Genomic DNA, 72,089 nt, shown 5'->3' on the forward strand with positions numbered 1-72,089 from the left:
AAAGGAAGTTGGTTTTGGGAACAAATGGAGATACTGGATTCAATGGTGTTTATCATCTGCACAATCCTCAATTTTAGTAAATGGGAGCTCTTCCAATAAATTCAAGATGCAAAAAAGACTCATGAAAGGAAACTCTTTATCTCTATTTATTTTTATATCGTGGAACAAACTCTCACTAGACTACTAAGAAATGTTGAAGCTCTCAACATGATATCTGGATTTAAAGATAATTGGGAGTTGCGTATTTCTCACCTACAATTTACAGATGACAGACTCATATTTCTAGATGCAAAGGAAAAAGAGGTGGGGAACTTACTCATGGTGTTGTAGATTTATGAAGCAATCACATTATTAAAGGTTAATTTGGAGAAAAGCATTGTATTAAGTTTGGGTGTTGATAATAAAATTCTTGATTTAGACAAAATCCTCAGTTATAAAATAGAGACACTTCCTTTTCAATATTTGGGAATGGCTAGCTCTAGGGGCAACATGGAAGCAAAAACGCATATGGGACAGTGTTCAAGAGAAGTTCAAAGCAAAATTGGCAATATGGAGAATAAGATTTCTTTCCAAAACTGCAAGAATAGAGCTAATAAATAGTGCGTTGGCTAGTCTGCCATTTAATTTATGCCTCTCATTCAGATACCAACTTCTATAGAGAAGAAAATGTCAAATCATATGAGAGATTTCCTGTGGGATTCATCTACAGATAAGAAGAAGATAAACTGGATAGATTGGGAGAGAGTTAATAAACCAAATAAGCTAGGTGGTTTAGGAATTAGAAACATCAAAGCCATAAATAAAGCTCTCTTAAGCAAATGGAGTTGGAGATACTCATAGGAAAAAGAAGCAGTTTGCAGACTAGTCATCCAATACAAAACTCAAACTGAGAATGATGATCTGATTCCCAAATATTGTAAAGACTCTTATGGAAGAGGATTATGGAAAGAAATTGAGAATAAAAAAGAAGGATTGCATTCGAATATGGAGATGAACATTGGAGATGGAACAAAAACTAATTTCTGGTTAGATCCTTGAAAGTCGCAAGTACCATTCTCTTCAAGACACCAAAATGCTTACAAAGCAGCAATGAGGAAAGAGGCAAAAATTGCTGATTTAATACATAATGGAACCTGGAGACTACAACTCAAACAATCTCTAAGTGATGAGGTAAAACCAGAGCTTGATAATTTATTAACCTTAATTGGACCTCCTCCTACCTTGTTAGTAGTGTCAGATTCCATCAGCTACAACTCTGCATCAGTTTACTCTTCCAAAGAAGGCTACAAGTAGTTACTGCAATAGCAAAATCAAGGTGTGAAAGTTGAATTCAAACATGTCTGGAACAAGAAGTTCCCATCCAAATCTCAAATTCTGGTTTGGTTGGCTCTATATAATGTTATCTTCACTATAGACAACTTAAATCATAGAGGCTGTCAGATATCAAGTACAATAAGTTGTCTCTGAAGAGAGGATGTTAACCACATGTTGATCAACTGCAGATTCTCCAAGAGTATCTGGCCCCAATTTTCTAATTCCATGGATGTTATTTGGGTGAATAAATCACATATCAATTTTTTCTCTGGCATACCTCAAGATGTAGGGGATTAGCAAATAAAGTATGGTAGATCGTCTCTTTTGCCATTTGCTGGGTCTTGTGAGGAGAGAGAGACCAGAGAGTCATGACAAAAAAAGACATATAAAAAATGAGTTGATGATGATATAAGTCAAGAGAGTTATCTATCAATGGGTTGTGGGGGGTGTGGGGGGGATTGAATTTATGGATTAACTGCTATACTTGCAGAGATATCGTCTCCAATTGGAACACGGTTTTTGGAAACAGTTACAATTGTAACTGAATTATATTTCCTGTAATTGGTCCTGAATTACTGGACTAGTTTTTTTGATATCAATAAAATCTTAATCTTTCTTTCAAAAAATAAAATAAAATTCCATTTGTAATGATCCATTTTTTATAAAGAAATTGCATCTTTATTTGTAATGTTTTACATTGTATTGATCTTTGCACTCTTTTTGCTACTTCCCATTTTTTAATTTTAGGGAAATTTTAAAGTTTGAATTCTTGATTTAAAATCAATTTAGAGTTCAGATGAAATTTGTATCAATAAATTTTTGAAAATTTTCCTTTTAGAGATTTTAATGCCTTAGTTGAATTTTGGGCTTTTTAACCTTTAATTTTTCAGCTTAAATGCTCGAGATGGGACAATTTGAGCCGTCGGGATCTATAATAGCTATAATTTATTTGAGCTATGAGTTAATAACTTGACTTTGCTGAGTCAGATTTTGATCTCTTTTGACCTTTAGAATTTTTATTCTTTCAGTCCGTGTTGTTTGATTTAGTTCATTATATTCCTTGTCTTTTGACAATAGAATATTTTATCGGCCTGGACAGTTCCTTAGGCCGAGCTTTACTTGTGGTCTTATATTTGACATTTAGATTTTAGATACTCAAGCTGGGTGTTTCCCATGAGTTGGACAGTCTTTTTAGATTACAATATGACATAACTTTGAGATTTAAATTGCTCAGTCAGTTCATGGAGATACGCTTATCTTCTTTTCTCGTATCATCATTTACATTATAGGTTTTATAAGTTAATTACCTAATCACCAGTGATGTAGGCTGCATCATTATAGCGGTGCTTGTCAGGTCTTATTACGAAGGCACCCGGCCAGGGATATCATTCCACGCCAACTAAATACTAGCATGGAGCTTAATAGTTGGTGTTAATATCGGCATGCTCTCTACCAGGACTGATCTTTTTACTATTTGACTTTTTAAAACGTCTCTTTAGATATGATGACATCAATTGTTTATCGTACACTTACTCAATTTAAGAGGATTAATTGTCACTGGTCATATAACATAAGTTGAAACTTAGAAACATACTTTGAGTATTTTTTGATAAAAAGTTTTATATGTATTCACAAGATTAGATATACAATCCGATACAAGTAAAATGGATGGCTACTTGAGTTCGTTAGCAGATGAAAACTAAAACTGAGGTTACATGTGAGCTCAGGTAAACTGCATTCTTTCTTTAAATAAATATACCAAGGTAATCATTGTTCAACCTGCCAACCCACGCTTGTTCATACCCCAACTTGCATTTTTTTTTAATTTATAAATAATGGCCCTTAAAAAGGCTAATGATCCCCCTCAAAAACTGACATTGTTTGATCGGATCTTGAGCATCACTTTCTCTGATGATGTGAGAAATTTTTTGCTCCACTGCTTTCTTTAGCACCGCCAAGATAGCTCTAGCTTCAGCTTCAACAACAGATTCAACTTCAAAGATGACCGAAGCACAAAAGGAGGCTTTGCCGGTGAAGTCTCTCATCACATTGTTGGAAATTTTATGTTCTAGGATTTCTATTGTCAGTTAGAAAAACTGAAAAAAAATATCGTTTCACCAATGGACGCATTGAAGGAAGAGACGCGCCTGTTCACTCTGAAAAGATGCCTGTAGAGATGAAGAGTCATCTCCAAAGGGTGTGATTTCCTCTTTGAATAGGAGACTTGTTTTCCATTCAAAACACATCTCAACTCTCTCTGTTTTCTTTCTTACAAGCATCATCAGAAACACAACCAGTGTGTTCTTGGTTGGATCAAGGTCGTACAAGCTTTGAATCCAACACTGTTGTGGGGCTTCAAGTATCCTGACGGCGATATTCATTGACCTGTTTGTACTCGCCAATTCAATTGGGAAAGGGTCGAATAATTGTCGAAAAGAATCTTTCATTAGAGCCTTGAACCCTAATACAACATTCTTTTCTTCACCCTGTTTTAGTGTCAATTTTCCAACACACATAGCCTGCCCCATTGTCCTAGGAAGAATCATCGAAAGCACCATCAATATTTCATTCTATCCAACCAATAGAAGGGGACATCCATCTATCCATAAATCTAAAAGTGATAGAAGGACTAATATATATTTTAGGTTTCCTAGTTAAGAGCATAGCTCTGGCTCTATTCAACATAGCAATATGGGATTCTTTGGTGTTCTGAAAAACTAGATTGTTTCTACCACTCCAAATAGACCGTATAATGGTAACAAACAAGCATTGAGATTCATCGGGAAGTTTAGAAGCAAGATCAACTAACCAATTAGTAAAGGATTTATTGCTAAAGGCATGAGTATTAACACACAGAGAAGAGAGGAACCAAACACGACTTGCAAATTGTTTGACTCGCCAATCCCCATAGGAAATGGCCTCGGCTTCTCTGTACTCTATTTTGGAAGAAATAGTTTAACACCCTGTCTAATAGTGCTCTCTATGTCAAAGTAAATAGCAACTACATATACAAATCAGAGAGAAAAAAGAGAAAGCAAGAAACAAGATTTTTAGAAGAAGAAAAAAAGAACAAACCAAAACTAATGCCTGAAGGACAAACAATTGTGTTCTCAGTTAGGTAAAGCCCACTTGAATGCATAAGCCACAATTTGCATGACTTGGCTGGGACGGGAGTACAAACGCCTCTCGTCATTCAGACGTGAAATGAATTATCTCCCATGTCTATATGTGTCTGCTTGGGGTACAAATGCCCTTTTATAATACAGACATGACATCAATTCTGCCAAACCTATTCAATTCAAGAGAATAAGAAAGCAAAGACAGTCACTATAGTACATAAGTTGAAAAGAACATTTATATGTTTGCACAAGCTTAGACATATTAATCAATCCTTCACAAGTAAAATGATGGCTACATAATATCATGCAAACTACACTGTTTCTTCCATTTCAACCTACCAGCCAGCCAACTCTACTCGTGAGTTCGCTTGCTCGTACCTGAATGATGACCATCCCATCCAAGTAACTAGCTGTTGCCGGTGTTACTATGATAAAATCTTCGGGTGATGACAATCAACGATGACATAATTCGAAAGCACAAGAAATCAAAGAAAGGAAAAGTTTCGGTTGCCCAAGCATTTTGGATCTCCATTGAAAAAGAAGACTATTATTGGGACGTCACACTCCAATAGAGGGGCTTCACTTGAATTCTTAATGTCCAAAAAAATGGTTATGGGATATCCTAACACATATACATAATGTCTAGATTACCCTTTAACTAGAAGTGATTTTACGTCTAGGTTTGGATTAATTTCAACCGTAGAATTTTATTTGCATGTAGTTTTACGTCCAGGTTTGGATTAGTTTTAACCGTAGAAGCTCATTTTACGTCTAGGTTTCTTTTAATTCCAACCGTAGAATCCGATTTTACGCCCAGTTTTCTTTTAATTCCAACCGTAGAAGTGATTTTACGTCCAGGTTTGGATTATTTTCAACCGTAGAAGTGGTTTTACGTCCAGGTTTGGATTAATTCCAACCGTAGAATTTTATTTGCATGTAGTTTTACGTCCAGGTTTGAATTAGTTCCAACCGTAGAAGCTCATTTTACGTCCAGGTTCCTTTTAATTCCAACCGTGGAAGTGATTTTACGTCCAGGTTTGGAATATTTCCAACCGTAGAAGTGATTTTACGTCTAGATTTGGATTATTTCCAACTGTAGAAGTTTATTTTAAGGCCAGTTTTCTTCCCACAAAAACTTTGTCCCAGAATTCACCAAGTATACAGCAAAATTCATTAATTTAATTTTTATATAATTAAATTAAATTAAAATTAATTAAATAATGGTTGTTTAGTTATTACAAAATTATTTGAGATAAGGGGTTTTGATATTACTTATGGGTGATCCGTTTTTGTCCTATTAGATGACGGCCCTCTAATAAAATGTGACGCCCCAATAATAATCTTAAGAGTCAAAACTGCCATTTTTGACTCTAGTCAAGAGTCAAACATGTTTGTAGGAAAATAACAAAAGTACTAAATAACGAAGCCATAATAACGAAAATAGAATCTTTAATGTTCACCACGTCAGCAATGACGATCAATTCTTTAAGAGTAGGTTTTTGTCTTCACTTTCACTTTTTCTTCCACGAGGACCGGGGGAGGAGGAGGGAAAAATCAGTGGCCAAAAAGATCAGATCCAACTTTTTCTTCATCCATTCATTCATCTCCCTACAGCCCAACTTTTTCCTCCACTTTTTCATTATTTGGATTCTTTATTATATTCCCTCACTCACACTGTCTCTGAATCTTATTCTTCTTCTTCTTCCCAAATCCTTGCTCGCTCGCTCGCTCATGGAGTAAGCTCCTCTCCTCCTCTTTCTCTCTCTGTTTAACTGTTTCTTTCCCACTTTACACACTATCTACCTGTATTTAGTTGTTATGGAGTTGTTTATTTTTAGATTTTCCACTTCATTTGTCCATTTTTGTTCATGAAATTAAAAACGGAATTAATTGAGTGGATTTGCATGTTTTTTTTTTAATGATTTTGAGGATTTCTTGAGATTTTAACTCTATTAATTGATTGAGTTCTAATTGAGAGGTATTGATATGTATGTTGCAGAAATAACTGGGTATGTGTGGATTGAGGAGTGATTATTGGAGTGGAAAGTAAAATTGGTGCTTAGAAGTGGAGTAAGGATGGGGTTTAAGCCATTGCTTTGGTATTGTAAGCCTGTGGAGAATGGTGTGTGGGCGAAAGTTGTCACAAATGCATTTGGTGCTTATACGCCATGTGGAATGGATACTTTGGTGATTTCGTTTACACAGTTAGTGCTTATATGTTTATGTGTTTATCGAATATGGAAAACGGTGAAGGATGTTACAGTCAAGAGGTTTCAGTTGAGATCGAATTACTTCAATTACTTTTTGGGGGTTTTAGCTGCTTATTGTGTTGGGGAGCCGGTGTTTCGATTGGTTACAGGAATGTCAGTTTTCAATGTTGATGGACAGTCTGGGCTTGCTCCATATGAGGTGCGTGTGCTTTTCTTACATTGTCACTTAGTTTTCAGTTGAATCTTGTACTTGTTTATAGTTTTGCGCATTGATATGAGCATGTATGCTCTCTTGGCATATAAAATTGAAACAAATCGATATGCTTCAGTTCTCTGAATGCTGGAGGATTAAAATATCATTGTCTCCTCCAATTAACTGATAATTAGTAGAAGATACATTGTAAGTGGCTTGTAAGTTTGTATATGTTTAGCAACTGATAATTAGTAGAAGATACATTGTACTTGATCCCGCTAAACTGTTTGTATATATTTTGCAACTGATGGGATTTTACCTTTGTTCCGCAATCCTGTATCAGATGTTTTCTCTTGCCATTGAGGCTCTTGCATGGTGCTCAATGCTGGTTATGCTTGTTCTAGAAACTAAAATCTACATCCGCGAATTCCGTTGGTATGTCCGTTTTGGAATGATATATGTGCTTGTAGCGGATGCTGTTATGCTTAATCTCGTGCTCTCTGTAAAAGAATACCTCAATCTGTGAGTTATCCATTCAATTTTTTTGCTCATACCTTTTTGAAAGTGGCTTGTAAGTTTTGGTCCATATTGTTTTTTGCTATTCCTGACGTTTATCTGAAACATTACGACGCCCCATTCACATATGGTCAATATGTTTATCATGTTGTCTTATCTTTTCCGTTTCATTTCTTTACCTTTATTTCTCAAAAAACACTTTGTATTGTTTTAGGCTGGGTTGCGCCGATACTTGAGAATTATGTACGTACACGAATCGGATTCTCCGATACCCGTATCGGATACCATACCCTCCGATACTTCCCAAAAGGCTTATCAAAAATTTATTAGTTTTCCTAGAGGTTTTTTCTTCAGTTTTTTTTTTTGTAGGATCGCTCTTGCTTTCACGTGCTTTGTACATGTGAAGAGGAGAAACACTTAAAAAGAAATTGAAGGAGTTTACATCCTTCATAATGAGGGTTGAGAGAGGAAATTTCAAGTTTGCTAGCAATGTTAGACTGAAATGTTGTGATATATAGGTGTACAATGAGTGTTTTTGGGATTAGACTGAATTTGTGTGCTCTAATACATTCTTGAGTCCTATAAGATTGCATTTGCAAATATTTATGTATGTGGTATCCATACGTATCCGTATCGGCCATTTTCGGAGATGCCGAATCGGATTCTTCGATACGTACCAGAATCGGATACCGTACCAGTATCTGTGCAACCCAGGTTTTAGGTTTTTATATGAGTTCTTTCATTTTATTTGAGATGATCTCAACTAATTGAAACATGAGACGAGGTAATTAAATAACAGGCCATTAAAATATGGATTTTACTATATTTACGGAAACATCTATGAACTAGCATAAGAAAAGATACATGTTCATCACTTGGCAGCATCATAACCCATCACATATTATATTTAAACCAGCTACAAATGCTCATTATGGCTTATGATAATTGGTCGTCCAAGATTTCGTAGATCAAAATATTCTTTTCTTGTTACCATGTCACTACCATTGTGGGCATTGGCATATACCAGAAATGGATACTGGAGCCGGATTATTATGTTCTTCACTTTGCTGGGTTGTAAAGAAGGGCAATGGATTCTCTCAAACTTTGTATTTTCTCTATGCAGATCTATATTGTATATCTACACCAGTCAAGTTGTTTGCCAGGTTTGTTTTCTAGCTTTTGCGATCCTTCTCAACTTGTCCAGTTTTTATTTTAGAGAGCACTGCACTGGTATGCGAAAGCAAACATAGTCAAGAATATCTAAAGCATCAAAAATTGCTCTCTTCGTCTCATCTAGACGATAATGTGGATGTGACTTAAAATCATATTGTCCTCCAGTAGGCTGTAGCTTGTAAGCTGACAAAAAAATAGCTTCGGTTCTGCTCAAATGTTGTTTAGTTTTGAAAGTTGGTTGAGAACTGATACCTATTGATATCTAGGGAAGCCACTGGTCTCACCCAAATTATTAGGGGTCCTTTATTTATTTATTATTTTATTTTTTTCAGTTTTTGGTTATCCTTCAGAAACAGATGAACTGCATTTTCATTCTAGGCATACCATTTTTCTGCAGATCTTGTTTGGAGTTCTATCAATTTTTTACATTCCTGATGTTGATCCATATCCGGGGTACACTCCAATAAGGGAAGAGTTTGTTGATAACACAGAGTATGAATCTCTTCCTGACGGAGAGCAGATTTGTCCAGAGAGGCATGTCAACGTAATCTCCAGTAAGTTAAGGGTTCAGTGAATATTCTTTTCTTCATTTTCTGTAATTTTAAAGTGAATCAAACATGATTAACGGGGCAATCCTATTAATGGCTTTTGTGAAGCCAGATTCAAGGCATATTTTGTTTCGTTTCCAGTATATAACCATATTTGACACTCCACATCTATATTCTAATCATCAACGCGCTTGTACCTGTGAGAATCCGCCTGATACACGGCGCTTTCCCCCTGCTGTCTGGAGTCCGAGTCTGTTGACTGGACCCTTGGGCTATAAAATAAAAGGACACGGCTTTTGGGGAAGATTGTCATGTCTTCTTTCATTACCGAACCTGTAGCACCTTTCATCATAGGACCTGTAGCAGCCCTTTAAAAGTTATTGAGTTAATTCAGTTGTTTATCCTCATCTGATGCTGTTTTTGTGCGCCTGGCAGAGATACTGTTCTCATGGATGACACCCCTCATGCAGAAAGGTTATAGCAGACCCATAACTGAGAAGGATGTGTGGAAATTAGATACATGGGACGAGACTGAGACACTGAATGCCAAGTATTCATCATGTCGCCTCCCTTAACATTAGTTCTCATGTGATCTTTAGTGTATCTAGTGTTTATCTCATTTTGATAATGCATTTGTAGATTCCAGAGCTGCTGGCTTAAAGAATCTCAAAAACCCAGGCCATGGTTGTTGAGAGCTCTAAATAGTAGTGTTGGAGGAAGGTAGGAATTGCTGCATAGTTTATAAGTGTTTCCATGATTCATTGTCAACCCCTCTTTGGTAATATTACCCTAAATTAATCTGCTGTCATCCATGTTATCATGTACTCTGTTGTGCTTATGGTAGTCAGAATCTGATCACATTCTTTTATGTTTTCTTTCTAGGTTTTGGCTGGGAGGTTTCTTTAAGGTATGAACCCCCCTCTTCTCTGGTGATATGTCCATTTGGTTAAAAATGAAATATCGTAGGCTCCTAACTGCATCTCATTTGAACTTTCTTTATACTATAATTGTATGCCGTCTAAGCTATTTCTACAATACTGATCCCTGCTTAATCACTCTCTAGATTGGAAATGATCTTTCTCAATTCGTGGGGCCCGTCATACTGAGTCTCCTCTTACAGGTTAGTCTTTCTTGCCCAATGCTTTCTATTTGTATGATTTCACCAACTAATTAATTGTCTGATAATAACGCAAAGTAGTAAAGTTGATATATAAACTCATTTTCTTTTTCCTGTTTATCTGGAGCCCTTAACTTTACACGTGTCATTGTCATAGACAAGTGTGATTTTCAAAAACACTACATGCTATCATCTACAACAGTTACTATAGAACTCGTTCTCTCTCTCTCTCTTTCCTTCTCGTTTTGTAAGTAAATGAAACTGAGCACTGATTTTCTACTACTACAATTTTCCTGACAAGAGAATTACAGACCGCGTCTTCTAAGTTGCAAAATTCAAGGACCACTTTTAATTTCTATAGCAGAGCCAACTCATGTCTTCTTATCTCTTTCCTGCTGCATAACTGTCTGAGAGAAGGATTTTAATTCGCTGCTTCTGATTTGATAAATTAATGTGTTTTTAGAAGGTCGTAATTCATTTGTTACAATTATCCACAGTCTATGCAAAAAGGGGAGCCAGCTAGGATTGGTTACATCTACGCCTTCTCAATTTTTCTCGGAGTGGTACGAATCATTACTTGCATATCTTTATTTCTTTTTCCTAAGTGTGACTAAATTTCTATTTCTCAAAAATAGAACGTGACACACAAGGATTTTTATGATATACAAGATTTACTTAGCTTATTGTTCTTGTGGGTTTCTAAAACATGCATGATAACAATGTTCCATTGCAACATAGGGATTTTCGCATTGTCATGCGGATAGTAGTCAGTGAATTTGGGTAAACCTGTTTTTATTTGGTTATCTCATTTTAATCTTCTAGTTCTCATGCTGGAGACTTTTGTTTCCTTTAGCTGTTACTTCCATTGGTAGAAAATATAAGGAATTGTCTAGGGGATTGAAAGAGAATCTGTTGGTAAATAACATAGGGGAGGTTGTCAAATTGAATTTGCATCAAGGAAGCTTCATAACCCTAGTAAGTAAATTGTGTAAGATATAGGTCCACTTGTGTTGTGGTAATCTCACTTTTATTAACCTCTTTTTTACATGTGAATATGATGATTTTTGAATCCGAGTTCAAGTAAGATGTTGAAGATTGCAAGTGTTTGTGCTGCAAGGCTCCACTGTTATCTACTCAGTTATTATGTCACCTTTTATTTCCACATCATGGCTAGACCATCTTTTGAAGCCAATGCATTTTTTGAAGTTTTTTCGAATACTGTTTTATTAATTGCACTGAAAGTTGCATATTCAATTTTTTTTTTTTAACTTGAGCCTTGTATTTTACAGGCCCTAGGGGTGCTTTCTGAAGCTCAATATTTCCAGAATGTAATGCGTGTGGGTTATCGCCTAAGAGCAACCTTGGTATGATAATTGAAATTTGAATCGACACTCTTTCATACAGTTTTTTTTTTTTAATTAAATTAGCTGCTATCAAATTTGATGCGACCTCTTAGTTTTTAAGGAAGAGTTCAATATGCACAATATTTTTCTTCTGGAATGAAGTTTCTCTGGAAACTTGTCATTTTGGATGATGTACTATTTCTTGGCTGGTCTTCAAGTTGTTTTTTCCTTACATTGTGAGGCCTGGACTCGGCTTCTAGTTGGATTCACCTACTATTTTTCTAAGTTATTTAGAGCTAACTTTTCATTTCCCGGTAACTTAGGTCTTGATATTGTTTATTTCTTCGCTTCTAAATTTTAAGGCGTCTGACTAGCCAACAATCAAACTATCCGCAGACCGACTAGGAGCTTTTATAGTCAATTAAAGGCCAAATCTCTGCCAGGCGCAACAAGAACAATTAATACCCCTTTCCCAAATCCAAAATGCGTATAACTTTTCTTAGAAGACATAACATCTTCTTTTCAATTTAGACGCTGGGATCCATGTGTTCCATTTTAACTAATAACTTTTGCAAAAAAAGAAAATGGATTTTATAACTGCAGAATGTTTCGTTTTCTTGATTTGATTTCGGCAATACAAAATAAAGCCTGAAAACCATGATTTATCATGTTTGACTCTGCATTCTTCAAATGTCAGTGTAATGTATAGGAGTTGTTCTGGCAGTATGTATACATCTAATTTTGCATCTCTTTAATTTCAGGTTGCTGCCGTGTTTCGCAAGTCACTAAGATTAACACATGAAGGGCGAAGGAAGTTCCCTTCTGGAAAAATAACCAACTTGATGACAACAGATGCTGAAGCTCTTCAGGCAGACTCTCTCTCTCTCTCTCTCTCTCTCTCTCTCTCTCTCTCTCACACACACACACACACACACACACACACATTTCCTTACCATATATATATGTCATTTGACACACCCCAGAAATTCTTTATCTAGTCCGATGTGACCATTGCATCAACATTTATCTCCTCGATCCCCAAGTTCTGATTCAGATTGTCAGATCTATTGTGGTTGAGGCATCAAAATGATGGGTGCTATATTAAAATAAATATCTTCTTCTAACATAATGTCATTTAGGTACTGCTTCATGTTGTTGCTACTGGTGTTTGCATACTCTAGAAATTCAGATAATGTTACAGGCGAAGTGATCTCTATTTGGATATTTGATATTGTATGGTGATTACAGTTATCCTGAAGTATGAGAACATAACATTAGATCTATTTGGATATTTGATTCTGTAATATTCATCTCTGATAGTGGTTGAGAAGCTAAATCTGTATGAATGTATATTACATCATCAATTTGTATCTCTTGGGTAACAGCAAACTCAATTTAAGTCCAAGATTCCAACACCTGTAATCTGACGGTAGGCGTGAACGCTAATGAACTGTTTTTCTTCTTTCAGCAAATATGTCAACAGCTACATAGTTTATGGTCCGCGCCATTTCGCATCGTCATCTCCATTGTTCTTCTGTACAGTGAGCTTGGTGTTGCTTCGCTGTTAGGTTCCTTCATGCTAGTCTTGTTGTTTCCTCTACAGGTCTGTCTGTCTCTCTCTCTGTCTCTCTCTCACACACTCCTTTATATTAAAATGTAAAACTACCTTGTGGATCCTGTTCATCAGAACAGAAGTTGTGTTTGGTGTATGTGATATTCTTGAGCGTGATATCATTAACATGGTGGAGAACTAATATTAATTCCTTTTATCTAGTGGTCAGAGTGGAAGATTTTGAACTAACCTATATGCATGAAAGGAATAAGTTATGTCCGATATGTGTGCCACATGTATAAGAATATTGTATCATTAGCATGAGTTTGTTATTTCTCTAAGCGAGACAGGATAGTTATTTAAACAAGCCAAGCAATTAGGTAGAAACTTCAAGAGTAATTTCCTGATATTGTTTGTAGGTGCATGAGTGTGAATATACAGATAACTGGAATTGGAGTTGGAGGAAATTTGTGTCACATTGTAGATTTTGACATGTGCATCTGTTTGCGTGAGTAGAACTTATATCTAGGAGTGTTGGAGATCTGAAATTGCAGTTTAGCTTATCACGATACATTGAGAATTTATTTGAGTGATTTCTATTTTAAGTTTTTTCATGTGGCTCACTGGACCTTAGGTTCTAGACATCTCTTTAATCAGCCTTAGGGTAACCGGTACTGAATAAAATGAACGTGCCACGTGTAAAACCTTGGAATATTATTCTGTGAGACAAATTTAAATGTCTGGTTGAAGATAAAGCTTTTACTGCAACTACGTATAGGGTACTGAGTTATATCCAGAATTCATTTAGGATAATTAAGGGTTTGAGTTTGATAGATGTTTAATTTGCTTAATTAGCAGTCGGAGTTGCCTTTGTATCTTCTCCATTCTCCTTCATATGAACTTATATGGTGTATACTATTTACTTACTATTTTTGTCAATATTATTTACTAACTTTTGATCTTTTGTGGGGAATAGACCTTTGTAATAAGCAAAATGCAGAAGTTGTCCAAGGAGGGTCTCCAACGCACTGACAAGAGGATTGGTTTTATGAGTGAAATTTTGGCTGCAATGGATACTGTCAAGTATGATCTTTGATAACTGTTACTCTTCAATATGAATTAAGATTTTGGGAGATATCATTCTGACTATTTATATGGATTTGTAAATAGATGCTATGCATGGGAGGGGAGCTTCCAATCTAAAATTCAAAGCGTCCGTGATGATGAGCTCTCTTGGTTCCGGAAAGCTCAACTACTATCAGCGGTGGGTAATATAACTGGTCATGCCTAGCTGATGGCAACATTAATTGATTTCCGTTTCGGATATGAAATGATATGCATAAGGATCAAACTTAGTAATAATAAAGTGGCTTCTGCTGGTTTGACCTTAATTATGTTTTATACAAATAGCTATTTAGGGACAACATGAATAGGCTTTTCTTGCATATGTATACGTCTTAGTTATCACATCCATTTGGCCTCTTATTGTTTCTTTCTTGCAGTGTAATGTGTTCATCTTGAACAGCATCCCGGTTGTGGTTACGGTGATTTCATTTGGGATGTTCACTTTGCTTGGTGGGGATTTAACACCTGCGAGGGCATTTACATCACTTTCGCTGTTCGCAGTGTTAAGATTCCCTTTATTCATGCTCCCTAATTTGATTACTCAGGTGCTGCCTCTTATCTTTATATTGTTATTTTACTTTGATCTGTGTATCTTTTTATTTTGAGACTAGAGCTGCGGCTACCACACTTTTTAGGTTAGTAATATTTTCAGATCTTGTTAATTTTGTATTTATTAGAGAAAAGGACTCTCCTTAATAAAAAGTTAAATATGATTGCTTACTAAATGACATCATTTTCTTTAGTACTGGATAGTTAAATCTCAGAGTCCATAGAGAAATGTGTTACAGTTTGTGCCATGTGTTAATACACGTTAGTTGGATACCCTTTGCCACAATTATTGCTGTGAAGGATATGTTATCTGTCATTCTTATTTAATGTATAGTTAAGAACCCAATACTGTTTCAAATCTGTTTGACAGGTTGTAAATGCAAATGTTTCGCTGAAACGTCTTGAGGAATTATTTTTAGCTGAAGAGAGACTTCTTTTGCCCAACCCACCACTTGAGCCAAGTCTTCCAGCTATATCGATCAAGAATGGCAACTTTTCTTGGGATTCAAAGGTTTGGCTTTCGAGTTCATTTCTCTTTGTTGGTTACTTATAATGTGGTAAATATGCTTTATCGGTCACAATTATGTTTTAGAAGCTGGAATGGTTGTTTCATTTGTATCCTCCGCTTATTGAGGACAGAGGTGTGCACCTGATGATTAATATCACACTATATTTTAGACCTTGTTAATTTAGTCAAATGCTTGAGCTTCGATGCAAAATAGTTTGTAGTAAATTATCCTCTAACGTAATTAATTGCTGAAAATCTTGATCTTATTCATGTGCCCATGTCTGCGTTCTTATGGTTTAGCTATGTTTGTACCTGTATTTTCATTTCAGGCAGAGAAGCCCACATTATCAAATATCAATTTAGAGATACCTGTTGGTTGCCTGGTGGCTGTTGTTGGCAGTACCGGTGAAGGGAAAACGTCACTGATATCGGCTATGCTTGGGGAACTACCTCCAGCTGCTGATGTAGATGCCGAGGTTGTTGTTCGAGGAACCGTTGCTTATGTTCCACAGGTTTCGTGGATCTACAATGCAACAGTGAGTTGGAGTCTTCTTATGTCCGTCTTCTTGATTTGATTTGAAGGCGGATAAAACTAGCTATATATCTGTTGTACTTGCTTGCCTTCTTGGGTCCCAGTAACATATATGGCCAAGTCCACTATCCTTTTAATAACTCCAAAATCATGTTTACCAGGTACGAGACAACATATTATTTGGCTCTCCGTTCATATCTGCACGCTATGCGAAAGCAATAAGTGTGGCTGCATTGCAACACGACCTCGAAGTACTTCCTGTGAGTATTATGTCTTGGGATAATGTTTTTGTGATGTATCTTGTCTGGGCTGCCTGTCCTGACATATATAATGCTCCTCTACACCTTATTCTTCTATTTTGTATTTGTAGCCTGCGATCCTTGTTGTCTCACACACTTTATTTTATCAGGGTGGTGACCTCACAGAGATTGGAGAAAGAGGTGTGAATATTAGTGGTGGGCAAAAGCAAAGAGTTTCCATGGCTAGGGCAGTCTACTCTAATTCTGATGTTTACATATTTGATGACCCTTTAAGTGCTCTAGATGCTCATGTTGGTCGTCAGGTAATCACATCTTTTGATACAGTAATATTTTTGGGTTGTTGATAACAAAAACGATTACTCTTTTTGTAAGCGTGTATGTGATCAATGAAGTGTTTGTGGTCAGCTTATATCCAAATGCAGTTTTAACGCAATTTCTTTTGATGGTCATACATCTAGGTTGTTAAATACACAATTAGTTCTAATTTTTTGTAGTAATAGCAGCTGTTACTGGAAAACAAATAGCACAACACTGAGTGAAGGGAATATGTTTCAGTTTTCGAAAATGTTTGGTTAGGTCCGCACATTGTCTCTTTTCCTTTCTTCTTGCAGAAAGAACTCATTGAATATGTTAATTTGATTGGCATAAAAGTAAAAAATTATCAAAAATAAATATCAACATACACCTTTCAGAGTAACAATAAAAAAAAAAAACTAGAAAAATGCATCTGCTGTTGCCTAGAAATCATATGTAATAATATATATGGAAACTTCCTTCCTTCCCCTTTCAGGTTCATCATTTCACTTCGTTTCAAAGAGTTTTTGTTTGGAACTAAATCATCACTAATTTTCAGGTTTTTGATAAATGTATCAAAGAAGAATTGCAAGGCAGAACCAGGGTGCTTGTCACAAATCAACTTCATTTTCTACCCCAGGTGGACAGAATTCTACTAGTTCACGATGGTATGGTGAAAGAGGAAGGAACATTTGAGGAACTGTCAAATAATGGGGTATTGTTTCGAAGCCTAATGGAAAATGCCGGCAAGATGGAGGAGCATGTAGAAGAAAAGAAAGACCCTGAGAAACTTGAGGAAAAGGGTCCTCCAACCAATGGTGAGGTGAATGGGGTGCTAAAAAGTGATAGTCAAACAACTAAAGGGGAAAAAGGCAAGACCGTTCTTGTCAAGCAGGAGGAACGAGAAACAGGTGTTGTCAGCTGGAATGTTTTGATGAGGTAAAGATTCATGTCCATCCACATTTCATGCTAAAACAAATATCCATGCACAGCAGGATTGTGGATACAATCATAATTTTGGTGATTTTTTTCCTTCATTTGTTTGTGTTTATCCTTTTGCTTGTGGAACGTATTACAAGGAACTTCAAACTTATCAGGAGGCACATGTATTAGATTTGTCCATGAAAAAGTGGATTTGGAAACATCTTCCTTATATGATAGACTTGCATCATATTGTTTCCTGTTCTTTTGTCAGTATGGAACTTTCTTCTAGCAAAGGTGTCTTTGATAACAGAATTTAGGGGGCTCAGTACATCACAACCTTTCCTATGCATATTTCCCTGTGAACGGTTCTATAATAAATCTCTTTGGTACAGTCCATCCAAAAGGAGTCTAAAATACAGTGGCTGTGGTATGTAGTCCATCCTGAAGGATTTCCACTGGATTATCTATGATAATATTGTAAACCTTTTTGCAGGTATAAGAATGCGATGGGAGGCTTATGGGTTGTTATTATACTCTTTACCTGCTATATATCAACTGAAGTTCTCCGAATTATGAGTAGCACGTGGTTAAGTGCATGGACTGACCAGAGTACGCCCAAAACCCATGGTCCAGGTTTCTACAATCTGGTGTATGCTTTGCTGTCTTTTGGTCAGGTAAAAATGCACAAGTAGATGCCACTTCTAACTTTGATCTGTTCGCTTTTTTATTCATTATTTTCTGAGTTCTGGTAATTTACTTGAGATTTGAGAATGGCGTCAAATTGAGAACCTTAGATTTTTTAAGAGAACAAAATGTAACTGTTGGCAATAGATGGTTCATTTTGGCATTTGTTTATTTTCACCGGATTCAGGATGTTTGATTTTCAGATATTCTGCCTTCAATGTTTCTGTCCTTTATAAGCCAATTTGTTGTTTTTCACGGTTTTCCTTATAAGTAGTACTGTTGTGTGATACTGTGAATACCAGCTACTTAGAAGCCCTTTGCATAAACTTTTTTGCTATCTTTCAGGTCTTAATCAGCTTGTTACAATCTTATTGGTTGATCATATCAAGTCTTTACGCTGCCAAAAAGCTGCATGATGCAATGCTACATTCTATACTACGAGCTCCAATGTTATTTTTTCACAGTAATCCAATTGGGCGAGTAATCAATAGATTCGCGAAGGATCTGGGTGACATAGATCGCAATGTTGCTGTGTATGTGAATATGTTTTTTGGCCAAACATTTCAGCTCATTTCTACGTTTGTGCTGATAGGCATCGTGAGCACCATATCCTTGTGGGCCATAATGCCACTCCTGATCGTGTTTTATTCAGCTTATCTATATTATCAGGTATATATACTTTTCAAATAATGCTGATTTGATAAGAAATATCCTTACATGTTGATAGTTGATCTCATTGACCACCTTTTTGGTGAATGGTTAGTTTTACTTGGAAAAAATTCTGGATATATTGCAGCCAAAAATGCACAGTAGTATATTATTGCCGTCATTACTCATTCTTACAAAAAATATGCTGGCGAGGATGTTCTCCATGATGGGGTATTGGGATCATCCTCTAAAAATCAGATGACTTTTAAAACTCAAGTAACCTATTTGATCCCATTTTAATGTGTTCCAGAATCAGTTGAAAATGAATATTTGGTACAGTACTTTGATTGTCAGTGATTCTTTTTCTTATCTGTTCTGTTCTGTTCTTTCCTCTTTTCCTCTTTTTTCTTTTTTTAACTTTTTGAACATAAGGAGCACCATTTTGGTCTTTCCAGAGCACAGCACGTGAAGTAAAACGGTTAGATTCAATATCAAGATCTCCTGTTTATGCACAATTTGGAGAAGCGTTAAATGGTCTATCAACCATTCGTGCATACCAAGCCTATGATCGGATGTCTAATATTAATGGGAAATCAATGGACAATAATATCAGATACACCCTTGTGAACATCAGCGCTAACCGCTGGCTTGCTATCCGTTTGGAAACCCTAGGAGGCATTATGATTTGGCTAACAGCAACTTTTGCCGTCATGCAAAATGAGCGGGCGGTGGACCAAGTGGCATTTGCATCTTCAATGGGTCTGCTTCTTAGTTACGCCTTAAATATAACAAACCTGTTAACAGGTGTTCTTAGATTAGGAAGTCTGGCTGAGAACAGTCTAAATGCTGTCGAAAGGATAGGCACATATGTAGATTTACCTTCAGAGGCTCCGGCTGTTATTGAGAATAACCGACCCCCTCCAGGATGGCCTTCATCAGGATCGATCAAGTTTGAAGATGTTGTCTTAAGGTACAGGCCTGAACTTCCTCCCGTCCTGCATGGCTTGTCTTTCACAATCTCTCCTAGCGAGAAGGTTGGAATAGTTGGAAGAACTGGTGCTGGGAAATCTAGTATGCTCAACGCTTTATTTCGAATAGTAGAACTGGAAAGGGGAAGAATCTTGATTGATGATTATGATGTTGCAAAGTTTGGTCTGACAGATTTACGTAAAGTACTCGGAATTATCCCACAGTCACCAGTTCTCTTTTCAGGTATGCAGTTCCCGGAGTTGGTATTTATTCTAAAGCTAGGAATGCATGAGTTAGTTAGAAATGCATGTCTGACATCCAATTAGGGATCCATTTCTGCTGAAGGGGCCATAAAAGTGTAAGGTTATAGTCATGCAGTGACCCTTTTTTTGTTCTTAAAGTTGGCTTTGTTATTCTGATCACTTTCTTCATAACATCCAGGAACTGTCCGGTTTAATCTTGATCCTTTTACTGAGCACAACGATGCTGACCTTTGGGAAGCTTTAGAGAGAGCACATCTGAAGGATGTCATCAGAAGAAACTCTTTGGGTCTTGATGCTGAGGTAAATGTGCTAATGTCCTTAAAGATTAAAGGTAAAATGTTAAGTAATTTGATTGCTTACCATGGATATCTTCTGTAAGACTGGAACTACCTCCATTTAGAAACTATCAACTATTTATTAAAATCCATTAAATATTCAGTGTACTCACCTATAAATTCTTTTGTTTTACCTATGCAAAAAAACTTAACTAGAAATACAAATTCTCTTTGTATAGGTTACAGAATCGGGAGAGAATTTCAGTGTAGGACAAAGGCAACTTCTAAGTCTTGCTCGTGCCCTTTTACGGAGATCAAAAATACTTGTTCTTGATGAAGCAACAGCAGCTGTAGATGTTAGAACTGATGCTCTTATCCAGAAAACTATTAGAGAAGAATTTAAATCATGTACTATGCTCATTATTGCTCACCGACTTAATACCATAATCGACTGCGATCGTGTTCTCCTCCTTGATGCTGGCCAGGTACATATTCTCCACAGTATGTTGCTTGCTCATTTATTGTCTACTAGCGAAGTCATTTAAGATGAATCTTGGGTCAAGACTAGAACATCTATCTTACTCTGTAGTTAGGACTCACGTTATAGATTATTCGTGGAGAATATTATCCCAATTTACCAGTGGGTATAAATATAGACGTGCTTCAGCCTAGACATTTGCTCATCAGGGAACCACATGGGTTCATCCAAGAGCTAATTTGTTGAGGTCACCATCTGAACCTCTGGCTCATCAGAAATTGGTCGAATATCAATGTAGTTTTTCTACATTGTTCACCTTTGGCGGGGTACTTTCAGCCAAGAACTTTGGTGAAGGGAAGAACTAAAGCATTTCAGCCACACAAAACAAACAGGACAAGCCATAACTCTGTGCAGCTACCATTACAACCCTAAACAGCACCACACGCAACTGAAGCACAAAACACAGTAATACTAATTATTCTTTGCTGGTGTTCTTTTACGACACTATCTAGAATTCAACTTCCTTGAATCCTTGATTCTTTCACAAGTGGTCCCACATGAGCAGTAACATACTAAACATGGAGTCGGATATACTTGTTGATCTGCATATTATAAATCTATTATCCACCGCAGTTTATCTTGCTGACATGTAGAAGAATATAGATTGATCATATTATCAGTATAACCTTGAAGCTTCCTTGATTTTTTTTATTTCCTTACAGTATTGTTTTGGAGCATTGCTCGTTGATTTGACTACTCTTTAGTTTTTCGTCTTCTGATGAATCGGGCGTGTTTTACAGCTGTCATCCTTAGTCACAGATCAATGTCGTACTCCGTGTGCAGTTTTGATGTATTTTGGGAGTCTTTTTTTGACCAGGTTTCAGAGTTTGATACCCCGGAGGAACTTCTGTCAAATGAAGGGAGCTCTTTCTCTAAGATGGTCCAAAGTACAGGTGCTGCAAATGCGGAATACTTACGTAGCTTGGTCACTGGTAGTAGAATAGGAAAAGAAGAGTCCAGACGGCAAGATGGGCATAGAAGATGGTTGGCTTCTTCACGTTGGACTGCTGCTGCCCAGTTTGCTCTTGGAGTTAGCCTCAGTTCTTCACACAATGATCTGCAAAACTTGGAAATCGAAGACGATAACAATATCCTCAAGAGAACGAAGGATGCTGTCGTCACTCTGCAAGGAGTTTTGGAAGGAAAGCATGATAAAGCTATTGAAGAGACGCTAGACCAATACCAGGTTCCTAGAGATAGATGGTGGTCAGCTCTTTATAAAATGGTTGAAGGTACATCCATATTCCTACGCAAAATTCTTTCCTAATTCTTTCTACTTCATTATTAAAATATAACTATAATTGCAATACGACTTACGATTAGCCGTCAGATAGAATGCATCTGCCTGTCCATCACTGTTACCAGTCCGTTAATTTTGGTCTTCCTGAAAGTTCCCTAGAAATAAAATGTTCTATCAAAGATCCCATAGTCTGTATATCAAATCTCTCACACATACACACTTACCCTTAATCTGTCAAATAATACGGATTTTGAGGGTTCATCATTTTATCATACTGACGACTTTGTATGTCATACACTGTAAAAATTGCACTTCAACTGTGAGTTATTGCATTTGCACTACCATGTGAATAACATATATATTGTCCAAACGTTGGTGAACTCTTGATCTTAAATCAAAATCTTTTTGGCATAGGCATAGATTGGGTGCTGTAAAACAGAGCATGCAATTAGGGAAGTATTCCACCTTGATACTTCTTGAAGTGACGATAGCTTGTGGTGGTTAATTAATTTGTATCATTGTCAAACCCAGCATGTTCATAAGATATGGGAGTGCCATAGCATGATATATTGCATCTCACATGCCATTTCTGTTTGAGAGGAAACAGGCTTGTTTTAGATTTCACTTTTTTGCATCAATGTATTTGGTAGATACCAATCAGAGCATAATGATTTTGTTAATTAATTAATCGCTAACTTTCAGGTCTTTCGACGATGAGCAAGTTGGGCCGTAACAAGCTTCAACATTCCGAGTTTGAAGACAGACAGATTAATTGGGACCATGTTGAGATGTAATTAGTAAGGTAATTTTTATGTTTCCATCACTCTAATAACTCAACTTTACGTCACGTCTAAGGATTCAATCTGAGCAGTTTTTTCTGTCTATAAGCATTGAAACAAGAGTTTGAAATGTCCAAATGAAGAGCACTTGCATGTTACATAACTGTCTTATACAAACAACTGAGATTTACTAAAATGTCATGGTTCATTGTCACCTGTGTAAACTATTTATATGCCTGCTGCAAACTGAACCTTCTTTCATTATTTCTTTTATTCATAATTATTCCGAGTAAGCTTATGATTATATTTGCCGTGAGCTGAACTTGATTATTTGGAAGGGCATTTTTGTGGAGATTTGGGCTGGTCTCACCCGTATGACCTACTAATGATCCTAGTTTAACCTAAAACTTATCGTCTGTTAATTTGTTGAAATAAACAAGTCTGGGAGGTGCAGTGATTAGCAAATTTGATAATTTCTTTTTGTCATAAGAAAAATAATCAGGTTTTATTTTTGTAGTACATGCTACCAATAATTTTACACGATTGGAGTGCAAATATGTATCTATTGCTTAGCTTGGTAATGATATGTTTGTTTCTTTTTTTTCTTCCAGGTACTGATTTTTTTTTTTCGAGATCTGAAGGTTCAAATCAATGGCTTTATCGTTCAGTCCCCAAATGGAGCATAGTTGACTATTCATTGAGATGAGAAGAACATACAATGTTTCATCATGGAAATGAAGATCTAAACTCTTAACCAAATCTGAAATTTTTTCTGGTTCAAATTATGGTGAGGTGAAAATTTGCTTGTAATTAAATTTTGTAGGCTGAAACGTACAAAACAGTACAAGGTATAAGTGTGAAACTTGTACTTGTGTTTATACAGCAATGAATTAAATGTGCATCCAGAAAACCCAGACTCATATTTTGGTCACCATGCCCTGAAGGCTGAAGTAAGCTTTATTGAGATTAACCCAAAACAACTTATGTTTGCTTGGGAAAAGATCCCACCTCCCCCAAAATCTTTTCCCCGAAAAGGATCGGATTTTAAAACGACAACAAATCCGAATTTAGCTTGGTTTTTTTGACATTAGTGGTACACCATATAATCCCCCCTCTCCTAATAATGGAAAAAATTATCAAGTGGATCCATGAGGTTGGTAGCATGGAATCCTGTGTTCACTATTTACATGACGTCTTGTTAGTTATAAACAAGAAATGATTCTCACACGAAACTTGATGGAATCGTATTTTCGGCATCCTCACAACCACCAACCATCGCCATCCCCCATCCTATCCCACTTCCTAGCAACACTCCCCCAGTCCAGCCTTCCATAATTCTTGGTCACAAAAGCGGGGAGTATGGGGGACTTCCAAGAAATTCTACATTTTTCTGCCCATAATCTTGGTGCAATCTCTCCTGAATTGAACCCTATCTTTAAGGGTAATGAAGCTTCTAGGCTAGCCATGGACTTATTCACTTGGTGATGGACCTGGTGCAGAGTATGTGTCAGACGGCTGCTGATATCTTTCTATTTGATTGATTTATCCGTTTTTAGAGCTGAATGTTGTGTGATCTGAAAGTAGGAATTCACACTGTATATATGAATGCTTTCATAGAATTGGTAGAAATTAAGGTAAAGCTGCCTGGTCTACTCTTCTGTTAAATCTGCCCATTCTAATGTCTTGGTTATAATGAATTGAAAAAATATAAATTTTCTTTTGGAAAACTGAAAAGAGTCGCATTTGAAAGTGATATTTACAGATGGGATTTGCAGCATCCATATAAAAGCAAAAGAAGAAGATTTGATATTCAGAGACTTTCAGAGAAACGTTTATATCCACATATCCGAATTTGGTACTTTGAATTCGACCACCACAATTTTTTTTTGTAAAATAAAAGATCCTTTTCAATTTAATAGTACAAGTTAATAATAATACACTAGTTAGGAACATTAATTAACAATTAAATTGATCAAAAAAAACAAAAAAATATAATTATCTCCCAATAATTTTCCACTGTTATAATTGCATCAAAGAAAATCAGATAGCTGTTGGATCTTTACTTAATTTGCAAATAGCAAGTATTGATTCTGAAGATTCTTCAATTTCTTTACTGGATACAATTTTCTGTTCAAATCTTTTAAGGGAACCGATAAGAGTTGTTGAATTTGAAGTTGTTAAGGCTACTTTTCTATCTTTCAATGGTCTGAAAGAAATTACAGATGTTGCAACTTCTTCTTCTACTTCCATTGCTGCTGATGGCGAAGGTGAACAACCAATCTCATCATCCTAGAATAAACAAAAAATCATTGAATCAGAATTGCTGTTACAAATTAAAGTCAAAATTCAATTTCATTTAACAGATCTAAATTTAGAAAACAAACTATGTAATATTTGGGGAAAAAAAAGATTCTAAGCAATAATCGAACACAGTTTAAGATCTGAAGATTAATAAGGAAAAGAAGAAGTACCTGATGAAAACTGAGATCTAATTTCTCACGCATCCTCTTCAAAGGTAAAGAAACTGCTGCTGCTGCAATATTCCTTTTATCACCACCAACAGTACTAGTGCTGGTACTAAAATCTCTTCCGTTACAAACTACTAGTCTACTACTAGAAGAAGATTCATCAGTATTACTAGAAGAACAGCTAGGAATCGGCGGTGGAGGCGGTGTAGATGACCATGGAACCACTTGATTATCCGCATCTTCATCCTCATCATCATCCTCATCAGTTTCATCAATCTCATCTTCATCATCGGTTTCCTCGTCATCGTTCTCATCCGCATCGTGAAATTGATCATCATCATCATCGCTATCTTCTTTACGACTCTCTTCATCATCATCATCATTTCCATTACTTTTGTCACATCTCTTAACACATCTTTCACAAACTGAAATCGTATGTCCAAGTTTAGATCCTGAAGCTTTCCATGGCGTTGGCGATTGACATGAATGACAAAGTAAAACTCTTGTATGTCTAGCTACTAAGAAATTAGCACAATGAACTTTCTCATCACAATCCCAACACAAACTCGCTTGATCTGATTCACAATACATCCTTGCTGGTGCTTCACATAATTCACATTCTCTCATCATCTCTAATTATCCTCTCACTTACTTTACTCTTTGAAAAAAAAAAAAAGGAAAACTGAAAGAAAATCCTTTATTTGTGGATTTTTTTTCCTTCTTAAAAGAAAAAATCAGTCCTTGTCTAAGTTGAAGGGCAAAACGGACATTTTAAGACTCAGTTTTGGGAAAATATCTTGGACATGACCCACGTGTCATGAAGATTAAGGATAAAACTGGGAATTTAGTATTTGACTTTGCTTGTAAGCCTCAGAAGTGATGTTGTGCTTGTTGATTCTGGAATCCGACGTGGGATTCAGACAGTGAAGTTTCGATTCGATGTTGCTGATGTGGATGAATTGAGGCCACAGTTTTAAATTTCGACCCATGTGATATTCACCTGATATTGATTTCATAATGGAAGTCTTACGTGTTCGGAATTCAACGGTGGTTGCGTGATCTTACATCCTCACCTTTTGATTAAAATGATATTTTTTTATATTTGTTAGCAGTACTTGATATGGGCCCAAATGGGCATGCAGGTACAGGTTGGCGAGATATCTCAGCCACGAATGTTAGATGCATGATGAATTCTTTTAACCCATGCTGAAGTGGGATCTGTATCTGTTCAGGATGGATCGAATGAGCGGCCACATCACACATTCCAAATGGACCCACTTTCCTAACTTCATACAAGAGAGGGACGTGTAGATTGCAAGAAGATTTAACCGAGAAATGTCATGTCGGAAATCATGGGAGAAAATCTAGGAGTCTGAAACCGAAAACAAGAGCATATTATTCCACAGTTTTTGGTGTAAGCTTTAAACAAACTTTTTCCATGATTTGCAACATTTATTGGTCAATCTAATAGTTCATTCTAGCCCATAGGAATTAGCCTAAGTACTGGTTACAAAATGATGAAATGGTATTTACTTGGCAAGCTAATTATAAGAGCAAGCGCTATTATCAGTCATTTCTTGGCTACAATTATGGTTTGCAGCAAGCTGGTGGCAAGGAAAAAAAGAAAAGTACCATGGCAAAAGGTTACGGATCAACAAAACGATATAAATTTACAAAATTAGTGACAAAACCCATAGGTGAACAAACTAGTGATAAGAAAAAACCGGTCATGTTATTTTTAAGAAATAAAAACCGTTTCAAACAAAACTGGGACAAAAACCCCAATTCAAATAAATTTTTTAAAATTCAGTTTTTATTTGATTTCTAAATTCCAAAATTAACCTTCCGCATATAAAAACACTTTCAAAGGAAAGTTTGACGGAAACAAGAAAGTAAAAACGATTTTTTTCCTCTCTGAACCGAACAAATCAGATTCAGAAAAAATGTGATTCTTCTTTCCTAGTTTTCTTCGTTCTTTTCGTTTCAATTCAAAGATTCGTCATCATCTTCTCTCAATTTCAATTCAAAAATTGAGAGAGCAATTTTAGGTTTGTTTGATTGAAGAACCGGAAGAGAAGCTACAAGTTTTGAGATCTGTTTATTCGAGATACGTAGAAGAATCCAATTCAGTTGTTCGAAGAAGAGAAGATAAACGTAGTTGTTCGAAGAAGAGAAGAATCCAATTCGTTATTCGAGATCTGGTTGCAATTCAGTTTAGCTGAAATCATATTTCCGCTTTTCAAGTTGAAATTGAATCTCGAATTGAAGAATCCAGTTGGACAATCAATCAACTTCGCGTTGATCATCTTCGTCTTCATATTAATCTTCGTCTTCAAGGAATCAATCAACTTTTCAGGTATTCAATTCTCTTTTTTGTGTTGATTTTTGATTTTGTTTGTGTGAATTTGCTAGTCACTCTTGTCGAATAAACTGAATTGATGTTAGCATATGATTTTTTATGTTTGTGTTGATGTTCTTATGAAGGATTCCATCTCTTTGGAACTGTTTTTCAAAAAAAAAATTGTTGTTGATATTCACATCTGGTGAAACTATTTTTGGTTTCATCATTTTGTTCTGTAGATTATGGATTATGTTCTCGCACTTGTATGTCACAAAGAAGATTGTTTAACTCTTCGTATTGGCCTCCAAGAGTCTTTTTCTAATTTGAAGACTAGTATATGCTCAAGTTGGTGTGAATTCTCTCCTCCTTCTATGGAAATTTTTCACATGGTTGATGATCAACAAAAGGTCATTCATTCTGATTTTGATCTTCAATGTTTGGCTCTATTTAGTATGTATAATAAAGAAGGGATTATGGAGTTACTCGTAAGTCACAAAGCTGAGAGTTCTGGTTCAATAAGTTCAGGAATTATAACTTTTGATGACTAGCCACAAAGTTCTGGAATTATACCTTTTGAGAAGCCACGGATTGATTATGATGTTCCAGATAAAATTAAGGAACCGTTGAAGTCTGCTCACTGGTTACATCTTTTTCAAGGAGTTGAACAGTTGTTTCCGGGAGGTGTTGAACAAGTTCGTTGTGATTTACAGAAGTATCACGCAGCAGCTGGTTATGAATACACGGTATATAGGAATGAGAAGTTGAGGATTGGTGCACGTTGTGCTAATAAGAACAAAGAGGAGAAATGTGACTGGCATTTATATGTTGTGTCTGTTGATGGTGTTGTAGGAAGTCCCTTTATTATCAAGGAACTAAATAATCAGCATACTTGTGTTGGTGGATTTGTTAACATGCCACGAATATAGAAGAAACTAGTTAGTAGCTTGATTATTGATGAAATTAAACAGGATCCCAAGAAAACTAAGCATATTATGGAATCTTTTACGAGAGACTTCGGCTTTGACATTAGTCGTTATTATGCATACGCAGGTAAGAAGCATGCACTGAATACTTCATGGGGAGAGAACGAGAAATCTTTTATGTTCTTGAACTGGTATAAAAACAAGTTGATTGAAACCAATCCTGGTTCTCACGTGGTTTTGGAAGTTGAAGAAGGGACCTATAAATTTCAGAGGATGTTTATCTGTTTTGAAGCTTGTAGTCGTGGATTCAATTTCTGTCGTCCTGTATTATTCGTTGATGCGGCTCACTTGAAAAGCAAGTACCTTGGTCATATGATGGCAGCAACAGGTCTAACCGGAAATGATGGTAAGGTTTTTATCATTTTTTTTATGTTGGTTTCATCATTTTTGTATGTTGGTTTCATCATTTTTTATGTTTGGTTTTCATCGCATCTTATGCTTGTGTTATGCTTTCTGTTCATGTTACAGAAATCTTCCCTCTTGCTTATGGTGTGGTTTCATCGGAGAATGAAGTGAATTGGAAATGGTTTTTGGATACTTTGAAGAAAGTCCTTTCTCCTTTGCGACCAAAGCTTACTTTTGTGAGTGATCAATGTATTGGATTGGTAACACAAATTCCTATTGTTTTTCCTGAGGATTTTCATGGTTGGTGCTACTGGCATATGGAATGCAATATCAATACATGCTTACCAAAGAGTTGCAAAGTTTATAACAAATATGTATTGGGACTGTTTAAGAAATGTGCATATGCTTCTACTCATAAAGAATTTACAGAGAATTGGGATAAGTTGAGGAAGGTTCAAAATCAGAAGTTACAAGACTATCTAAGTAGAGCTCCTCTTGATAAATGGGCAAGTTTTTTCTTCAAGGGACGACGATATGGTAGGTTGTGTTCAAATATTGCTGAGAGTTTCAATGGTTCGATCGTTGAAGAGAGAGAGAAGCCTATATCCATCATGGTTGATGAGATCAGGGTGAAGCTAATGGACCAAATGTGTAAACGTCGCGAGGACTCTGCTAACTTAATGAAGTGGCGTCAAACTCTATGTCCAGAATATGAAGCTTTGTCGTCGGAATATGCATTTGAAGTTCATGCTTCATTAACACAGACTGTCGATTTGAAAAGAAGAACATGTTCTTGCAACCGTTGGCGTATTGACGGTTTCCCGTGTGCCCATGCTGTCCGTTGCATCATGGTGAATGGAGAAGATCGTTACAATTATGTTGAGCACTACTTTACAGTAAAGTTCTACCGAGAATCGTATAAACATGCAATCAATCCTGTTCCCACAGTCGAAAAGCCCGTGACAGTGTCGCCGAAATCGATGGTTTTTGGTCCGAATAATGGACCACAACCAGGACGTCCATCGAAGAAGAAGAGGATTCCTAATACAGGTTCAGTTCCCAATAAGAAGATGAGAACCTGTGGTTCCTGCAAGGTTTTGACCACCCATAATAAACAGACATGCCCTTCTCGTCAGATTTCATGAGAACTTGTAGTCATTTCGACTAGACTACAATATGTGGTTCCTGCAAGTCATCGAATTTTACTCTTAGTTTCGTTTGCTAGACTACAATATGTGTTTCATTTACTATTTCAGATTTTTGTTTTAGAAGTTAATATGCTGCAGGTGTTTTCATTTTATAATTTGTCTAAGAATAATAAGTTTGATTAAGTTTAAGTTTTTCAGAATTTTTACAGGCCTTTATAGTTTGGTGTAACCGAATTAGGTTTCATCATTTTTTTGATGAAACCAGAAAGGGGTTCATCATATTTTGGTGGAACCATTGTTTTACTGTCACTTTTTCTTCTATATTTTTTGACAACACATTAGATGATGTTTTGTCTACTGTTTATTGGTGCCGCAAATATATGACACATCATTTATGGATAGTTTTTATAAAAATGAGACATCATATTTCTGTAGACATAAGCTTTTAAGGAAATACAACTGAAATAGCACGAAATCGTTTTTATATAAACTGTAACCATTTCACAAGTACTTTAAACTTCAACTAAAACTTGAATCTGCAAGAAGAACTGTATGTCAAGGAGTATCATCATTACAATAACCATTTCAAAAGTAATTTAAACTTCAACTAAAACTGAATGTTCAATAGGACGGGCACGGCATGCGAGTATTATTCTATATTGTCAAGGAGTATCTTCAACGCCAACTTTGGTCTCATATTATGCACCTTTTCTCGTATATCATCTGTAGACATGTTTCCTTTCAAGAGGCTCTTCATGTAATAGCAAACATGCAGGCCACAATCGTTCCTGAAAAACCAAAACAATGTCTCAATTGTTACAAAGTGACTAACTGAGAGTGGTATGATATTAGTAGCTATATGTAAATCATTCGGTTACAAGTGATGTAATGATTTCAAGCATATGCATATGTGAACTATAAACTTCCAAACATAACTTACCCTATTTGTTCACAACATGTAGGGTTGTGCAAAGAGTATGTTGTTGGCTGACTTTCCTGCTGATCACAGGGGAGCTTTGCATCGTGCTGTGCAAATGCTGATACTATACGTTGTTTCATGCTTTCAGCACTTTTTCTGCATTCCTCTCCCGTGGAAGCCAAGGAGTTGTAGTGATAAAATTCCCCGGTTTCAAAATCAAAAGAAAGCAATGTCCAATGGTTTACATCTCCAAGTGATGTCAGCAACGGAACGAACAAAAACCGCACGCTATAATCCATTTTGTCGATGAAGCCTTCTATTGAGTGACATGTCTGAAACAAAATACCAGATAACAACTCCTTAATTAGTTACAGACATGCAAGTTTGATGAAACCAAACTTGGTTCCATCAAAATTAACCATATAAACAACATCAATTTTTGTTTTCCACAACTATTTTTTATGCCAAAAAAATTACATTAAAGAATTTCAGAGTAAACTTACATAGGCAAATGTGCTTAGAAACACAGCTCTCTGGTACTTTGGAGAACCATCTTGTTTCAACTCATTTTTTTTGATGTTGTTTTGCAGCTTCAAAATGTAGAACTCTATGATGTCTCCTGCGACGTCACCCTTTCTCATCAAATTATTCATCATCTTCCACGATATATGTAATTGAAGATTTAAATGCTCCCACGCCGTTGACCTGTTAATTTTTTTTTTAAAAAAGCTAGTCAATGATGGATAAAAAAAGGAGAAACAATGCATAACTTGGAACAAAATTTTGATGAAACCAGTCTTGGTTTCATCAGTTATTTCCCACTTACCTTTCATTGTTCTTTCTGAAAAAAGTGGTCACGAGGGGTTTCTCATTTCTGTTGAGTACTTTCAAGATCTTCAAGTTATCAACTGGTTACAACTTCACCCCCTGTACTTCCTGCACCTCCTTGTTCTCCTTGCACTTACGAGCTGTAACCTTTCTTCTTTTTTCACACTGGTTTTGTAATCCTGCATTCTGATAGGTGGAACCAAATTCCTTCTGTCTTCCCTCATTCTTGTAACCATGTTACTCATCCTTTGTGCAGCACTGAGTTCTCCCTGTCCTTTCTCTTGACTGTCACACTGCGACAGTCCTAAATCAAATCCAGGTTGTTCATTTTCTAACTCAAGTAAATCCTTCGCCATCTTTACAGCTGGGTAGTAGTATACGCTTCCAACATTTGGCTTTGACGACGAACAACCTTTCTTATTGTATTCGTATTCCATTTTCCTGATAACATCTTCATCAATTACAAATTGAGTTTCGTTTTCTTCTTGTTCAATAATTGGCTTCGACGAAGAAGCTTTGCTCATTTCAGATTCCACCGCTCTGCCACCTTGATATCCTCAACGGTATTTGGAGTCAACTCAGTACCCTCTCCTTCTTGTTCATCATTGGTGACTGGCATCGATGAAGAAGCTTTGCTCATTTCAGATTCAACCTGCTCTGACACCTTGATGTCCTCGATAGTATTCGGATTCAACTCAGTACCATCTCCTTCTTGTTCTTCCTCGGTGAATGGCTTCGATGAAGTAGCTTTCTCCATTTCAGATTCAACCCGCTCGGCCACCTTGATATCCTCGATAGTATTTGGAGTCAACTCAGTACCATATCCTTCTTGTTCATCATCGGTGACTGTCTTCGACGAAGAATATATGACCTGCTCTTGTTCAGATTCTTGTTCAGATTCTTGTTGATTTATCATGTTAACATCCCTTGTTATCACCTGCAATATTAAGATACCTAAGTTATTTTATTTTTCATCTTCCTGTGTCAAAACCTAATGCTGTAAAAATCTAAAACTTCTGAAAGAATAAAAAGAACTGGCCAATTCATCAAACAAACATTAACTTGAAATGATGAAACCAAATCTGGTTCCATCAAAAGAATGACGGAACCAAATCTGGTTTCATCAAAAAAATGATGAAATGTATAAGAAAATTGTAATATATGCGAGTAATTCAATTGTTACTAAGAAAAATCAAATCTATCTTTGTACCTGTTGTTGTTTCCTGTCCTCGGCATCATATTTTGCCAGCAGTGATTCTTTTTCTTTAGAAAGAACATATGTAGTATTGGTCCTAAGCTTTTCAATCAATGCTCGCACAAATTGGTATTTGGCTTTGAAGGAGTTAGCTTCACTGCTAGCACCAACATTTTCTTCATCTTGCACTTTAACCGGCACTTAATTTTCTTCATCTGGCACAACAATTTCCACTTCATCTACGAGATCAGCCAAGCGCATTTCTGATTCGTCATACTGAAGCAAGAATGATCCCTTTCGGTGACCAATATTCTCCTGCAGTACACAAGAAAAATTGGTTTCAGCTAAAAAATTTGATGAATCCAAAACTGGTTTCATCAAAAAAGTAAATCTGAACAAGAAAATATTTACCAAAATTCGTTTAAAATAAAACAGACGACATACCAAGCATAGCATTTTTAATGGTAACAACTCATAGCAATAATCTAATAAAACCCTCGAAGATTTCGAATATTGTCTAACAAAAATATCAAATAAAACCCTCGAAGTTATCTAAGAAACAAAAATTCAGCTAGAATTTTTGATGAAACCAAAATTGGTTCCATCAGAAAAGTAAATCTTCTAAGTAAATATTTACCTTAGACCAAAGTTCTGTTTTTTCTTCAAGATTCTCGAAGTTAGACAATACTTGTTGACAGATGTTGCTAAGGTTCCATCTAGCAAACCTCGGATACTTGTCTAGCCCATGCTTTCTTTGTGCGATCTTTGTCATCTCTGCCAACCAATACTGCAAAAAAAAAAAACAACCAATATTCAAATTAATCATCAAAAACAAGTCGCTTATTAATCAACAACCAATATTGAAAAAAAAATACTTAACTTATGAAAAAAAAGAACAAATCTTAACTTACCAGAGGGTATATTACACAACCAACAACATTTTCTACGTCTGTTCTGTTTGTCATTATCGAATCAAGTACATAGTCATGGAAGACTTCCGGCCAGCACACCTTGTTCATATCAAACACCATATACAAGTACTTTGCTGCGAGAGTCTGCCCATATTTGTTAGGGACAAATACTGAAACCAACAGAAACATTACGAAAAACTTGACAAAGTCATCCGCTCTGGTTTCATCATTTGCGGCTTCCAGCATACACTTTTCAATATCGATTTTTTTCGTCTTTTTATTTCCAGCAAAATAGCCACAAAGACGTTAACCTTTTTAACCAGATCTTCATCAATGTCGTCTGCTTCTACATAATTCACCATTTGGAAACCAAAAGTCACAGCAAAATGTTCGGGAATTGTCCGCAAAGTCATTTTCCTTGATCTTACTAATTTGAAACAATACGGGAGCTTACCATCAAGTTTGTTTTCAATTGTACTTAAAAACATTATTACTGCTTTTGTCTTTTTGATGAGATCATCTTTGTTCATTACACCATCATAGAACGGCTCAAAGAAACGCCAGAAAGGACATGATTTAAGAGCTTTCAAATGCAGTTGCTTGTTTTCTATCAACGCCTTAATTTTCACTGCTAGCTCGCACAAATGATGCAATGAGCACCTGTATGGTTCCTTATCTCTTTTTTTTACCTATTGTGAAACCAAAATTAAACCATAAGAGAATAATAAATAATAATGATGAAACCATAAGACATACACTTGTAATGATGAAACCATAAGCACGAACAAAGTGATGAAACCATAAGCATAATTGAAACTTGTATGAAACCATAAAATTATGTAACATAGCGCCAATCTCCACAGTTTGAATTCAAATCAACAGCCAATAACAACTCTAGAAGTAAACCAATAACTAAAACTGATGAAACCAATTTTGGGTTTCATCAAGAAACAGAAAATGAAATCTGGTTTCATCGCAAATCTGTTACATCATTCTTGCAAACCTAAACCTAACAAATGAAAAGTGAAGAAACCAAAAATGGTTTCATCAAAAAGACCATATTATTATGATGTAACAGATTAACAATTGGTGGAACCAATATACCAATTGGTTGTAAAATGATGAAACCCAGAATGGTTTCATAAAAAAAGCATATTATACTTTGGTTTCATCAAATAAAAAACAAATGAAATATGATTTCATCAAATAGAAAAAAAAAATATCTGGTTGCATCAAATATACAAACAATTGAAATCTGTTTTCATTTGGTTACATCAAACAAACTGAAACCTAAACCTAAACCAAAGAAACGATGTAACCAAATGAAAATAGAACCTAACCTAAGAAATGAAACCTAAAAGCAAACAGAAAACCAACCCAGAAATCAAATGAAACCTAATAATCTTTTGAATTCAAACTCGAAATCAACTTGAAAGCAAATTCGATTTCTTACCTTTAGGAGATGGTTTCGCTATTTTCTTTAGCTTTTCATCTTTCTTTTTCGCCTGTTGATTTTGTTTCTTCGCCATTTGGGGTTAAAAAATTAGGTCAGATTTTGTAGCAGTGGTTGAAGTACGCAACCATAGAATATGAGAAGAAGGTAAAATCGAGAAGATGATGACGAATACAGATTGATTTTGAACGATTTTGGCTTAGGGATGAGCAAATCTGAGATTTCTGGGTTGGTTTTTGAAGGAGTTACAGAGGAGCGGAGGTTTTAAGAAATTTTGTCCGTTACGCAGGTTGTAAAGTAATAAATTGGTGGTCGTTTCCTTTCTCAGTTTCTTTTGGGTTGAATTAGGGGAGGGTAGTTTAGACAGTTTATGATATTTGGGGTTTTTGTATCACTTTTGTTTGGATGGGTTTTTTGTAGATGGGTTATAACCCCTTTGGGGTTATAACCCGCGGACCGATAAATTTATATAAAAGAAAAAAAAATCACACATAGTAACATTATATTAGGACAACAACGGATCGAAAGTGTATGATAGAGTTAAAAAACATAATGCCATTAGTTCTGGCTAATTCTTCGTCTTTGAATACGAACATTTTAAATCTAGTGTTACTGAGAGCGTTAGAGGGATGAGACTACTACAAATTATTTTCCTTAATCTAATATGGTATTTGGAGCATATTTCTTCTTTACCTCTACCACAAAAATTTGTTTGCTGCGTCATTTTCCGATGTTTCAACAAATGATATAAGGTAGGATGTTTCGAATAAAAATTCCTGCCATTGTTCTATTTACACATTCGTCGGCTCGTTTTTTTCCAATCGGCCGCCGAATCAACCAATGATTGGTTCTTGTAATTAAAACCGTCACTAAGCTTGTTAAATTTCAGTTCTAAACCGACCCAAGTCAGATCGACTTGGTATCGATTTTCTACCTGATGGCAAAATGATATTTTCAGAGCATTGCTCGGTTGAACCCAGCAAGTGTTGGTATGTCAAGGTTGGTTGTCATATTTTAGTATCAAAACTCATCATAAGTCGCTTGATTAAATTACTAAAGTCAACTTTGTTAGGTTAGACTAGGAAGTCAAGAAATGTTGAGACATACACATATTACTCTGAAGACCTGAAAATTTCGTTAACGTATCGATTTTCACATTCAGAATTCTTTGAACGCACATCTTCTTCTCGGTCTTTAAGAAGAGATTGTAAGAGATTATATCCACAATCATAACCTTTAATGAGCTTTCTCATTTTCTTGTTTTATAGACAGAGAGGAGTCAGAAACTCAGCCAAACAAGATGTTGACTTCTTTTTCTTTATGAGATGGTCAAAAGCTTGATATATTGAGAGACTTCCTCATTAAAATCGTATCCATTTTCTGAATCACTTTCATCTGAAAGATTATCCAACTGTTCATCCAGGCGTGTTTCCCAGTTATACACAGTTTCCGACCATGGAGAGGATGAGGAAGATTTATCAGGATAAGCATAGCTTTGAACCAAGTCAAAACGTTTCTGGACTGGTGATGCGATGTTTGAGATAACACAATTGTCCATAGAGTCAGATTGCTACAAACACATACTTATGAGGTCTTAAACGTGTTTGCCTGCTCTGATACCAATTGAAAAAGCGGGTCTAACAACCGCACCCAATATTTCATTTAGGCAATCTGTATGGACAAACTCCAATTATATTTCCAAGAGAATCAACTAGACAGTCATACTCAATCAAGGTAAATACATCCAAGAGTTATATCTTAATTTCTCAAATCAATCTGCAGTCGAACATATAGAAATCTGTGAGACGGATTAATGTGAGAAATAACTTGGATGGTACCAAAGACCAATATCCAAGTGTCAATCAATTTATATCAACAACCAAAGGTTGGATTATCTAATTGATTTAACTACACACAAACTGTGATATTTCAATTATATAAAAATATAATGCGGAAAAAAATAACACACACACCAGAAATTTTGTTAACGAGGAAACCGCAAATGCAGAAAAACCCCGGGACCTAGTCCAGAGTTGAACACCACACTGTATTAAGCCGTTATAGACTCTAGCCTACTACAAGTTAATTTCAGATTGGAATGTAGTTAATCCCTAACCAATCTCACACTGATTAAGGTACAATCACATTCCTTACGCCTCTTGAACCACGTCGGATTCTGCGCACTTGATTCCCTTGGCTGATCTCACCCACAACAAAGAGTTGCTACGACCCAAAGTCGAAGACTTGATAAACAAATATGTCTCACACAGAAAAGTATATTGAATAGATAAATTTGTCTCCCACAGAAATACCTACGAGTTTTTGTTTTGTCTTTTGATAAATCAAGGTGAACAGGAACCAATTGATAAACCGGGCTTATTTCCCGAAGAACGACCTAGTATTATCAATCACCTCACAATAATCTTAATCGACCAGCGAAAGAAGATATTGTGGAATCACAAACGATGAGACGAAGATGTTTGTGACTTCTTTTATATCTTGCATATCGGAGAAATCAATCTCAAGCCAATCCTTACGATTGTACTTAGTACGATAGAAACAGCAAGATCAGATCACACAACTACAAGAAAAGTAGTATCGGTCTGGCTTCACAATCCCAATGAAGTCTTAAAGTCGTTAACCTACAGAGTGTCAGTAGAAACCTAAGGTTAAAGGAGAATCGACTCTAGCTAATACAACTAGTATCACACATGAGGTGTGGGGATTAGGTTTCCCAGTTGCTAGAGTTCTTCCTTATATAGTCTTTCAAATAAGGGTTTGCAATCAATGTTAGCTTAACAAAGCATTCAATATTCACCGTTAAATGAAAACCTGATTAGATTCAAGTTAATATATTTCAACCGTTAGATCGAAACTTAGCTTGTTACACACAAATGAAATGCACATTTATCTAAGTTTGTGTAACCGTACCCAAACATGTACATCTAGTTGGTTCAACAATAGTTAACCAAATGGTTAGCCATATGAGCACTTTCATATCAACTTGTTTATGGGTGAAAATCGTTTCTGCTGATTTTGGTAATTTCGGTGAGTGGGTGAGAAACAAATCTAAACCCTAAACAAATGTACTGCATGGGAGTACTTCAGATTCGAGAGATCAATTTGTACAAATCTGGCCTAAACCAAGAAATGGCCGTTCCGGATTTGCTTCGGTCACAAAGAGGAGGAGAAGGGATGGTTTAGGGAGGGAAGCGAAGAGAGTGTTGAGACCAGAGCAGCTCTGGGAGAGTAGTACTTGACTTGTATCAGAAGATGAAAGCTTTGAGAAAGCTAGCAAGAGTTGCCTTTCTAAGTGTTGTATTTCTCCCTGATCAAAACTTGTGTCTTGGTGGAAATAGGTAAAACCTATTTATACAAGTCAAAGTGAAACGTACTCTGGCCCCGTAAGAAAAGAAACCGATGAGTTAAATGGGAAGAGGTGGTAACGCCTGGTATTGATGGAATTTGATGAAATTGATGTTCCATAATGAAAGAGCGTTTCACCATTACTTCTTGCATTTACTAACCGTTTTATTCTTATTACACTTTCTTGAAACGGGCATTTGTGTATGCCTCACGCTGTAGACCGCCAAACCAAAACCCTAATGAGCATCCCCCAGTTTGTGACATACGTTTTGATGTCTCGAGTGTTTTTCGTGGAAAACATGTAGCATGTCGTTGGTGTTCAATAAGTTGAGCTTGAGAGACTTGATGGCTCAGTGGCGACCTTCGATGGTTGAGATTTTGCATAAGAGGAATCGTGGCCTTTAATGTAGGCGCGGCATGCCAAAGTGCAAGGGTTGCACGACATGTGCCAATGGCATGTGTGGCATGCCTCGGCCCCGGGTTGCACGTCGGGTGCAAGTGGAAGTGTGAAAGTGCAAGTGTTGCATGGCATGTGCCAATGGCATGTGTGGTATGTCTTGGCCCTAGGTTGCACATTGAGTGCAAGTGGAAATTCCAAAGTGCAAGTGTTGCACAACATGTGCCAATGGCATGTGTGGTTTGCCTTGGCCCTAGGTTGCATGGGTTGCATGCCAGGTTGCAAGGGTTGCACGGCATGTGCCAATGGCGCATGTGGCGGCTTTGGCCCTAGGTTGCACGGCTTGGCATGCCAGGTTGCAAAGGTTGCACGACATGTGCCAATGGCGCGTGCGGCGGCTTTGGACCTAGGTTGCACGGCTTGGCATGCCAGGTTACAAGGGTTGCACGACATGTGCCAATGGCGCGTGTGGAGGCTTTGGCCCTAGGTTGCACGGCTTGGCATGCCAGGTTGCAAGGGTTGCACGACATGTGCCAATGGCGCGTGTGGCGGCTTTGGCCCTAGGTTGCACGACTTGGCATGCCAGGTTGCAAGGGTTGCACGGCATGTGCCAATGGCGCGTGTGGCGGCTTTGTCCCTAGGTTGCACGACTTGGCATGCCAGGTTGCAAGGGTTGCACGACATGTGCCAATGGCGCGTGTGGCGGATTTGTCCCTAGGTTGCATGGCTTGGCATGCCAGGTTGCAAGGGTTGCATGGCATGTGCCAATGGCGCGCGCTTTTTGCATGGTTGCCATTTTGTGCAATGGTGGTGCGTTTTTGGATTTTTGGCATGGTTAACGTGATGATTGCGCGTTGCTTTGCGGTTTGGCGTGGTTGCCATATTTAGCGCAACGGTTGCGCGTTATTTGTAGTTTTGGCATGGTTGCCATATTTTGCACAATGATTGCATGGTACATGCAATTGCTATGTTTGGTGTGATGAGTGCACGGTGCGTGCATTTGGCATGTTTGCCATGCTTTTGCGCAATGATTGCACGGTAGGTGCAATTGCTATGTTTTGCGCGATGTTTGCACGGTACGTGCATTTGGCATGTTGCGTGACATGTGTGAGTGGCATGATTGCCATGCTTTTGCGCAGTGATTGCACGGTACGTGCAATTTCTATGTTCTACGCGATGATTGAACGGTGCGTGCATTTGGCATGTTTGCCATGATTTTTGCGCAATGGTTGTGTGGTATGTGTGAACTAGGGTTTCGCGCATCGAAACCCTAATTTAGTATTTGAAAAAGGGTACCCTGGTAATTTTGACATAAGCGCGTTAAATGCTCTAGTAAATGTGCTAGTTTCACCGGTAACGTCATGCTATACGTGAGGTTTTACGGTTTTACCCCTTGTTCAAAACCCACCATCAACATTAAGTCCCCTGCTTAGCTTGGAACAAGGGCCTTGTTGCGAGGTAAGCATAAGATGGTGACAGACGAGGATGGAATTGAGACATTAAGTCGTGAAAGAGGGTCGAGGAGATTTTTCTGACCTTTTTCGAGATGTAAGTAAGAATCCACAATCCTCGCATCTGGTAACTTTGCACAAATCTCAGTATGACTAGGCGTCTTTGGGGCCAGGCTTTGGAACGCGAGGCGGAACTGCTAGCATAGACTTGTCACGAATGGGGCTTGTCAGTACAAATTGTCTTAGAATGGGCGTGGGCCGTTTGGCAGAGCACGACGTCAGCAAGGAAGGCATGGCCGGCGCGGCAAGGCAAGGCCGGGATGGAAGGCGCGAATTTGGGAAGGCCGACATTGAGCACTTGGTAGGGCCGGTGCTATCAAGGAATATGCGTGCGTTTTTGGTAAGTGTCCAAGCTTGCTATTGCGGGCCCGGCTGCCTTTCTTCATGCACGACTTTGTTCCCTTATTCGAAGTCCCCAACTATCACGCCTATAAAAGAGGTTATGCACCTTTTATTTTGTGTCTTTGTTTCTTAATATCTTTGCGTTAGCAACAAAGTGGTAGGGCGAGTTAGCATTCCAGGTATGTCTTCCGGCGCTCTTTCTCAAATTAATTCTTCCTTGTTTCTTTTTTGTCGTGCAAAATTCTAGCTGCATATATGCTTCGCATGAATCCGTAGAAAATACTGTTCTTCCATATCTTCATAGAACTTAGTCATAAATGTGATTCTCGTGAACCTGTAGACTTTCGTCATGAATACTGCGGCAGTATGTTTGTGAAAACCTAGTTGCTTAGGGTTTTCCCTTATTTCGGTGTAGCCGTGTGTGGGTGATAATTTCTTCTCGTCTTGCCTTTTTGATGTAGATACCTTGTTAGCAAAAACAACACAAGAAACTTCAGCAAGATGTCACCCGAGCAAGGTCTTGCTTTATCCAAAGACGTTAGCAGCTCTAAGTTAAACAAAGATGATGAATTCTTCATAAAGCCCCTTGCCGCAACCCGGAAAAATCATCCCAATGTCGTGTCGATCCTCTTGACCGGTTCAGAAGATGAAAGGAGGACCCGTTCAGTCCGACCAGAGAGTGTAATACGGTTTTGTCTTCATAGAGGAGAGTATTATGCTTCCCATATTGACTTTAGAATGTGTCAAAGCCCGTTGCGCTCCTTCGACAGATGTATTGAGTTCATGGTGGTCCAGAAACACGTAAGTGCTAATTTGACCCGAGCGCAGATCATTGATGCTTTTAGGGCCTCTGCGAATCTTCAAATTAGGAAGGATATCCCTGGTTTAGTTGCCTTTATCTCCAGATGGTGTCCGGACACTTATACAGTCGTATGTAGGTGGGGTGAAATGACTTTCTCCTCAGAAAGCGTGGCTCTTCTGTTGAATCTTCCCGTAACAGGAAACCTCAATATCCAACTGTCAGAAGATGAAGAAAAGATGCGAGCCACTCTTGTTGCGAAGTCGAAGGATTTCGTTCGGAGAGAGAACGAAAAGTGCTTCTACGGCTGGTGGATGTCCCAATGGTTCCCGAATGAGCTGGATCCGAGTCAAAAGAATAGTACACTTCATGTGGCGGCATTCTTGGATCTCTGGTTGTCCAGGGATGTTTTCGATGACGGCTCCAGCAGGAAAGAGATAAGACAAGAACTTCTGATGATTGCCATAAAGTTAGCGAAAGGCGTAGTTCTCCCCATTGGTAGTTTGTTCCTTGGTTCTCTGTATATGCATCTAGATCACCTGGTTGCGGACATGCATGTTTCAAACAGTTATATGAAAGTGGACTCGTATGTCCATGTTGCCTTCCTTCAAGCATGGTTGTGGAAGCATTTTGAGAAATATGCTCCGAAGCCGTTGCCTTCACTTCCCGCGAGTTGGGGTAGTTCCAGAATACTCCGATGCGTGAACAGGTGTCCAAGAGCCAGATCGAACTTGATTAGGTTCCTTGATAAGTCGCACGAAGTCAATTTATGCCCGTCGGCCCCGGTGCATGCATCTGTAGTTCAGGTTAACACCTTTGCTTCTGCTCCAAATATGACTTTGCTTTCCGAAGGTAACCTGAGTGTTGGTGAAAACTTGTTTATGCGGAGTTGCACGTCTGGTTGTATGCCGTCTTTGTTTAGGGGATCTTTCCAAGTAGCTTCTTATAATATCAATCGTGCTGCTCGTCACATGGGTTTTGACCAAGGGATCCCTCTTGCTCGTCAGCCGGTTGCTCCAAATAATCCGTTGTCGGTCGTCCTCAATGCCAATGTTCTTGAACCGGGTACGCGTCTACCCTTCATGCCTTCGGAAAGAATTCCTTCGATGACCTTCATGTATAATGAGTTTTGGCAAGATGAGTTCCTTACTATCCTTGGTTTTGTAAATCACATGGTGGCGAACGCCCGTTGTAGACCCTCTCCAGAGGCTTTGGCAAAGCATCCAATGTTGAGGAATCCTTCTGCAGCAAAGAGAAAGTCGTCAGGGAAAGTGGACAGTCCCCAGGTGGGGGAACAAAGGTCGAAGAACCACGCCGGTGGATTTCGGTCGGTTTCGATAGACCCGGCGAGCCTCGTGTCTTTCAATTCTTCTAACATTCAGGTAAGTGTCGTCTCTTTGATGGTTCGACCAAAACGTGTAAACTTTTCATTTCATTTATGAACATTTTCATCTTGTTTCCACCAGGGTTTTGGTGGTATGAACGCCTTTACTACGCTTGATCGTCGTCAAGAAACAACACCTCTTCCAATAGAGGCCGGCAGTGTTGAGCCCACTCGTGATAGGGAAGAGTCATAGAAAGAGAAGTGTTCAGAAGACGAAGGTAGCTCTTCTAGCAGCAACACTGGATCTTCTTCGGGAAGCAGATCGGTGAGTCTTGCACATGTTTTTTTTCCCTTCTTTCTTTTTTTTCGAAAACGTCTAACTCAAGATTGCAGGAAGGACTTGATTCTGGAGACGATTCTGAGATAGGGGCTTGTGAAGATTTTCCTTTAGCTGTGGCGACTGCTATTGGTGCTTTAGAGATGAAGGTTGATCAAACGAAAGGCATGGATGCGGCTCGAATAACGGATAATGCTCTGACGACTGTCAACGAAAGCGTGGAAAAGAACCCCTTGCCGGTTGTGGGTCTGGTTGCAGGCGCCACTTTCGATCCCCCGTACTTGGTTCCTTATCCAGGTCATGTGCTGGTCGGTGTCTTCAGCGTGCTGGATAAGTACGAGGTGATGTACACCAAAATCTGGGAAAGGTATGGACATATCGCCACAACTAGAAAGATAGCCAGTCGATTTGCGCTGGTCAAACATGTGGAGGAAGCTCTGTCTTCCATCGCGGATATGTGCGAAGTGATCGGCCATACCGTTTCTGAGGATGTCATCGTCAGTTGGAAGTATCATCGTGATATGTGCGTAGAAAATGAGTTCAACGCTTCGTGATTCGTTAAGGGCTTTGGTGAGATCCAGAAATTAAAAACCGTAGTAGTCGATAGTTTTTCTGCAGATGAAATCGCACAGCAGGAGGCAGAAGTCGAAGAATTGTCCAAGACATTGACTCTGAAGAGAGCGGCTCTCGAGGATGCAAGGGAGGCTTTCTCCAAGAAGAGCAGACTCCTGTTGGATAACTTTCCTTGAATGTTTCTCTGTCTTTTCCAAACTTTCGCTTAGGTTCTCTCTTTTTTTTGAAAGGCAAACAAAGTGCCTATTTTAACGTTTGATTGATTTTGATATATGGTTGATATTTTATGAGGATATTGGGTTATTTTGAAATGAATGGTTTTAATAGTATTGCTCTGGTTGTGACTTGCGAATAGGATATTGCTTTCATGAAAGTGTGTGCCGGTAGTTGGCATGAGATGAAATAGCATGATGGTTTCACCGAGAACCTAAAAGAACAAATCGTATATATTCCGCCTAGTCTAGACTTACTCAGTTTTTCTGGGTCTTCTGATGAAAACAAGATCCTTCCCATGTAAAACCGATTTAGCATAAAGTGTTGTCGTGACCGCGGAAAGTCCCCAGTCGTTTTTGGAGTTTCCTAGTGACCGAATCGTTTGCTTTCAGTTCTTGTGAAGTCCCCAGCCATCTCTTGCGGCTTACGACTGATAATCAGGTTGTCTGGTAGTCGAGTTGTAGATCCCTGAATAGATTGCTTGCTTCCGCCGTCCTGATGTCTGAATCGAAGTATGAGATCGAGTTTTGAAAGCTGATGTTGTAACCTAAAGATCAATCTCCCACTGTGGTCGCCAATTGTTTATGGGTGAAAATCGTTTCTGCTGATTTTGGTAATTTCGGTGAGTGGGTGAGAAACAAATCTAAACCCTAAACAAATGTATTGCACGAGATTACTTTAGATTCGAGAGATCAATCTGTACAAATCTGGCCTAAACCAAGAAATGGTCGTTCCGAATTTGCTTCGGTCACAAAGAGGAGGAGAAGGGATGGTTTAGGGAGGGAAGCGAAGAGAGTGTTGAGACCAGAGCAGCTCTGGGAGAGTAGTACTTGACTTGTATCAGAAGATGAAAGCTTTGAGAAATCTAGCCAGAGTTTCCTTTCTGAGTGTTGTATTTCTCCCTGACCAAAACTTGTGTCTTGGTGGAAATAGGTAAAACCTATTTATACAAGTCCAAGTGAAACGTACTCTGGCCCCGTAAGAAAAGAAACGGATGAGTTAAATGGGAAGAGGTGGTAACACCTGGTATTGATGGAATTTGATGGAATTGATGTTCCATAATGAAAGAGCGTTTCACCATTACTTCCTGCATTTGCTAACCATTTTATTCTTATTACACTTTCTTGAAACGGGCATTTGTGTATGCCGCACGCTGTAGACCGCCAAACCAAAACCCTAATGAGCATTCCCCAGTTTGTGACATACGTTTTGATGTCTCGAGTGTTTTTCGTGGAAAACATGTAGCATGTCGCTGGTGTTCGATAAGTTGAGCTTGGGAGACTTGCCGGCTCAGTGGCGACCTTCGACGGTTGAGATTTTGCATAAGAGGAATCGTGGCCTTTGATGTAGGCGCGGCATACCAAAGTGCAAGGGTTGCACGGCATGTGCCAATGGCATGTGTGGCATGCCTCGGACCTAGGTTGCACGTCGGGTGCAAGTGGAACTGTCAAAGTGCAAATGTTGCATGGCATGTGCCAATGGCATGTGTGGTATGCCTTGGCCCTAGGTTGCACGTCGGGTGCAAGTGGAAATGCCCAAGTGCAAGTGTTGCACGGCATGTGATAATGGCATGTGTGGTATGCATTGGACCTAGGTTGCACGGCTTGCATGCCAGGTTGCAAGGGTTGCACGACATGTGCCAATGGCGCGTGTGGCGGCTTTGGCCCTAGGTTGCACGGATTGGCATGCCAGGTTGCAAGGGTTGCACGACATGTGCCAATAGCGCGTGTGGCGGCTTTGGCCCTAGGTTGCACGGCTTGGCATGCCAGGTTGCAAGGGTTGCACGACATGTGCCAATGGCGCGTGCGACGGCTTTGGCCCTAGGTTGCATGGCTTGGCATGCCAGGTTGCAATGGTTGCACGACATGTGCCAATGGCGCGTGTGGCGGCTTTGGCCCTAGGTTGCACGGCTTGGCATGCCAGGTTGCCAGGGTTGCATGGCATGTGCCAATGGCGCGCGCTTTTGGCATGGTTGCCATTTTGTGCAATGGTGGTGCGTTTTTGGATTTTTGGCATGGTTAACGTGATGATTGCGCGTTGCTTTGCGGTTTGGCGTGGTTGCTATATTTAGCGCAAGGGTTGCGCGTTATTTGTAATTTTGGCATGGTTGCCATATTTTGCACAATGATTGCATGGTACATGCAATTGCTATGATTTGTGTGATGAGTGCACTGTGCGTACATTTAGCATGTTTTCCATGCTTTTGCGCAATGATTGCACGGTACGTGCAATTGCTATGTTTTGCGCGATGTTTGCACGGTACGTGCATTTGGCATGTTGCATGACATGTGTGAGTGGCATGATTGCCATGCTTTTGCGCAGGGATTGCACGGTACGTGCAATTGCTATGTTCTGCGCAATGATTGCACGGTGCGTGCATTTGGCATGTTTTCCATGCTTTTTGCGTAATGGTTGTGCAATATGTGTGAACTTTGGGTTTCGCGCATCGAAACCCTAATTTAGTATTTGAAAAAGGGTACCCTGGTAATTTTGACATAAGCGCGTTAAATGCTCTAGTAAATGTGCTAGTGTCACCGGTGACGTCATGCTATACGTGAGGTTTTACGGTTTTACCCCTTGTTCAAAACCCACCATCAACACAACCATATTCTTCTTTACCACAACTAGTTAAAATGACTCAAATGAACTAGTTAGAGAGTTGTTCAATTTCTTAGATCTTTATAATAGACACAATTGAAACAAAAACGATTTGATTTACTCGAATCGATTCATGAACTTTATAGCCACGGTGCAAACTTGCATTCCTTAGTTTATATAAGTTTAAGTTAACGAATAATCGTTTTTAGAAAATAACCAACTTAAGTTCGCGGACTGGTACGCGGACTTAAGCACTCGGAATAAGTTTGTTTTCAATTCACAAACTCAAGCAGAAATTCTCGGGATGAGAACCTCCGATAGTCGCGGACTGGGTATGCGGACTGGGTACGCGGACTCTAGTTCCGGTTTCTCTGAGCAGCAAAGTACGCATACTTTGGTTCAAGGAATAAGGACTTATACATGTATGAGTTACCACACAATGATTATATCCCAAAATGGTTATATAATCTAAACTCTCATTTCAATCATTGAAACATTCTTAGAGGACGTTATATCGTTGTTGTTCACAAACCATTTTTCGTCAAAGCCATTTTCAAGTGATCGAAACTTATCATGACTTTCTTCACTAGTAAAGATGAACTTGGCCAAAGAGAAATCTTACCAACACATATTTCGAGAAATAGATAAGCGAGATAAACTCGGCTCGAAATAGCAAATGTGTATAATCAAAGTCTATATAGCAAAACGACTTTTGTCTCAAGATAGGAGATAAAGTAGATAGACTTTTGAGTGATAGATAAGTTCAAGTCTCCACATACCTTTTAGTCGATGAAGTTCCACCAGTTCCTTGAGTAGTTATTCGTCTTTGTATTATGATCGCCATGGAGTCTTGAGCTCAACTATACTTTCTATTCTAGTCCGAGACTTAGCTAATAGTAGACTAGAAATCAAGACTTATAGTTTTGATCACTAACATTGACAAACATGCTTGAGATAACAACGCATGCGAGTTCGACCGAGCAGTGCTCTAACAAGATGGAACAAAAACTCGTAGGTATTTATGTGGGAGACAGATTTATCTATTCAATAGACTTTTCTGTGTGAGACAGATTTGTTTATCAAGTCTTCGACTTTGGGTCGTTGCAACTCATAGTTGTGGGTGAGATCAGCTAAGGGAATCAAGTGCGTAGAGTCCTTATGGGATTCAGAGGCGTAAGGAACGAGACTGTATCTTAATCAGTGTGAGATTGGTTAGGGCTCAACTACATTCCAGTCCGAAGTTAACTTTTAGTAGGATAAAGTCTGTAGCGACTTAATACAGTGTGGTGTCCAAATCTGGACTAGGTCCCGGAGTTTTTCTGCATTTGCGGTTTCCTCGTTAACAAAATTTCTGGTGTATGTGTTATTTCTTTTCCGCATTATATTTTCTATATAATTGAAATATCACAGGTTGTGCGTAGTTCAATCAAGTGGTGAATCCAACCTTTGGTTGTTGATTTAAATTGATTGACGCTTGGATATTGGTCTTTGGTACCATCCAAGTTATTTCTCATATTAATCCGACTCACAGATTTCTATCCATTCGATTGCAGATTGATTTGAGAAATTGAGATATAACCCTTGGATGTATTTTCCTTGATTGAATCTGACTGTCTAGTTGATTATCTTGGAAATATATTGGAGTTAGTCCATACAGATTGCCTAAACGAAATATTGGGTGTGGTTGTTAGACCCCCGCTTTTTTAATTGGTATCAGAGCAGGCAAACACGTTTAAGACCTCATAAGTATGTGTTTGTAGCAATCTGACTCTTTGGACAGAAATGTTATCTCCATAAAGTACCACCAGTCTTTGATGGCTCGAATTATCTATGGTGGAAAATTGCTATGCGTGCCTTTCTTCAAGCGCGTGATTTTCAATCATGGGTTCGTGTAGTTAATGGATATGATATTCCGGTTGTTGCAGAAGGCGGTGTAACTGTTCTAAGGATATTGGTGCTTATGATTCTGCCGAGATTCTTGCTGCAATGCAAAATTCTGATGGATTAAATGCTATCATCCATGTCATTACTCCAGATCTTCAACACCATGTGACTACGTGTACTAAGTATAAAGAACCCTGGGACATCTTAGAAACTGTATTCGAAGGAAATTCCTCTGAGAAAGAAGCTAGGATTCAAAACCTAAATTTTGATTGGGAAAACCTTCGTATGGCTGATGAAGATTCATTTGATGAGTTTAATCACAAAGTGTCTGAAATTGTTAATGCATCTTTTGCATTGGGTAAGACTATTCCTGAAAAGGACATTGTGAAGAAAATTCTCAAATCGTTGCCAGCCAAATACGATTCTAAGAAACATGCCATCGTAGAAGGAAATAACCTTGATACTCTTTCCAGAAATACTCTTGTTGGAAAGCTAAAGATTTTTGATCTTGAACTGAGTAAAAGAGAAAAACTTCGCATGTCTTGCAATCCTGTTTCTACATCTAAAGTAAATTCTCGTTGTCCTGAATTGATTGATACAAAGGATGAGAATTGCTTTAATTCAACTCTCTCACTGTTTGTACAACAGTTGAAGAAAACTCTAAGACAGAGAAAAAGAAAGTCTCAAAGAACTTGTCTTCAATCAATGAAAATGATAGAAAAGTTCACAAAAACTAAGATTATAGAACATGTTTCATGTGTTCTGGTCATTCCAATAAGTAGGTTAGTGAGTTAATCAAAGAATGGATGGTAACTCTTGACTACTGTCCTGAGGAAGAAACCTGTGAATGTTCTCTCACTTATTTTGCTGATAATCGCACTTGTCCCTCAAACAACTCTCACTGTTCCATGATAAACGATCTATCTTCCCCAAAAAAGAAAATTGATCTTTTAACCAAAGATTTGTACTCAATGAAGAGTATGTTTCAACTGGAGGAGGAATCTTGGATTAAAAAGATTGAAAATCTGGAGAGTCAACTGAAAAATTGAGACAACAGAAAGCGACATCTTGCAATCGTGATTTCAAGAAGAAGAATCATTAACTTCGATAAACTCTCTCAAACTAAATCAGCATATTACTCCTGAAAACATGTCATACTCAAATCTCTCTTGTAATGAGAAAGACATAAAATATAATAGCACAACAAATCAATTGTGTCTCTTGTATAAAGACAGGATCACCCAGAGATGGTGTGCACAAAGGTTCTTAAAAATTCTTCTTCCAGTAATTCTTATTATCAGAAGACAAAAGAAAATATCATAAGAAATATGTATCACTTTCTAAAGAGATAATCATAACCATTCATAGTTTTCGAAAATTAATAAATAGGGATTTCAGAACATTGCAGGAAAGGAAGACGTCTACTCTTGATCGTTTCCCCATAAAAAGATATCAGAAACAAGGAATAAAAAAATCTTCCTCTTCTCATAAGAATCCACCCGATCCTTTATTGGATGGGAGAAATTACAATCTGTAATAAGTTTTGAGATTGTTCTTGTTTTCCCTTGAACAAGGACTATAATCTTCAAAAGTGCTGTGAAAAGATTTATGCTATGTTTATTGTCTTGTATCTGTACCTTCATTTTCCTGATATTGTATTTTTTGAGTCAAGAACCGTTCATGTGATTAAACGGTTTTCCTAATAAAGTCCTTTTCTTGTGGATACCCAAAATTCTTTTAAGGTTTTGGTCAAAGTTCTTTTTAGGAATTTGTTCCATATCTTCTTCTTCTTAAGTTGAAAGATTTCATTCCTTTAAGCAAGCATTTCATTTTCCGTATCCTATCATGTCATCTTCAAGTCTTTCCTGTAAAGAAGATGATATATGGATTGTTCTTTTTCCCTCTAAAAAAGTTCGTTTGGTTCTTCCGATAATGAGATGTGTCAAGACAAACATGATTCCTCATATGATGTGAATCCATCCGTGTCTAATTTTGAAAAACTCTCATTAACTATGAATCTTGTCTTGGAACAAATACTTGCTTTGAAGAGTGAACTCAAATCTTCTACCAAAAGACTTGAGGACAAGATGGATAATCTCGAATCCAAGGTAGATCTAATCGAAGACGAGCTTGATGAATATAGGGAATATGAGAAGAGTCTTCAAAGTAAGTGAAATGATTTTCGAATTCTTGCTTAAATAATATCTAGGAAACTTCTTATGAGAATTTATTCTTATGTTTTAAGAAGGATGACTAGGGTTTGGAATAGCCTATATTGTGATTACACATTGCTATTGCCAACGATTTTCATCTTGCAATGTTTTTAGATTTATTTATTTAAATTCTAAAGTTTATTTGGAATATGATTTTGCAGTATTAATCTTTATTGGTTTTATATATTACAAATAATATTATGGGATAGGTGTGTTTGCGTCTGTGAACTATGATTTTCCCATATATGTGTCAAAGGTTAAAGTATATTATGTCATTATGCAAAATATTGATGGAAAAATAGAATGAGATTTTGATAACAAAGATTAAGTCTATTATGTCATTATGAAAATATTGATGAAAAATAGAATGAATCTTTGTATATTCCGCAGTATTGATCTTTCCCTGATCCACTTTTATGTTAAAGTACTATATGGCTCCGTAAGTTCTCTTATGTTGAGCATTTTTGATTAAATTAATCATGGGATCTCTTGTGGTTAATTTAATTGAGTTTTCTGGATAAAAATTCATGTTTCATGTAATTTGTTAATGTCCAAAGAAATCCTTCCTTTCTTGTAAAAGTAAGGTCGCTCTTGTTGTTCTTTCGCATTTTATGGGGGAGAGTGCTTAATTGCCAAATCTTTGTGGGGAGTGCGGCTGTGGAATATTGTAGGAGTTTTCTTGTATCTTTATAAACTCCTTGATAAATACACTAAGTTTCCACTATGTGAAATCATCGAAACAAAGTTGAATGATCTCTTTTAGTCATGAAGTATCTCTATGAGAATTTCATTATGATCCCGCTAGTTTTCATACTTTTGCCAATTTATATTGACAAAAAGGGGGAGAATTATTGTGTAGTTCACACTACAAATACATATGTTTTACGGATCATTATGTAAGGGGGAGTGGTTTTCATTGTGAGATGAAGTACATATCACCGTAGTATTATTGTCAAAGTTGTGATACAATTGAACTTTGATGATGTGTGATAATACTATGAAATTGTATAACAATAATTGAGAACAATTGTTTTCTTATTGTTACGGCTACGGATCTTCAACAACTATGATGCTGGGTTGAACACGTTCAGAATCACTGGAGTACTTGGAAGTGACGAAGATTTCGATAAATGTTGAAGAACCAAGGAAATCAAGCATTTGGATGAGAAGCTACAAAGTTTATTTATTTTGTAATCCATGTGTATTGATAGTTTTGTCACTAAAATTGACAAAGGGGGAGATTGTTAGAGCACTGCTCGGTCGAACTCGCAAGCGTTATTATCTCAAGCTTGTTTGTCAAGTTTAGTTGCCAAAACTATAAGTCTTGATTTCTAGTCTACTTATAACTATGTCTCAGATTAGGATAGAATGTGTAATTGAGCTTTAGACTTCACGGCGTTCATCGATTGAAGACTAAAAACTACTAAGAGGAGCTTGTGGAACTTCATCAACAAAAGGTATGTGGAGACTTGAACTCATCTATCACTCAGAAGTCTATTTCTATTCTATCTCCTATTGATACAAAAGTCGTATAGCGATATAGACTTTACTTTATACACATTTGATATTTAGACTTGAGTTTAACTCGCTTACATATTTCTCGAAATATGTGTTGGTAAGCTTTCGCTTTAGCCAAGTTCATCTTTTATTCTTGACGAAAGTCAAAAGATGATCATGTGAAAATTGCCTGGTAACATCTTACATGATTTGTGTGAGACAGTCATTTGATGACTCGAAATGTTTCATATTGATCTATTGATCACTTGAAAATTGCTTTGAAGTTAATAGTTTTTGTGAGACAACTATTCCCGTCTTCTAAGAATGTTTCAATGATTAAAATGGAGTTTAGAATAATTAACCATTGATTGGATATAACACCATATGCGTACTTGTATGTTAACTGTTGCAAGTTACTCCAAGTCCGGGAACCATAGTATGCATACCCGTAAGCGTACTGGTTTAACAGTTGAAGTCCGGGAACTTGGTATGCATACCCGTATGTGTACTGGCTTAACAGTTCAAGTCCGGGAATTTAGTATGCGTACCCGTTTACATACTAATTCAACTGAGTTTGGTCGTGAACGATAGTATGCGTACCTGTCCGCACTGGCGGACAGACCAAGTCCGGAACTCTAAGTATGCGTGCCCGTTGCATACTTAAGTAGGTTAAGTTCTAAATTCGGTTTGTTCATGAAAAAATACATTTATATAATAAGGAACGAAATCTTTTGCAAACCCTGGCTATAATGTTCATGAATTGATTCTACTGAATCAAAATATATTTTGCTTCAATTGTTTCTTGTATACTTTTATGAGAATATAAACAATTGAACAACTCTATAACTAGTTTAATTTGAGTCATTTGAACTAGTTGTGATAAATATGAACAAGGTTGATATGAAAGTGTTCATATGGCTAACTTCGGTTAACTATTGTTGAGCCAACCAAGTGTACACGTTTAGGTACGGTTACCCATATCTAAATGATGGCACATTTCATTTGTGTATAAGAAGCTAAGTTTAATCTAACAGTTGAATATTGAATGCTTTGTTACCAAGGTAGCATTGATTGCAAACCCTGATTTGAAGACTATATAAGGGAGAACTCTAGCAACTGGGAAACTTAATCCCCACACCTCATGTGTAATACTAGTTGCGACTAGATTCGATTCTCCTTTAACCTAGGTTTTTCTAAAACCATTATCGGTTAACGACTTAAAGACTTCATTGGGATTCTGAAGCCAGACCAAACTATTTTCTATGTAGTTGTGTGTTGTGATCTTACTTTTTTCTATCGTATTTAGTACTATCTTCTCTAAGATTTGCTCGAGATTCAATCTCCGATATGTAAGATAAAAAGTAGTCACAAACATCTTCGTCCCATCGTTTGTGATTCCACAATATCTTGTTCCGCTACCGTACCGTTAAGATCATTGTGAGGTGATTTATATTACTAGGCTGTTCTTCGGGAATATAAGTCCGGTATATCAATTCGTTCCTGTTCAACTTGATTTATCAAAAGACGGAACAAAAACTCGTAGGTATTTATGTGGGAGACCGATTTATATATTCAATAGACTTTTCTGTGTGAGACAAATTTGTTTATCAAGTCTTCGACTTTGGGTTGTAGCAACTCTTAGTTGTGGGTGAGATCAACTAAGGGAATCAAGTGCGTAGAGTCATGCTGGGATTCAGAGGCGCAAGGAACGCGACTATACCTTAATCAGTGTGAGATTGGTTAGGGCTCAACTACATTCCAGTCTGAAGTTAACTTGTAGTAGGCTAGAGTCTGTAGCGTCTTAATATAGTGTGGTTGTCAAATCTGGACTAGGTCTCGGGGTTTTCTGCATTTGCGGTTTCCTCGTTAACAAAATTTCTGGTGTATGTGTAATGGCATGTGTGGTATGCCTTGGCCCTAGGTTGCACGTCGGGTGCAAGTGGAAATGCCCAAGTCCAAGTGTTGCACGGCATGTGATAATGGCATGTGTGGTATGCCTTGGCCCTAGGTTGCATGGCTTGCATGCCAGGTTGCAAGGGTTGCACGACATGTGCCAATGGCGCGTGTGGCGGCTTTGGCCCTAGGTTGCACGGATTGGCATGCCAGGTTGCAAGGGTTGCACGACATGTGCCAATGGCGCGTGTGGCGGCTTTGGCCCTAGGTTGCACGGCTTGGCATGCCAGGTTGCAAGGGTTGCACGACATGTGCCAATGGCGCGTGTGACGGCTTTGGCCCTAGGTTGCATGGCTTGGCATGCCAGGTTGCAATGGTTGCACGACATGTGCCAATGGCGCGTGTGGCGGCTTTGGCCCTAGGTTGCACGGCTTGGCATGCCAGGTTGCAAGACATGTGCCAACGGCGCGTGTGGCGGCTTTGGCCCTAGGTTGCACGGCTTGGCATGCCAGGTTGCAAGGGTTGCATGGCATGTGCCAATGGCGCGTGCTTTTGGCATGGTTGCCATTTTGTGCAATGGTGGTGCGTTTTTGGATTTTTGGCATGGTTAACGTGATGATTGCGCGTTGCTTTGCGGTTTGGCGTGGTTGCTATATTTAGCGCAAGGGTTGCGCGTTATTTGTAGTTTTGGCATGGTTGCCATATTTTGCACAATGATTGCATGGTACATGCAATTGCTATGATTTGTGTGATGAGTGCACTGTACGTACATTTAGCATGTTTTCCATGCTTTTGCGCAATGATTGCACGGTACGTGCAATTGCTATGTTTTGCGCGATGTTTGCACGGTACGTGCATTTGGCATGTTGCGTGACATGTGTGAGTGGCATGATTGCCATGCTTTTGCGCAGGGATTGCACGGTACGTGCAATTGCTATGTTCTGTGCGATGATTGCACGGTGCGTGCATTTGGCATGTTTTCCATGCTTTTTGCGTAATGGTTGTGCAATATGTGTGAACTTTGGGTTTCGCGCATCGAAACCCTAATTTAGTATTTGAAAAAGGGTACCCTGGTAATTTTGACATAAGCGCGTTAAATGCTCTAGTAAATGTGCTAGTGTCACCGGTGACGTCATGCTATACGTGAGTTTTACGGTTTTACCCCTTGTTCAAAACCCACCATCAACACAACCATATTCTTCTTTACCACAACTAGTTAAAATGACTCAAATGAACTAATTAGAGAGTTGTTCAATTGCTTAGATCTTTATAATAGACACAATTGAAACAAAAATGATTTGATTCACTCGAATCGATTCATGAACTTTATAGCCACGGTGCAAACTTGCATTCCTTAGTTTATATAAGTTTAAGTTAACGAATAATCGTTTTTAGAAAATAACCAACTTAAGTTCGCGGACTGGTACGCGGACTTAAGCACCCGGAATAAGTTTGTTTTCAATTCACAAACTCAAGCAGAAATTCCCGGGATGAGAACCTCCGACAGTACGCGGACTGGGTATGCGGACTGGGTACGCGGACTCTAGTTCCGGTTTCTCTGAGCAGCAAAGTACGCATACTTTGGTTCAAGGAATAAGGACTTATACATGTATGAGTTACCACACAATGCTTATATCCAACAATGGTTATATAATCTAAACTCTCATTTCAATCATTGAAACATTCTTAGAGGACGTTATATCGTTGTTGTTCACAAACCATTTTTCGTCAAAGCCATTTTCAAGTGATCGAAACTTATCATGACTTTCTTCACTAGTAAAGATGAACTTGGCCAAAGAGAAATCTTACCAACACATATTTCGAGAAATAGATAAGCGAGATAAACTCGGCTCGAAATAGCAAATGTGTATAATCAAAGTCTATATAGCAAAACGACTTTTGTCTCAAGATAGGAGATAAAGTAGATAGACTTTTGAGTGATAGATAAGTTCAAGTCTCCACATACCTTTTAGTCGATGAAGTTCCACCAGTTCCTTGAGTAGTTATTCGTCTTTGTATTATGATCGCCATGGAGTCTTGAGCTCAACTATACTTTCTATTCTAGTCCGAGACTTAACTAATAGTAGACTAGAAATCAAGACTTATAGTTTTGATCACTAACATTGACAAACATGCTTGAGATAACAACACATGCGAGTTCGACCGAGCAGTGCTCTAACAAGATGGAACAAAAACTCGTAGGTATTTATGTGGGAGACATATTTATCTATTCAATAGACTTTTCTGTGTGAGACAGATTTGTTTATCAAGTCTTCGACTTTGGGTCATTGCAACTCTTAGTTGTGGGTGAGATCAGCTAAGGGAATCAAGTGCGTAGAGTCCTTCTTGGATTCAGAGGCGTAAGGAACGCGACTGTATCTTAATCAGTGTGAGATTGGTTAGGGCTCAACTACATTTCAGTCCGAAGTTAACTTTTAGTGGGATAAAGTCTGTAGCGACTAATACAGTGTGGTGTCCAAATCTGGACTAGGTCCCGGGGTTTTTCTGCATTTGCGGTTTCCTCGTTAACAAAATTTCTGGTGTATGTGTTATTTCTTTTCCGCATTATATTTTCTAAATAATTGAAATATCACAGGTTGTGCGTAGTTCAATCAATTGGTGATTCCAACCTTTGGTTGTTGATTGAAATTGATTGACGCTTGATATTGGTATTTGGGTACCGTCCAAGTTATTTCTCATATTAATCCGGGTAATATATTTCTATCTGTTCGATTGCAGATTGATTTGAGAAATTGAGATATAACTCTTGGATGTATTTTCCTTGATTGAGTCTGACTGTCTAGTTGATTATCTTGGAAATATATTGGAGTTAGTCCATACATGTTGCCTAAACGAAATATTAGGTGTGGTTGTTAGACCCCCGCTTTTTCACCAACTCCAACTGTTTTGCAGGCACTAGAATTACCCATCATAACAGTACCACCATTTACCTCTCTATAAGTGGTAAAAAAATCCTTAGTAGGACACATATGATACGAAGCACCGGAATCAAGCATCCAACCATCATTGAGATAACTCTTTGATGTAAGGGTTAACACTTCCTCATTAAAACCACACATTGGGTCTTCTAATACTCCACTACCTTCAGCAACCGAAGAAACAATATTCTTCGAATCTGATTTCTCAAGTTTCTCATATCTTGCTTTAAGATTGAGACAATCATCCCTAATATGACCAGTTTTTCGACAATAATAACACTTAATATCACTCCTTTTGGAACGATTCTTTGACTTCGAATTCTTATTACCGTTCTTTCCTCTATCAACAAACAATCCCTCGGCTTGTGCTTCATCGCTGAAATCTTGTTTCCTTAAAGCCTTAGCTTTTAAAGCAGAGACCACATCATCGAAAACCAACTTATCTTCATCTTCGTCTTCATCGGTTTTCCCACTCATTAAATAGTCAACGAAAGCATCATACGACGGAGGAAAATAACATAATAATATCATGGATTTATCCGTATCAGAGATGGTGACACTGATATTAGAAAAATCAGAACAAGTCTTATTAATCTCATTAATATGATCAATCATGCACTTACCTGAAGACATCCTAATGGCATGGAGTCTACGCTTTAACTAAAGTTCCGAAGTCAAATCCTTTTGTACGTAGAGCTTCTCTAACTTCTCCCACAACACCTTTGCAGAGGTTTCACCCGAAAAGTTATGAGTGATCTCCCTTGACAAACATAAATGAATAGTTGAACATGCCTCCAAATCAAGGTCAACCCACTTCTCATCAGTCCAATCCTTTGGAAACGCAGCTGGCTTATCCTTGATTGCTTTGATTTGTTTCATACTAACAAGAATATCTTTTACATCAGTTTGCCATGATGTGAAATTATTCTTCCCATTGAACTTGATAATATCAAATCCATGCACCTTCGAAAATCCACATGAGGCAGAATTAGACATCTTCAGTTCTAACTATGATCCTCTCCATGCACCTTTGAGTACTTTAGATTCAAGAAATCAATCTGTACAATTCTGGCCTAAACCAAGAAATGGTCGTTCCAGTCTTGCTTCGGTCACAAAATGAAGGAGAAGGGTTGATCTTAGGGAGGGAAGCGAAGAAGGTGTTGAGATCAGAATGGTTAACTCTGAAGGTGTGGCTGTTTAGGACTCATATCAGAATGTGGAACTTGCTTACGGAGTATAAGCTATAAGTTTTTGGTGTTTTCTGTATACTTGTGTTGATAACCAAAACTGTTGTTGGTAGAAATAGGTTGAAAACCTATTTATACAAGTCATAGTTGAACGCACCCTGACCTCATAGAAAGTGGAAGTAGTTGAGTGATGGAGAAGTGGGGATCGTGTAAAATGTTGAAAACCACGTCCCTACTATGAGGGGAAGACTGGTCGGTTTACACCCACTACTTCTCTGCTGCCACTAACTGTCTGCCTTTTCTGACACTTTCTCATAATGGGCGTGTTGCACGCCACGCGCTGTAAACCGCCAGACCAATACTCTGATGAACATCTCCAAGTTTGTGACATGTTTGATGTCTCGAGTATTTTTGTAGAAAAATATGCAGCAGCCTGCTGAGTGGTCTTGTCTGCGAGACCTAATTATTTGGACCAATCACGCGCAAGCTAGGCGGCGGGCGGTCATATGTTACAAGTCAAGTTGTGAGACTTGCCGCAAGAAATATCATGTAATGCTTTTAAGTTAAATAATTAAGTGAAATTGATATTTATAAAATATCGTTTGTAATTGATGCATATAAAGCACCGTTTTTAAACAAACAACTCAAAATAATCGATGCTCATGAAGCATCGTTGTATAAAGCTTGTTTAGATTGTCGCGGAGCTTAATATCTTGAAAGGAGCATGACCGACCATCTTTAGGAAGCTTCCAGGAGCTATTCATGTACATCAAAGGTTAGCCGGTCGGTCCTAATAGGAGAGTGGTGGTTGGTATCCATTTTGACATCCTATTGGTCGGCCTAAATTAGATCTAGACCGGTTAAATTGGCTAGCCAAATTGGTTGGCTGAGATCATTTGCGGCAGTAATGTGCTGCTGTTGAATTACTTAAGACTCTTATGAGTAGCGCGACCAGCTAACTTTGGGCAGCCACCAGGAGCCATATAGATAGGCTGAGGATTGGACGATCAGTTCTTGTGGAAGAGGGGATGCCAGCGATCACGGCGGCATCTCACTGCTTCCCCGAAATCAGATCTATGCCGGTCGATTCGGTTGGCGAAGTTCGATGGCGGAGATTGCTTTGCGACAGTTATGCGCTACCGTTGGTCGTCTTGAGGATTTTAAAGCCGCGTGGCCCACCTGGTTTGAGCTAATGGTTTTAGGTGTTAGTTGCGGGCTGGGATCAATTCGATTTGTCAGGGCTAAAGGCGATCCGCTGGTGAGCATACCAGCACTTCATTGGTCGCTCAAAACGAAATTTAAGCCATCCAACTAGGCTGGCTAAGTTGGACGGACGCGATGAATTTGAGACTGCCATGTCCAGTCTTAACTCGTTAAACCCTTTAAAGTTAAGAATCTTTTAATTAAGGTTACTAATTTCATTTTGTAGGGAAATTACAGAATTAGTAATGTGCATTTACTAATTAGATTTTCCAAGAGATTTCGATCGTTATTTTTGGACAAAGCATTTCCAGGAATTATGAATACCGAATCTGTGCTTTTATGAATATCTTGAGAATATTTTCGGTTTTGGAAATTCCTTGGCGTCCAAACTTCCTTGTCTATAAATACACGAAGTTTGCCTTTCTAGCAAACTAATCCTTCGTAACAACATACTTCCTCTTTTGTCTTTGTTACTGGTGTAGTGGTGGCTCTCTAAAAGAGTCACAGAAATTATAACCGCAAGTGCACGGCGTCGAAAGTGGCAAATGTGCAAGTACGGGTCAATCCACAGAGACTTTGGGATGTGTTGAGATTCTCCTAAGCTAATTCTATATGCAAGGCAGTGACAAAAGATAACTGTGAGATATTGGCAGGAAGCAAAGCAAGTGACTAAGAATGACAGTGGAAAAAGTAATGAAGAAAATGAAAACAGTGGGAATGGAAGTGTGATTCTAGGGTTAAGATTTCCCTTTCACCTAGCTAGTTCACCTAGGTTAAATCCTTGTCCCTAATGGACAAGAGGGTCTAGTTCAAGCTAGTCTCTTGGCCAGGGCAATTCATGTGGCAAGTTATCTAACCAATCCTTAAATAGTTTAACCCTAGCATTGCCTATCTGATTAAAGCATAAACAATCACAGGTCACTTAGGGTCTAGGTCTCTAACTAATATGGCTTTGTTAATCCCTCAGACTATCACTGACTCCTAACATTAATGGTCTGTTTAAAGCACCACTAATCACAAGCCAGTGAACCCTTGGAAAGTCACTAACCTAACTGTTTTGAGCTCAACAGGGACTAACTCAAATGGCTAACCATTTGGCTCAAGGGTCTTCTCACCCTAGTGATGGATTAGAACATGCTGGAGTTAGGAGCTTTCATGTTGTCAAGCATTAAGACTCAAAACAAGAACATATAAGTAAACAGGGGAATTACAGGACTAACAATAGAAGATTCACAAGACAAGAAACAATTGAACATTCACACAACAAACATTAACAGTGGAAAATAAGAAGATATGCAATGAAATTAACCCAATTAGGGGGAACTAGGATGACCCAAGAACCGTTTTAACATTCTACATCAGTTTCTATTTATAGCTTACATCAAATCCCTAATTTCTAAAAACCATAATTTTGAAAACCCTAAATTGATTTGGGGAAAATCAAATTCTCTCACCCATGTGTGAATTCTGCTCGACCCATGCCCTGTTGATGTTCTACTGCTCCTCCTCTAGCTCTTGTTGCGCTGTTGGCCTAGCCCTAGACTTCTGTGAACCCTAGCTTCTCTCACTGTCGAGTTTGTAGCATCAGGACTCGATGCTACAGACGAGAAAGGAAGAGACAAGGGTGGTGATGGAATACTGAGTTTGTCGGGGGAAGGTGGTAGTGGTGGTGTTCGAGATGAAGGTGGAAGAAGTTGCAGGTCTGTTGGGGGATGGCTGTTGCAGAGAATTTGGGAAGAAGAGAGGGGAAAAACTCGATGGAAATGGGATTAGGGTTCGTTTGGTTGAGGGTATAGGTTTCTGATGCTAGGGTGTGAGGCGGGATCATCTGAAGTTGATGCGCATCGAGGAGATCCGTTGGATAATCACTTGCTCTTTTTTCTCCGTGAGTTAACCAGGCTTTATTTAGTACCTAAAAATGCAAAATTAATTAAGAAAAGTATTTATTCTTGAAAACAACGAAAACACAGAATATGGGATAAAATATAGAATTAATGCACAAAAGATGAGTTAAATGCCAAGAAAAATATATAGAAATATGCACTTTTTAGCACTCATCAAATACCCCCAAACCTGAATTTTACTTGTCCTCAAGTAAAACAAAACTAAGGAAATCCTACCTATACCACTGTCGATGGTCTCTCGAATGCATTTAGCGTATGCACTAAGCCTTTTAAACCACTAAGTGTCCCTAGTGGACGAGTTGAAGTCTCGTGAAGGTTTGCTTAGAACGTACCTACAAAGTTCTAGGACAAAATATAAGCTCAGCTTCCATCAAATGTGACATGTGCAAGACAGTTTAAGCTCACAACAAAATGGAGATGTCAATCTAGCTATCAAAGGCACAATCCTAGCACTGATAACAAATAAAGACATGTGATAAGTGTAAGTGTATCTACACATGTGTAAAGAAATATCGGATGTGACTACTAATCACCAAGAGATAGTTTCTCAGGCTAAGAACCAAGGTCGAAATCTAGCTAGCTGTCCGGACTTTACGATAATTGTGAATGAGTAGGAGGTGTTTCACAATTACTCGCGTTGTACATCAATGGCATACACCCTCCTTGCTTATTACAATAAAACAAAAGATGACTCTTTACATGACTCTTATTTACATTGACTACTCTCTTTTTTTTTGGAACAAGAGAGGATGGAATTGATAAATACTTGATTGATTTTTCATTTTTTTTCATTCTTTTTTTTTTTTTTTTGATTTTTTTTTTTCTGAATATATACATCATTTTTTTTTTTTTTTGATAAGGAAACACTTTTGATACATATACAAAAGGAAACAAAAGATTACATGACACTTTGCAGAGGTAGCCCTTTTTGATGCACCCAGTTAAATTCGATGGTTGTCTTTCTTAATGTAACCTCCACCTTCTATCCCAACCAACCAAAGAACAAGCTAGTCAAGTTTCGTTGTATTCTAAAGTGATTGGCAACTAAAACTTCCGATAGAACACCTCAAGGATGAGGCTATACATGTATTGGTAGATCGTGCGCGTGCAAATTTCTTATCACTATGTGAATTGTGCTAGAATCAGGGTGCCTAAATATCTAGAACTAAGACTCCTAAAAATTACATATTTGCACAAGAGTCAACATTTCAAGGTAAATGAGCTCCATTTTTATGTTTTTTTCAATTTTTTAATTTTTAATTTTGATTTTTTATTTTTTTTCAAAAAGAAGTTCTTGTTTTCAATTATGGCATATTATCAAAGTATCTACTTTTCACCCCCAAACCTAAACTAAACATTGTCCTCAATGTTTCAAAATATGAACAAAATTATAATACAACATATGAAGAGGATCATGTTGAGTAGAGAAAAAGGAAAGAGAATACCCGATTTCGGCGAAAGCAATATTAGAACTCCGTTATTCAAGGCAAGAATCCAACATATGTCAGCCGAGATCATATTGGATTAGCAAAATATATACAAAAGGAACAAAAAGGTTTTTTTTTTATCTACTGGATTATATACAAAAATTCACCATACACTAACAATCTAAAGAGTTGAGGATCAACCCAAAAGACAAAGTGTAGAGGTTTCAACAGCTTCACACAAATATAACAGGAAAGAAACGCAAGTGAAACTGTGAAACAAAATGAGCTACCCCCAAACCTGGATTTTTCAACAGATAAAATTTTGGATACAAAATCTCGCAGTTTTTGGGGTTCATCATGTACAAGGTCTAACTCAAAGTGAACTGTGCTAGGGACGGGCAAACATGCTAATTCCAACTGTGGCTCCTCAAAGATATTATACTTAGATGCAAAATAGTCCAAAAGGACTTGGGAAGTACACAGTTCCAAACCTAGATTAGGGACTCTCAGAAAATTCGGTTTGACAATATGAGTACAAACCAAATCTAGGTTGGGTGGAAGGCCATCAGATTGTGACTTATGTAGGACGATAGGCACATCATTACTAATCACATCAACATCTCCTAAGTCTTCTACACGTGTCACAACATGCTCACAATCATCAAACAAATTGGCAAGATCACAATCAGAGTCATCAACATCATCAACAAATTTATTCTCATGCATCGGCAAATCAGGAGAAATATCACAATGTGACCTAGGTAGAGAATCAGACACATCAAATATATTTTCATGCATATTAGCATTAGTGTCTACAGAAGATTCAACTATTCCTATATCATGCTCATCTTCACAGAATAATTGTACGAATCCCATGTCAATATCAAAATCATATGAATTACAATGAGTATTAGAAAAAACAACATTCATGAAGGTCGAGGGAGAGAAGCCATATGTTATTGAACCAACAGGTTCCACAATATTTTCATGTTCTTCTAACATATCATCATAATCATCATAATCATGGTAGCATGCATATTGGTCCTCATTAACAGTGGTGGTGTCATTAGTCGATTCATGTTCCTCTAAATTAGGTTCATATTCAACATCATTTACAAGAATGGGACTAGACACTTCATTAGGGACAACATACATTTCCTCATGAATTTCCTCCTTTTGTAGGTGAAGCAAAATCTGATCTAAATATGCATGAATTCGTGATGTAGATCTATCAAAGTTTTGCTTACTGAGTCTGAGAGCTTCTGTGGTGGAGTCTAGATTCATGGGAGTACAAAATTCTCCATGTTCAAATTGTGGTGAATGGTACATGTGTGCATGGTCATTAGGGTTTACAAAATATTGATCGCAACCCTCAAAGGATTGATTATGGTCCCAATGACTACCATTCTCACAATTTATGGGCATTTCATACCTTGGATTTTCTCTAGATTGCCTAAAATTATGCAAAATATGACAATTCTCAACAGGGTGGTCTAAACTACCACATGTGGGACATGCATAGATTTCAGGTTGCCTAAGAAAATTAGATGTGACAGATTCCTCATGTGATTGCATTTCTAAAGCTGTGATTCGAGCTTCTAATTGATCGATCAGTGATGATTGTGTGAGTGAGGCACTAGCAAAATGTTCATTTTCACGTTGTGGTGAATGATGCATGTGTGAATAGTTATTAGGGTTCATGTATTGAGGCTCGGGACTTTGAAAATGTCCATAATAATTCCTATAACTATTGACATCATGGTCTATGGGAGGTTCATAACGTGGAGTATGTCCATACGCAAGTTCTCTAAGGGATTTGTTGTATTCCCCAACTGTAGACCAAGATCCAGACATGATTTGGCTCAAAAGCTAAGTAACTATGTTACAAAGCCCAAAATTTGGTTTTTAATGGGTTTGGATTTTTGGGAAAAATTTGGTTTTTATGGGTAACATTTGGTTTTGTGTTTGAAAAAGAAATTTGGTTTTTAATGGGTTTGGATTTTTGGGAAAAATTTGGTTTTTATGGGTAACATTTGGTTTTGTCGGGTTTTGGAAAAAATTTGGACTATAATGGGTTCGAAGAACTTTGGTTTATTGGGTTTTGAAAACTTTGGTTTTAGACTTTGAAGACAAAGCCCATTTGGGAGCTTTTGGTTTTGATGGGAGCAAATTTGGTTTTAAAGAGGTAGAAAAATTTGGTTTTTAATTGGGAGCAAAAATTTTGGTTTTAGTATTGGGAGCAAGAATTTTGGTTTTAGTGTTGGGAGCAAGCCCACATTGGTGGGAGAAATTGCTTTGCCAAGGGAAGGTGAACTAAGCCCACAATGTGTATGCAAACTGACGCCCAATGTAGCTTTTGAAATAGCCCAACTGTTGCTTGTTTGGTCTGAGGCCCAGTTGGGCTTTCAAAAGTTCAGTTTTTCTAATTTAAAACTACAGGCCCAAATCAATCTAACACCACAAGCCCACAAGCAATTAAACAAACAAGCCCACAAGAAATTAATTACAAACCCAGAAAAATGGAAAAAATTATTACAAGCCCACAAATTAAAAATGGAAGCCCACAGGTTGGGTTCTCTTAATGGGTTTAGGCTTACTTGCTTAAGCACAGCCCACTGCTCAGTTTGGTTGCAAAAGCCCAGTTGGGATTTGGTTCACCTTCTGCAGCTTACAGCCCAGTTGGGCTTTAATGGCTCAGTTTAGCACCAGGCAGCAGGGGTTGCAGCAGACTTGGCCTGGCACCAGCAGGAGCACCACAGCAGCACAAGTTCTAGCAAAATAGTGCAGCACCAGCTCCACAGCAGCAGCACCACAAGTTCAGAGGCACCACAAGGCACAGAGCAGGACTTCAGTTGTACCTGCAGCTCAAAGAAGAAAGTGAGGCACAACAACAAAATAGTAAGAACAGCAAGATGTAATGAATGCAAGTGAGTATGCAAAGACAAGAGATGAATATGCAAGTTATGATGCAATAATGCAAAAAATGTTACACTGAAACAGGGAAGATGAAAATGCAATGGTTATGCAAGTTACACTAAGATGCAGGAATGCAATGCAGATGCAAGATGCTGATGCATACAATGATGCAATGATGCAAATGGACTAGAATGAAATGCAAGATGGCTAAGAAATCTTCAAAACAGCACATCCAAGTCCCCGGCAGCGGCGCCAAAAACTTGGTGGCTCTCTAAAAGAGTCACAGAAATTATAACCGCAAGTGCACGGCGTCGAAAGTGGCAAATGTGCAAGTACGGGTCGATCCACAGAGACTTGGGGATGTGTTGAGATTCTCCTAAGCTAATTCTATATGCAAGGCAGTGACAAAAGATAACTGTGAGATGTTGGCAGGAAGCAAAGCAAGTGACTAAGAATGACAGTGGAAAAAGTAGTGAAGAAAATGAAAACAGTGGGAATGGAAGTGTGATTCTAGGGTTAAGATTTCCCTTTCACCTAGCTAGTTCACCTAGGTTAAATCCTTGTCCCTAATGGACAAGAGGGTCTAGTTCAAGCTAGTCTCTTGGCCAGGGCAATTCATGTGGCAAGTTATCTAACCTAAAATCCTTAGTTTAACCCCTAGCATTGCCTATCTGATTAAAGCATAAACAATCACAGGTCACTTAGGGTCTAGGTCTCTAACTAATATGGCTTTGTTAATCCCTCAGACTATCACTGACTCCTAACATTAATGGTCTGTTTAAAGCACCACTAATCACAAGCCAGTGAACCCTTGGAAAGTCACTAACCTAACTGTTTTGAGCTCAACAGGGACTAACTCAAATGGCTAACCATTTGGCTCAAGGGTCTTCTCACCCTAGTGATGGATTAGAACATGCTGGAGTTAGGAGCTTTCATGTTGTCAAGCATTAAGACTCAAAACAAGAACATATAAGTAAACAGGGGAATTACAGGACTAACAATAGAAGATTCACAAGACAACAAACAATTGAACATTCACACAACAAACATTAACAGTGGATAAGAAGAAGATATGCAATGAAATTAACCCAATTAGGGGGAACTAGGATGACCCAAGAACCGTTTTAACATTCTACATCAGTTTCGATTTATAGATTACATCAAATCCCTAATTTCTAAAAACCCTAATTTTGAAAACCCTAAATTGATTTGGGGAAAATCAAATTCTCTCACCCATGTGTGAATTCTGCTCGACCCATGCCCTGTTGATGTTCTACTGCTCCTCCTCTAGCTCTTGTTGCGCTGTTGGCCTAGCCCTAGACTTCTGTGAACCCTAGCTTCTCTCACTGTCGAGTTTGTAGCATCAGGACTCGATGCTACAGACGAGAAAGGAAGAGACAAGGTTGGTGATGGAATACTGAGTTTGTCGGGGGAAGGTGGTAGTGGTGGTGTTCGAGATGAAGGTGGAAGAAGTTGCAGGTCTGTTGGGGGATGGCTGTTGCAGAGAATTTGGGAAGAAGAGAGGGGAAAAACTCGATGGAAATGGGATTAGGGTTCGTTTGGTTGAGGGTATAGGTTTCTGATGCTAGGGTGTGAGGCGGGATCATCTGAAGTTGATGCGCATCGAGGAGATCCGTTGGATAATCACTTACTAATTGAATCGAACGGATACGATGGAGAGGTATGTAGCGACCGTTGGATTATGAGATACAACAAAATTGACGGCTTCAGATGGAGTTAGGTACTATGGTGTTTGACAGGAGGTTCAGACTTTGATGCACAATGATGAAGCGACCGTTGGATGACAAGATGGATCCAATCTGACGGCTCTCATGGAAATGGGTATGGATAATGGAAATGGATTTGGGTAAGGGTCTTGGGTCTTGGGTATGCCAAGCCCATATCTTCTTTAAGAACAATTCTTCCTCTTCAAGCCCACTTCTAATTGATCCGGCTCTTGCAAACATCATTCTTCGCTTCCTCCTAGCGGGAGTCTTTGCCGTTCCTTTGCTCTTTTTGCTCCGTGAGTTAACCAGGCTTTATTTAGTACCTAAAAATGCAAAATTAATTAAGAAAAGTATTTATTCTTGAAAACAACGAAAACACAGAATATGGGATAAAATATAGAATTAATGCACAAAAGATGAGTTAAATGCCAAGAAAAATATATAGAAATATGCACTTTTTAGCACTCATCAAATACCCCCAAACCTGAATTTTACTTGTCCTCAAGTAAAACAAAACTAAGGAAATCCTACCTATACCACTGTCGCTGGTCTCTCGAATGCATTTAGCGTATGCACTAAGCCTTTTAAACCACTAAGTGTCCCTAGTGGACGAGTTGAAGTCTCGTGAAGGTTTGCTTAGAACGTACCTACAAAGTTCTAGGACAAAATATAAGCTCAGCTTCCATCAAATGTGACATGTGCAAGACAGTTTAAGCTCACAGCAAAATGGAGATGTCAATCTAGCTATCAAAGGCACAATCCTAGCACTGATAACAAATAAAGACATGTGATAAGAGTGTAAAGTGTATCTACACATGTGTAAAGAAATATCGGATGTTATGACTACTAATCACCAAGAGATAGTTTCTCAGGCTAAGAACCAAGGTCGAAATCTAGCTAGCTGTCCGGACTTTACGATAATTGTGAATGAGTAGGAGGTGTTTCACAATTACTCGCGTTGTACATCAATGGCATACACCCTCCTTGCTTATTACAATAAAACAAAAGATGACTCTTTACATGACTCTTATTTACATTGACTACTCTCTTTTATTTTTGGAACAAGAGAGGATGGAATTGATAAATACTTGATTGATTTTTTCATTCTTTTTTTTTTTTTTTGATTTTTTTTTTCTGAATATATACATCATTTTTATTTTTTTTGATAAGGAAACACTTTTGATACATATACAAAAGGAAACAAAAGATTACATGACACTTTGCAAGAGGTAGCCCTTTTTGATGCACCCAGTTAAATTCGATGGTTGTCTTTCTTAATGTAACCTCCACCTTCTATCCCAACCAACCAAAGAACAAGCTAGTCAAGTTTCTTTCAGTATTCTAAAGTGATTGGCAACTAAAACTTCCGATAGAACACCTCAAGGATGAGGCTATACATGTATTGGTAGATCGTGCGCGTGCAAATTTCTTATCACTATGTGAATTGTGCTAGAATCAGGGTGCCTAAATATCTAAACTAAGACTCCTAAAAATTACATATTTGCACAAGAGTCAACATTTCAAGGTAAATGAGCTCCATTTTTATGTTTTTTTCAATTTTTTAATTTTTAATTTTGATTTTTTCATTTTTTTTCAAAAAGAAGGAGTTCTTGTTTTCAATTATGGCATATTATCAAAGTATCTACTTTTCACCCCCAAACCTAAACTAAACATTGTCCTCAATGTTTCAAAATATGAACAAAATTATAATACAACATATGAAGAGGATCATGTTGAGTAGAGAAAAAGGAAAGAGAATACCCGATTTCGGCGAAAGCAATATTAGAACTCCGTTATTCAAGGCAAGAATCCAACATATGTCAGCCGAGATCATATTGGATTAGCAAAATATATACAAAAGGAACAAAAAGGTTTTTATGAAATTTTATCTACTGGATTATATACAAAAATTCACCATACACTAACAATCTAAAGAGTTGAGGATCAACCCAAAAGACAAAGTGTAGAGGTTTCAACAGCTTCACACAAATATAACAGGAAAGAAACGCAAGTGAAACTGTGAAACAAAATGAGCTACCCCCAAACCTGGATTTTTCAACAGATAAAATTTTGGATACAAAATCTCGCAGTTTTTGGGGTTCATCATGTACAAGGTCTAACTCAAAGTGAACTGTGCTAGGGGCGGGCAAACATGCTAATTCCAACTGTGGCTCCTCAAAGATATTATACTTAGATGCAAAATAGTCCAAAAGGACTTGGGAAGCACACAGTTCCAAACCTATATTAGGGACTCTCAGAAAATTCGGTTTGACAATATGAGTACAAACCAAATCTAGGTTGGGTGGAAGGCCATCAGATTGTGACTTATGTAGGACGATAGGCACATCATTACTAATCACATAAACATCTCCTAAGTCTTCTACACGTGTCACAACATGCTCACAATCATCAAACAAATTGGCAAGATCACAATCAGAGTCATCAACATCATCAACAAATTTATTCTCATGCATCGGCAAATCAGGAGAAATATCACAATGTGACCTAGGTAGAGAATCAGACACATCAAATATATTTTCATGCATATTAGCATTAGTGTCTACAGAAGATTCAACTATTCCTATGTCATGCTCATCTTCACAGAATAATTGTACGAATCCCATGTCAATATCAAAATCATATGAATTACAATGAGTATTAGAAAAAACAACATTCATGAAGGTCGAGGGCGAGAAGCCATATGTTATTGAACCAACAGGTTCCACAATATTTTCATGTTCTTCTAACATATCATCATAATCATCATCATGGTAGCATGCATATTGGTCCTCATTAACAGTGGTGGTGTCATTAGTCGATTCATGTTCCTCTAAATTAGGTTCATATTCAACATCATTTACAAGAATGGGACTAGACACTTCATTAGGGACAACATACATTTCCTCATGAATTTCCTCTTTTTGTAGGTGAAGCAAAATCTGATCTAAATATGCATGAATTCGTGATGTAGATCTATCAAAGTTTTGCTTACCGAGTCTGAGAGCTTCTGTGGTGGAGTCTAGATTCATGGGAGTACAAAATTCTTCATGTTCAAATTGTGGTGAATGGTACATGTGTGCATGGTCATTAGGGTTTACAAAATATTGATCGCAACCCTCAAAGGATTGATTATGGTCCCAATGACTACCATTCTCACAATTTATGGGCATTTCATACCTTGGATTTTCTCTAGATTGCCTAAAATTATGCAAAATATGACAATTCTCAACAGGGTGGTCTAAACTACCACATGCGGGACATGCATAGATTTCAGGTTTCCTAAGAAAATTAGATGTGACAGATTCCTCATGTGATTGCATTTCTAAAGCTGTGATTCGAGCTTCTAATTGATCGATCAGTGATGATTGTGTGAGTGAGGCACTAGCAAAATGTTCATTTTCACGTTGTGGTGAATGATGCATGTGTGAATAGTTATTAGGGTTCATGTATTGAGGCTCGGGACTTTGAAAATGTCCATAATAATTCCTATAACTATTGACATCATGGTCTATGGGAGGTTCATAACGTGAAGTATGTCCATACGCAAGTTCTCTAAGGGATTTGTTGTATTCCCCAACTGTAGACCAAGATCTAGACATGATTGGGCTCAAAAGCTAAGTAACTATGTTACAAAGCCCAAAATTTGGTTTTTAATGGGTTTGGATTTTTGGGAAAAATTTGGTTTTTATGGGTAACATTTGGTTTTGTCGGGTTTGAAAAAGAAATTTGGTTTTTAATGGGTTTGGATTTTTGGGAAAAATTTGGTTTTTATGGGTAACATTTGGTTTTGTCGGGTTTTGGAAAAAATTTGGACTATAATGGGTTCGAAGAACTTTGGTTTATTGGGTTTTGAAAACTTTGGTTTTAGACTTTGAAGACAAAGCCCATTTGGGAGCTTTTGGTTTTGATGGGAGCAAATTTGGTTTTAAAGAGGTAGAAAAATTTGGTTTTTAATTGGGAGCAAAAATTTTGGTTTTAGTATTGGGAGCAAGAATTTTGGTTTTAGTGTTGGGAGCAAGCCCACATTGGTGGGAGAAATTGCTTTGCCAAGGGAAGGTGAACTAAGCCCACAATGTGTATGCAAACTGACGCCCAATGTAGCTTTTGAAATAGCCCAACTGTTGCTTGTTTGGTCTGAGGCCCAGTTGGGCTTTCAAAAGTTCAGTTTTTCTAATTTAAAACTACAGGCCCAAATCAATCTAACACCACAAGCCCACAAGCAATTAAACAAACAAGCCCACAAGAAATTAATTACAAACCCAACAGAAAAATGGAAAAAATTATTACAAGCCCACAAATTAAAAATGGAAGCCCACAGGTTGGGTTCTCTTAATGGGTTTAGGCTTACTTGCTTAAGCACAGCCCAACTGCTCAGTTTGGTTGCAAAAGCCCAGTTGGGATTTGGTTCACCTTCTGCAGCTTACAGCCCAGTTGGGCTTTAATGGCTCAGTTTAGCACCAGGCAGCAGGGGTTGCAGCAGACTTGGCCTGGCACCAGCAGGAGCACCACAGCAGCACAAGTTCTAGCAAAAATAGTGCAGCACCAGCTCCACAGCAGCAGCACCACAAGTTCAGA

The 72,089-nt window shown here is 38.0% G+C and overlaps 2 protein-coding genes across 3 annotated transcripts; one reads left to right on the plus strand and one right to left on the minus strand.

The window, feature by feature from the left end:
- Positions 1–5,977: 5,977 nt before the first annotated feature.
- Positions 5,978–23,607, plus strand: LOC113285311 (ABC transporter C family member 2-like). 2 transcript variants are annotated; one of them, XM_026534226.1, is made up of 29 exons: positions 5,978–6,169; positions 6,433–6,842; positions 7,180–7,358; positions 8,476–8,515; positions 8,923–9,079; positions 9,509–9,623; positions 9,713–9,793; positions 9,956–9,980; positions 10,137–10,193; positions 10,688–10,753; positions 11,480–11,554; positions 12,295–12,402; positions 13,002–13,136; positions 14,062–14,168; positions 14,256–14,349; positions 14,588–14,755; positions 15,130–15,270; positions 15,597–15,803; positions 15,961–16,059; positions 16,209–16,361; positions 16,913–17,292; positions 17,771–17,951; positions 18,307–18,630; positions 19,065–19,821; positions 20,020–20,141; positions 20,356–20,601; positions 21,472–21,886; positions 22,597–22,696; positions 23,285–23,607. In XM_026534226.1, the coding sequence occupies exons 2-28, from the start codon at positions 6,510–6,512 to the stop codon at positions 22,686–22,688; spliced, it is 4,857 nt and encodes a 1,618-aa protein (XP_026390011.1). In that variant the 5' UTR covers positions 5,978–6,169; positions 6,433–6,509; the 3' UTR covers positions 22,689–22,696; positions 23,285–23,607. The 2 variants fall into 2 exon arrangements, with proteins under 2 accessions (XP_026390011.1, XP_026390018.1); XM_026534233.1 differs by having other exon boundaries at positions 23,315–23,597.
- Positions 23,608–24,538: 931 nt separating this feature from the next.
- On the minus strand, positions 24,539–25,828 carry LOC113285329 (zinc finger protein CONSTANS-LIKE 9-like). Its single transcript, XM_026534242.1, has 2 exons — positions 25,145–25,828; positions 24,539–24,962 (listed from the first exon to the last, which is right to left on the minus strand). Exons 1-2 carry the CDS (start codon positions 25,769–25,771, stop codon positions 24,714–24,716), a joined length of 876 nt encoding a protein of 291 aa, XP_026390027.1. The 5' UTR covers positions 25,772–25,828; the 3' UTR covers positions 24,539–24,713.
- Between the last annotated feature and the right edge of the window lie 46,261 nt (positions 25,829–72,089).

The sequence above is a fragment of the Papaver somniferum genome, chromosome 1, assembly GCF_003573695.1.
Source record: "Papaver somniferum cultivar HN1 chromosome 1, ASM357369v1, whole genome shotgun sequence".
Classification (NCBI taxonomy): domain Eukaryota; kingdom Viridiplantae; phylum Streptophyta; class Magnoliopsida; order Ranunculales; family Papaveraceae; genus Papaver; species Papaver somniferum.

Coding starts and splice junctions, on each gene's coding strand:
- LOC113285311 (XM_026534226.1), top strand. CDS start 6,510: ATGGGGTTTAAGCCATTGCTTTGGTATTGTAAGCCTGTGGAGAATGGT. Junction 6,843..7,179: donor CTGGGCTTGCTCCATATGAG/GTGCGTGTGCTT, acceptor ATCCTGTATCAG/ATGTTTTCTCTTGCCATTGA. Junction 16,362..16,912: donor ATGCTCATGTTGGTCGTCAG/GTAATCACATCT, acceptor ACTAATTTTCAG/GTTTTTGATAAATGTATCAA.
- LOC113285329 (XM_026534242.1), bottom strand. CDS start 25,771: ATGATGAGAGAATGTGAATTATGTGAAGCACCAGCAAGGATGTATTGT. Junction 24,963..25,144: donor TAGATCTCAGTTTTCATCAG/GTACTTCTTCTT, acceptor TGTTTATTCTAG/GATGATGAGATTGGTTGTTC.